General features: G+C 45.0%; 2 protein-coding genes across 2 annotated transcripts; one reads left to right on the forward strand and one right to left on the reverse strand.

The window, feature by feature from the left end:
- Nucleotides 1-42,175: 42,175 nt before the first annotated feature.
- LOC109759721 (disease resistance protein RGA5-like) lies at nucleotides 42,176-45,916 on the forward strand. Its single transcript, XM_020318558.1, has 2 exons — nucleotides 42,176-43,038; nucleotides 43,918-45,916. Exons 1-2 carry the CDS (start codon nucleotides 42,176-42,178, stop codon nucleotides 45,914-45,916), a joined length of 2,862 nt encoding a protein of 953 aa, XP_020174147.1.
- Nucleotides 45,917-56,850: 10,934 nt separating this feature from the next.
- LOC109759722 (uncharacterized) lies at nucleotides 56,851-60,198 on the reverse strand. The gene is made up of 2 exons (XM_020318559.3): nucleotides 59,742-60,198; nucleotides 56,851-59,426 (listed from the first exon to the last, which is right to left on the reverse strand). Exon 2 carries the CDS (start codon nucleotides 59,379-59,381, stop codon nucleotides 57,318-57,320), a length of 2,064 nt encoding a protein of 687 aa, XP_020174148.1. The 5' UTR covers nucleotides 59,382-59,426; nucleotides 59,742-60,198; the 3' UTR covers nucleotides 56,851-57,317.
- Nucleotides 60,199-72,089: the final 11,891 nt, after the last annotated feature.

Consider the following 72,089-nt stretch of genomic DNA (forward strand, 5'->3'; position numbering starts at 1 on the left):
TTTTTTAGGGAAGGTCAAAATAACTTTATTAACGTTGCCACGACATTTTCAACTCGTACTCCTACTAGACACGTCAACTCATCATGCAACTGACTACGGTGGGCGGTGTTGAAGCAGCTCCCGCAACAGGCAGGTGAAACTGGAGGACCTAGACAGTCCCATGCACTCCTAAAAATAGGAGTGCCAGTTTCCTAGAAATGTGCATGGACTCTTGGCTAGAAATTTTCAGTTTACGTGTGATTCCAACTGAACGTCACCCGTCAGAAGGAACTCTGGATGCATCAATCGAAGCATCCCAACCTGCATGCCTTGGACTGGAAGTAAAAAGCATGGCGAACGAAGCATCCCTTCCCTGATCGACCTGGGAGATTAATTTCCTGCTGAGAGAGACAACACGTTTCCATCTGTTTTGGAAAGGTAACACGTCTCCATATTACTAGCTTCTTCGCCAACTTTGGAGCCGGTACATAAATCAGTCCTATTGAGTTTCCCCGAAAATGATGGTCGCTTAATCTCTGACGTCTGCCTTCTCCCGCACTTCTTTAGCCTTCGTAATCCAGATATCCAATTTGACCATTAGTATGCACTTTTTTGAACTGAGTCTAGCAACATGTTTGTAGATAGACAAGACATCAATCTTTGAAAATCTTCTTTTATATCCAGGTGCATGACCCTCTATCTTTGAGCACTCGTCAAATGAGAAAATCTGAAAGAAATAACACTTCAGTACATTGCTAGAATGACAACTTCCATCATACACATACTCAACGCATATATAAAAATATTATGATTCACCTCATCAGGGGGTAAGACTTTATACGATGCTCCAGGGTAACATATCATCTTCAAAGCCGTTGCAAACTGGATTAAAACCCAATCCTCGGTGTCAATTTCAGATGTAAGAATAAAATCCTTTAGAAGAAGTCGAAAGAACATCAAATACTTCTTTTCACATGATTCAGTATCATGCAAGAGATAAGCAGTCTCATTCATAGATTTATCAACCTGAAAGCCAAAAAAAAATATCTTCATCGCTGAAACAAACATCAAGCCAAAAATTCTAGAAGACATTTCATCGATGATTAAAACAAATTGAGTTTCTCAAACGTTATTTCTCAGTACGGCGTGTCTATCAAAAACTGAAATCATTGGCAATAAACCATTATAGAGGACGCAATCAGTCAGAAAGGATTAACATTGCATAAGATGAGGCGACTTATTCAAGCTTGCTAGAGTTGTTGAAAAGAAAAGAAAAGGTACTATAGCATTGACAAGGGAGAAATAAAGTAGATAGAATCGCATGTGAGAAATAAGCTCACCATCTCTAGCTTGACGTCAAAGTCACGTTGATGTAAGAATAATTCTAAATCTTTGTCCGGCCTAAATTGTTCTTCAGGCACTAAAGGACACATGGGCTTGTTCAGACTGCAAATTATCACCTCACAATCCGGAACATCAACATGCAGACAGGTTATTCCCTAAAAAAGCAAATGGTGATCAACACTGTTCACCCAAGTAGAGCAACAAGGAAGCTTATAAGTTATACCAACCAGTTTCGATTCAATTATTCTTTTATATTCGACACTTCCCACAACTAATTTCCTTCCAGAACCACACAGCTGCCTGAGCCTCTTGACTAGGTGACCGTCAATGACCTCGTTAACAAGGTCAATTGGTGTGGGCATCTTCTCCACCTTTATATATACTATCGGACTCTGAAATAAAACACAAAAATGATCTAAAAAAACTTGTCAAATATAATGCAGGTGCCTAAATTATGTAGGGGGCAGGGGTGATTAGTAGCCCTGCATCAATCATAAAGTACAACCTGCTAAGTCTTTGTTTGCACAATTCTCTTTGTTTCTACAATTCTCTCAGTGGTGCTCCCAAAACGTTCATACATAAAGTTCGATGTCAGTATTCTGAAAACAATCCACAGTATGGTCCTCTGTAGGAATACCAAGATAGGGCTCCTTCATCTATCCCTAGCTAAGAAGATGCAACCACTACATGGACATTTGTGCCTAGCAGTACCCACTTAAGGTTCTACCAGAGTTAATTGATCTTTTAGGCTTTGTTCGGTTACACCCTCCCCCGCCGGGGTCGGCAGGGATTTGACGCTGGTCCAAGTGGTTTTGACCCACCCGCGGTTCGATTCCAACATGCCTGATAAAACCCTTCGGTCTTAAACCTCGCGTGGGTTATACCCCTGGGCTATCCCCTCAAAACTTCGTAAATGCCGCGTGGGTAAAATCCAGTCCTCCCAGACCGTGGAACTAATCCCCATCCGAGAGACGAACACGAAACACTACGCGAGAAAGAAAAAAAAAAGCCCTCCCAGCCTGACGCCTCTCTCTCTCCTGTGATTCGGATGCAATGGCGGCGTGGACGGCGTCTGCACAGCACCACCGGCGTCAGCTTGAAAGCGATCTGAAGGCGTGTCGGCGCAAGCTCGAAGGGGATCTCTAGGTACACAGGTGCGAGCTCGACGGCGGCCGCATTTACCCCATCTCTAGCGTCCCCTCCTCCCTGAAAATATCCTTGTCGTGGATAAGTTCTTCGTCCACTTTCTCCTCTCCTGCTCCCTCTTAATTCCTATTGCAGCTCGGCTGCCAAGAGAGAGGTTTAACCGAACAATGATGTTTAGAGAGGGATTGTGGAGGGAGGGATTAGTGGGTATTGGGTGATGTGGTGGGCATTACCCAAACCCTGGGTGGATTGAATCCACTAGGGGATTGGATCCCCACCAACCGAACAAGGCCTTAAGGATATATCAGCAGATGTCTGGCCATTAATTACAGCACACCATGGCACCAAAACAGAACATGGTAATGAGGGAAGACTCCACCCAAAAAAAATTAATCGACCAGCTTGATTCGATTTAGAATCAGTTTAATAACAATTAACAACTACTGAGTAATTAATTAAAATTTTATATTCCACCCACTTGTTGCAAAAAAACTTGACAATAAAGACTGGTGAAATGCTGTGGTGATTATTTAAAGCATTACTCTGTACTAGTTGGAAACAACTAGCGTATGGAAATATGGCAGAACTAGTAAGAAAGAAATAGGGAGAATTACTAACAAGTTGTGGCCAGGACGCCCAGAAATCCTGTGAAAGAACAGAGAGAAATCAATTTGATGATCTTGAACTCTTCTTCGATGACACAGAAAAGAAGTTAGTAGCATCAGCAATGAAAAAACAAGTACCTTCACTGGAGTGGTGAGGTACGCCCCATGAAAACAGAAAATTGCCATGCCAGAGGGTGCTTGGTATAGCAGCATAGCCAATGCAACATTAATCTTCACTGACCGCATGGGATTCTTCAGACTGCGAATTATCACTTCGCAATCTGGAACCTCAACATACAGACAGGTTATTGCCTGGAAAGGCAAATGGTGATCAATACTACACACCCAGACAGAACCAACAAGAAAGCTTACAAAGTTATACTAACCAGCTTTGTTTCAATTAGTCTTTTATATTCAGCACTTCCGACAACTAATTTCTTCTCAGAACCACATAGCTTGATTAGCCTCTTGGCCAGACGATCGTCAATAGCCTCATTAACAAGGTCAATGGGGGTGGGCACCTTCTCATACTTCATGGATATTATCAAACTCTGGAAAATAAACACATAAGGGATATGAAAAGCTTGTTAAATACTCTAGTATAATGCAAGTACTAAATCATGACAGGAGGCAAGGTAGTTTAGTAGTGCTGCATCAATCACAAAGTATAGTGTTGCTTAAATCTTTGTATTTTTTTTTGCGGGGACTTAAATCTTTGTATGTACAATTCTCTCATTGGTGCTCCCAAAATGTTCAGATATAAAGCTAGATGTTAGAATTTTGAAAAGAATCCGTGTTATTATTGGTAGGAGTACCATGCCGTGGCTCATTCACCTCTAGCTAGGAAGATGTAACCACTTTGTACATATTTTTGCATATTAGTACAAACTTATAGGTTTCAGCCAGCGTTAATTGATCTTTTAAGGATCTACAATAGATGTCTGGCCATATTAGATAATGCGCCATGACACCAAAACAGAACATGATGAGGAAAGACTCCAACCCAGAAAAAAAAATATGGTTGACCGGCTTAATTGAATTTCAAATCAGTTCAGTAACAAATAAAAACTACCGAGTAATGAGTTAACTTTTATATTCCACCCACTTGTTCTAACAAAAATTCACAATAAAGACTGATGCAACATTTCAGCGAATTTTGTAAAACATTACTATGTTAGAGTTGGCAACAAAAAGGTAAGGAAATATGACAAAAAGAATGGTAGGGTTACTAACAAGTGGTGGCAAGCATGCCGAGAAGTCCTAGAGAAAAAAATAGAGAGAAATCGATTAGATGATATTAAATTCCTCATTAATCACGAAGACAAAAACTAAGGAGCATCAACAATGAAAAAACATGTACCTTCACTAAATCATGGAGGTAGCCCCCATCAAAAGAGAAAAGCGTGGTGCCAGAGGGAGCTTCGTATAGCAGCATAGCTGATGCATCAGTACTCTTTTCTCTTTGAGGGAATGCCGGTGCCTCATTAATCATTAATCTTAGTGTCTCCTGCAGAGAAAAGAAACAAATTTAAGAAAATGGGATTACATAAACTCCTACCCAACCCCTCAATCTATCACGCATATGCTTTTCTTTTAGTGAAAGGGTCCTGCCTGGTTCCATTTCACTTAATGAAACCAACATTGTCTTACAACATTCCGTGCAAAAGATCACCCCTTTATCAGGAAAAATCTGGAACCTCAACAACAAAGCTAATAACAGGAGTAAATTGCAAAAACGATCGACATTGATGGATGGGGCTGCAGAAACCACACTTCTACGGCTTTGTGCAAAAAAAACTAATTTTGAGGCTATTATTTTACAAAAAACACTAGTCGATGGCTCAGGCCGTTTTGAGCACAATTATGACAGGTGCGTCCTGCTGGACAGCGTGATGTGGCAAATAAAAAAGGCAATTACATCCCATGTAATTTTATTTTGCAAAAAGATCCCTGAAAAAAGCAATCAGGTCGTCATTCATCTTCAATCGGTCCCATGGTGGACGCCGGCGGCCATTCCCTCCCCGTGCGCAGGCCGGCGCAGCTGCTACTTGCTCCGGTGGCGGGACGCAAGGGGTCCCGTGTGGTTGGGGTCAGGCAGGACAACTCATGTTCGCTAGCTGGCAGGGGCGTGGCAGTGGTGTCGTACCATCAACAGGCGCTGATGGCTCGATTCCCTGCCAAATACCGCCAGAACCGGTGCGGGTCGACGCGAGGGTGAGCGGCGGGGGGGGGGGGGGGGGGGGGGCGAAAGGGGCTATGTTGGCAGCGCCGGCTCCTGGATCCAGTTCAACGAACGGGGCAGCATGGCGGCGCGAGTTTCTCCTCCAGCCCCGACGAGCACGACTGGAATGCGGCGGTGGAGCCAGGGAGCACGACGATGGCGGTGGGTGGCTTTGCGGCGACCGACAGCGCCGGTTCCGGCTGCCCCGGCAGCCTCGGCCCCGCACGCTAGGGAGCTCGACCATGTCGGCTGCGGAGGTCACTGCTGGTACTGGCACTCTCTCGCGATTCCCTCTTTTTTTCCTGAAAATACGACCTTATCCTCTTAGGCCCTTTTACACTTTAGTCTATGTAATTATATCTATTTGCGATATGTTATGTCGTGCCATATCACCCTGTCCAGCGGGTTCCACTTGTCATAAACATGATTAAAATGAGTGAAACATACGACTAGTGTTATTTGCTAAAAAATTGCCTCGGAATTAGTGATTTTTGGCATAAAACTGTAAAAGTGTGGTTTCTGCAACCCTAGCCTGTGGATGGTTTTTGCAATTCACTCGTAATAACAGCCAAGACACAACCCAAGACGATATTTAGCCTTCAGGTCACCACCTGAGCTGTGTGCGCTGTGACATTGGCACAGCTGTGTTGCTGAACAGAAGGCTCACTCGTCAGTTCTTTTTTTTTTTGAAGGGCATAAGCCATCGTGGCTTGGGAGAGACCATACGCACTTATCTCCACTTCCAACACAACTATCTTCATACGACAGAATGAATCCCATCCAAAATCCGTGTGATTTAGCTGCGAAGAAAGAAACCGAAGAGGCCGCGGGGTGGCGGCCTAGTTCTGACAATTGATTTCCTGGAGTGAAAATAGCCTCACCAAAACTCGCCGCATGAACTACAACGTGAGGCTCTTTAAGGTTTCCTTTCTTCCTCATGCCTCTAGATTTCACACACAGAGAGTTAGTGAGCGGCAGCAGCTTCTTTCCACCCCCCTCCAAGTAGTGGCTCCAACTCTAGCAAGACAACGTTGAAGTCAACCATGCCACCGGCGCCGGCAAGTCAGCCACCGATCCTTCTCTGTTTAATTAGGAGCGTTCTCTTTCCTTACAAATTAGGAGTGTACATGCCCTGAACCTAGCTCTTGTATGCTTCTCTATTTAATTTGGAGTGTTCCCTTTCTTTGCAAATTATGCGAAAAAGCCTTAAAATTTTATGATATTTTTGACATTTTTATGTTGCTGTTTTGAAATATAGCACGCTATAACTTATATAGCATTTGGAGAAGGGCCGCGCTAAATCTTATAGCACGCTATTTTTTTCATTGGTAGCGAGTCGTCGTTTCTTGGCTAACTACCATGCATATTAGTGTATAGTGTAAGTAGATACTAGGGTAGCAACTTAACTAAGTAAGAAAAACATACATCAAATTTGGAAGACATTATTTCTTTGAGGGGAGGAAGACATTATTCAGTATGAAAACAATACTAGAAGATATACATAAGAAATTACCAGTACTTAATTCTCACTTGAAGGCTAATCCACGGCCGTTTGACACTGATCCAGTCATCTGACCTTTCATAAAAATTCAAGACGCCAAGTACCCAACACAACGTGAAACCCTAAAAAAGTTACAGAAAAAATGGGATATATATAGCGTACTTCTTGTGGATGGATCAGAACCTGTAATTGAACTTACAAATCAGAACGGCGACCGGTAATTGCCGGAGGAGGCCATGAACTGGAAGAGGAGGCGCGATGCAGTTGGTTTCGTCTGGCACTGGGAGACGAAGCAGGGGTGGCGCTGGCGGCGTACGTTTCTTTAGCAATCTCTGTCTTTCCTTCGACGCGATCCGATGCCTCGTCGCTGGTTGCCTCTGTAGGCATGTGTCTAAAGTCGTATTGGGCTGATGCTTGCATACGGACCGGGTGATTTTTGTGTGTGTGTACCTCTCGGTAAACCACGCCCTACGGCTGGCCCAGTTTGGAGGAGCGCGCTGTGCGTTCATTCGCTGCTTCATATTTTTTTCTCGTTTGTTTTCATGGTTTTTTTTTCATTTTTCTTTCCGGTTCTTTCAGGCATTTTTTATGTTTTATTTATTTTTATCCATTTCTTTCTTATTAATACATGATGGACAATTTTTAATACACAGTGAAAAAATTGTTAATATACAAATGAACTTTTTTTAATACACACTAAAAATTATTTTATATATCATGTACATTATTTCAAATAGACAGTGAACATTTCCTTAATATATGATAACCATTTGATAAGTATACATCAAACAATTTTTAATATGCGATGAACATATTTGTAATACATGGGAAAAATAATATATAGTGGTCTTTTTTTAATAAATGCTGAAAATTTTCAAATATACGATGAAAATTATTTTAATGCGTAATGAACTTTTTCTTAATATATGGTGAACATTTTTTAAATACACAATTGAACTTTTTCGAGGGGCACCTAGACAGAATTGAATCCAGGTTGCAAAAGGAAATATTCAAACATGAATACCACACTAGAGCTTCTAAGATTTAAAACAGAAAAAAGGATTATCAAATAAGGGTTTCAAAAGTTGTTGGCTCTTCTTCAAGACATTCTTCCAAAAAAGAATGTGCTTCCAGAAAACACCAACGAAGCGAAGATGGTGGTTTGCCCATTGGAACTTGAAGTGAAAAATATACACATTTGTGTGAATGATTGTATATTGTACCGCAATGAATAAAAATATTTGCATTCATGTCACATATGCAACCATCCATGGTATAAGTGCAAGAGAGCAAAGACAAGAACAAGGCGGGCGATGAGATCAAGACATGTGTCTCATTCAAGGTCCACTAGTGCAGAACAGGCCTTTATCACCGGTTCGTAAGGGCCTTTAGTGCCGGTTCTGCAACCGGCACTATGGAGTGGAGACTAAAGCCCCCCCTTTAGTACCGGTTCGGCACGAACCGGCGCTAAAGTGCCACCACGTGGCACGAGCCAGGCCCGGGTGCTGGTAGACCATTAGTACCGGTTGGTAGCACCAACCGGTACTAAATGTTTGGGGGGGGGTTTGGTTTTAATTTTTATTTTTCCATTAATTTTGTGTTTTCCATTTAATTATTTTTTGTTTGCTGGTATTTTAGATACTACATATTGTACACGTTATGCATATATATAAATAGATTTTCTCGTAGAACTGATCATATATACATAATCGAATGTCTCACAACCACCATTAATTATTCACACATACACATGTATATATACAATTTCTCCTACATGTTGCCTTGGTGCCTTCGGAGCACGATGACAAGTGGTTCATGGGGGCGGTAGCGGGTAATAGTATTCTCCTTTGGGATCTATGACCTGGTCGAGCAAAAATCCCGCTATTTCCTCTTGAAGTGCTCGTATGCGCTCCTCTGATAGGAGCTTGTCCCGCACCTCTTTGAACTGTTAAGAAGGAGATCAATATGCATGTGTATTAGTTGTGTGACTAGATATCGACAATCATGTAAGATTTATGAATAGTGTTCTGGCAAACGTACCCAGTCCTGTCTATCAGATCTGCTCCTTTCGGACGCCATTATGCGAATGTTCTCGCAAACGTAGTATGCACACACTTCAGTCCCCGCCGCCTGCTTCAGGGCCTTTACGACAATAGAATTTAATCAGATAATAATTAGTCAAGCATGTTAATTAATTAATGGTATTGAAACAAGAATTAAAGAGATGGTAGCTAGCTAGTACTACTTAATTACTTACCTAGGGTTGATACCAACATAGCTTTTGTCGCCATTTTTCTGGAGTCACCTTGATGTACTTTGCCCAAGCCCTACCCGTCGGCAAAGAAAATTAATAAAGAAGTTATTAAAAATAGTTCATATCAGGAAATGACGAACTAAATAGGCCGAGATATAGTTAATAATGATTGAAATAACCTGTCGACTATCCCCTTCACGATGTTGTAGTCACTATTTTTTTAAGTAGTGAGTCCAGTATTTCAACTTTTCCTTCGTCAACTTTAATGTCTAACAAGATCCAGTGGAAGCTGCATGCGCATACGTTTGCATGTATAAATTAAGTGGGCATGTGCATAACACTAATCAACTATAACCCTAAACCCTATACACTTATTAACATGTAGCTAGTAAGCAAAAACATAATTTGTAGTACAAGACAGTGTGACTCACTCGAAGTTGTAAGGAAGTAGTATATCTTTATTGCTATTGAGGCGCTTCAAGAACCCTACCATGTTTTTCTCTACATCTTGTCTACACCATTTCAATTTCCATGTGTATTCATTAACGGTATTTGGGTCAATGAACCCAATGCCATAGCGTCCAGCTTTTTTCATTTCATACATCTTCATCCTGCATAATACCACAGAAAAGAATATATAGTGAGGATATATAATTACAGGTAATTAATGATCAATCAATGAGCACTAGAGCTAGCTTGAGACTTAAATTACAGAAAGAAATCATTTACAGACAATAGCAACTGACGATAGATTTGTCGAGTGCATCTTGATTGAATAACTGAAATAGTTCTGAATACTCAACGGCCAGAGCTTTCCTTTGGAAGTAATGATCTTCCTCGACTTGCACCATGAGGGACTCTCGATTGGAAATCTTGGTAATTTTCATGTACCAATCATGCAATTCATACATTCTCGTTGGGAGGTTCTTGACCTCCTCGGGCTCGACCAAAGGTTCGCCGCGGACATATTTTCGTTTTATTTCCTCCTCTCTAAGCGGAGGCATGGGCTCGATATCGAGGAGTTGTCCAACAATGATCTTGAGCATTTCAGCCTGCATTATATGCTCCTCGGTTATTACCACATCGCCCAGCTCGGGAACGTAAACGGTTTGCCCACAATAATATTGGGCGCGCGTACTCTCATGTGTTGTTGGCACAACAAGCGGGGGGGGGGGGGGGGGTCGATTGCGCCGCCTGTTCTCCCAGCTGGGGAACGGTTTTCCCGCATTTTTTGACAGCTGCTTGTTGGCTACAGCTCGAGCTCGCTTCTTTCTGTAGTCGTGCTCGATGTGCCTTCTTGATTTGGCGCTCATAGTCTGAGTCAACAAGCTTGGGAGCTGGTCGTCTAGCCATACGAATGAAGTGGTCAATCTTTTCCTCAGGCACTTTCTCCCTCGGCGGCGTTGCCGGTTTCGGTCGAAAATAAGCGTCCACTTCGGCCCGCACTATTGCATCGTTTTGCTCCTCGGTCATGTCGTAAGGCCTCTGAGGAAGAGGAGCGAGGCTGCTTGGACCATATTTATATCGCTTGTCTCCGCCTGTACTTTCTGTACTACCTCGACTCGTACCGCTACGCACCATAGTTGCGGCGTGTCTCTTCTGCGATTGCTTAGGCGGAGGAGACGGCTGACATGGCTTAGTTGGAGCAGGAGGAGTGGCCTAACGCTGTGCCGGACTTGAAGCAGGAGGTGTGGCCTGACACGGTGTCGGACATGAAGCAGGAGGTGTGGCCTGACCCTGTGCCGGACTTGAAGCAGGAGGTGTGGCCTGACATGGTGTCAGACTTAAAACAGGAGGAGTGGCCTGACGCTGTGCCGGACTTGAAGCAGGAGTCTGCTCACGTGTTCGTGGACTTGGAGGAGCGGGAGTCTGCTAACACGGTGGCGGACTTCGAGGAGGAGTCGGCAGACGCGGTGTCGGTGGACTTCGAAAGATGATGCAATCCTTTTTCCATAGGATGATACGATGTATGGCCTCTCCCAGTGTTTGCTTGTCGTCACCTCCAGGAATGTCAAGCTCTAGCCCCGAATATGGGCCCACCACCTCATCAACCAAGACACGAGCATAGCCCGCTGGAATCGGGCGCAATGGAAGGTTGCTTCGGGGGTAATTGTAAAAGCAACGACGTTCACCACCTTCATGGATATGTTCTTCATTTTGAAGTGTAGCTCACAGTTAGTGTTCTCTATGATGTCATCCACAGGGTATGTATCCAGCAGTGCGTCGCCCGGGGCGGAACCAACGCTGCTTCTCGGCATGGATGGGACGGTGCTATCCAATGCTGGATGATCATCCGCTTGCTGCTGCCGCTGCTGAGACCCCTTTTCCTGGCTAAGTGAGTCGATCTGCTGCTGCTGCTGGAAGTTGAGTGCCAAGTCCGCGTGCCTTGCTTCTAGGCCTTGAAGGCGTTCCGCGTCCTGCTTCCTCTGCTCCTCCTCCAGCTTCCTCTTCTTCTCCTCCTCCATCTTCTTTCTTGCACGGGTCATGTAGTCGTCGTTCCATTTCGAAAAGCCCTCATACCAGGGAATAACGCCCTTGCCTCGTGTTCTTCCCGGGTGTTCAGGATTTCCCAGGGCACGCGTAAGCTCGTCGTTCTCTCTGTTGGGCGTGAACACCCCCTTTCGAGCATATTCTATTGCGTCAAGTAACTTTTGTTCTGCTCCTTTTAGACTTGCCTTCTTCGAAACCAGGCCTGTCTTCGGGTCCAACGCCCCCCCATGCGCATAGAACCAAGTTCTGCACCTGGGGGACCAGCTCCTAGTAACCGGAGTGACCCCTGCATCCTCCATCTCTTGCTCAGACTTATCCCACTTAGGCATTGCCACCGCGTAGCCACCTGGACCCAGCCTATGGAACTGCGTCTTTTTTGCGGCATTGGCCTTGTTTTTTCTCGACCGTTCCTTAGATAATTCTGATTCCTTGAATTTCACGAAAGCGGGCCAGTGTTCTCTTTGCTTCTCCAGTGTTCCCTTGAATTCTGGAGTCTTCATTTCTGCAGCAAGGTAGTTGGCCCATACAGTTTTCTTGTGGGTGTTGAATGCAATTGCCATCTTCTTAAGAGCAGCGTCCTTGACTTTCTGCACATCTGCAGCAGTGAAATAATCTGGTAGGGTGAAATGTTCCATCAGAGATTCCCAAAGCTTTTGTTTTGCTCTGTCGTCGACCCAAGTAACATCTGGGCGTTTAGTTTTTGGCTCTTTCCATTCTTGAATGGAGATTGGGAGTTGGTCCTTCACAAGAACTCCGCACTGACGAACGAACTTGCTCGCAATGTTCTTAGGCGTGAGGGGTTCGCCACTAGCTTTGATGGAATCAATGTTGTACTTTACACCCTCCTTCAACTTTTTGCTCGGGCTACGCTTTGTCCTGCTGTCTGTAGAAGCTGATTTGCTCGATCCGAAGGGCTGAAAGAAGAAAAATCGATTCGTTAATATATCTTCAAACAAAAAAACATGTGATGATCACTAGATGCCTGCTTATATAAATATACCTCGCCGGTAGTCTTTGTTATTTCAAGATCAACATTGTATTCGTCGTCATAATCATTGTCTGCGTCATCATAATCATAGTTCATGACTTCATCAGCTCGGTCGTCGAGATTGAATATCTTATCATCACCCTTCCCGGTATTGTTCAGATATTGGGAGCCGTCATTTGCTTCATTCAGATCATCTGGCCTGCTAGGGCTGCATATGATCTCGAACAGGGCCTCTTCTCCCTCTCTGCCGGTATTGTCCGTCATAGCTTTTATTTAACTAATACAGAAGAAATATAAAACAATTTAGTATTCAAATTACAATGCATGGATGCAATCAATAAGGAAAAATTGAATCATATAGTACATAATATACATCGTCCCGAATAATATATAATCTCGAATACATCGTCTCGAATAATATATAATCTCGAATAAATCGTCTCAAATAATATATAATCTCGAATACATCACTGGCTAGGTAGCTAATAAAGATCGAATACTATAGAAGAATCTAGGCCACTCGCGGTTCCTGAGGCGCGGGCGGTGGACACCCAAAGACAAGGAACCATCACAGGATCATATCTCCGGTCATCTGCCCAAAGAACCTGCCAGGTATTGGAGAACCTGACGTCCATAGCAGCCATGTAGCGATGGACGTGCTCGTCCTCCTCCCTGACACGACGACGCACCACCTCCGGCGGGGCCGGCTCCCTCTGCACCGAATGTGGCCCACGCGAACGCCACCAAAGGAGATCAGGGTCGACGACGGGACCCGAGGCCGGGTTCCTCACCAAGCGTCGCGCCCCTCCAGGTAGCACCTCCCAGTGCCAGCCCGATGGAGCCCAATCCCGGACATGGGTCCTCTGAAGTAGGACGTCGTCGCGAACGGGTCGACGGCGAGGATGCGGGCCGGGCATCGTCGACAACAAATACTATATGCCGCAAAAGTAAAGTAACATTTTTTAAATGATTGGATTGTGATTTCTTATATGCAAATTCTAAATTTTATAACTAAAAATATAATAAACTAAAAAAACATCGACCATATCTAAAACTAACATTTCTAACATTTCTATAACTAAAATTGTATAACTAATTTTTCTTTAACATTTCTATATAACAAACATTTCTATAACATTAATACAGAAAAAACTAACATTTCTATATATAACTAACATTTCTATATAACTAACATTTCTATAACATTAATACAGAAAAAACTGAAAAAACTAAAAACTAATAACTAATAACAGAAAAACTAAAAACTAAAAACCGAAAAACTAAAAACTAAAAACAGAACAAAAATTGTGTATGTGTGTGTATGGTGTGTGTGTGTGTATGTGTGTGTATGTGTTGTGTGTGCACGCGATGGCGACGGTGCCGGCGGCGCGCGCGGCGGCTTCGATTGGAGGGAGAGGAGAGGGGGGACAGAGGCTCACAGCGCGGGCGAGGTCGAGGCAACGGCGACGGCGACGCGGGCCGGTGCGGGGACGGGGGTGCGGGGATGGCGACGGGCCGGCGCGACGAGGACGGGGGCGGCGCGGAGTCGACGGGGACGGCGCGACGGCGGCGGCGACGGCGCGGGACGGGGCGGCGGCGATGAAGCAGAGAGAAGTGGGAGGAAACTGACGAAATTTTCGTAAGTGTTTCTTATATAGGATGGTCCTTTAGTACCGGTTGGAGCCACCAACCGGTACTAAAGATCGATTTTGGCCAGGCCAAGCGGCTGGAAGCGCCCACCTTTAGTACCGGGTGGTGGCACCAACCGGTACTAAAGGCCACCCTTTAGTACCGATTGGTGCCACCACCCGGTACTAAAGGGTGTGCGCTGCCAGACGAGGGGCGCAGAAGTTTAGTCCCACCTCGCTAGTTGAGGAGCGCCAGGACCAGTTTATAAGCCCCGACGCGGGCACTGCATTGAGCTCCTCAAAATAGCAGGCCTTCTGGGCCTACCTCTCCTACTCTGCCTGTGGGCCTACTGGCCTTGCAGGCCTGCATCCTGGCCCAACTACAGGTTGGGTTTCTAGTCGTATGCAGGCCGCTCTGGCCCAGTAGGTGGGCTTTTTTATTTTCATTTTTTTTGCTTTATTTATTTTTGGTTTATTTATTTTTGAGTTGTTTTTTGCTGTATTTAGAGTTTCTTTGGGAATATTTTTGCTTTAGGTACAAAAAATTACAAAGTTTCTGTTAGTGCCGGTAGTTTACAAATTTGAATAGTTTACATTTTGAATTATTTGAAATTTGTGTGAATCACTAGTTTGTGAATAACTTAACTTTAAAAATAGATTTTTAGTGATTCTTTTTTCTTATGTTTAATATTAGTGTGTTTTATCATTATATTCAATTTGGTAATGCTTAGGTTATTTAAAAAATGAAATCACTTTGTAACGGATGAGTTTTCGTCCGAAACCCTGATACTTCGAAAGAGATTGTCCATTTTATACACGAAGTGCATCCAGTTTTTTTGGTAACCCTCTCTACTTTTTTGCACATGCTATGTGGGTGAAATTATGATACCATGCCAACTTTCAACCTTTTCTGAGTTCATTTGAAATGCTTTTCAATTTCAGGGTCATTTAGCTGAAAAAATCAGTAAATGCATGAAAGAATTTGTTTGCACATAAAATTTCTTCGCGTTTCAAATGCCAAAACACATAACTACCCTAACTATTACAGAGATTCCCTCCTGGGTGTGAAACACAGAAGAAAGTGATGATAGTGAAGCCGATCACATCCCAGATCTTTGGGTGTGAAACTTTTTCTTCGCGTATGTCCCTTTGCGCCGTAGCCATGGAAAATCTTCATCATTTAAGTGGATGCTCGGGTCAATATTCACTGTGAATGGAGCAATTTCATCAAACTTTTCATAATCTTCTGACATGTCTGTCTTGTCATCCACTCCCACGATGTTTCTCTTCCCAGAAAGAACTATGTGGCGCTTTGGCTCATCGTATGATGCATTCGCTTTCTTATCTTTTCTTTTTCTCGGCTTGGTAGACATATCCTTCACATAGAAAACCTGTGCCACATCATTAGCTAGGACGAATGGTTCGTCTGCATACGCAAGATTGTTGAGATCCACTGTTGTCATTCCATACTGCGGGTCTTCCGTTACCCCATATCGTGTCATATTGATCCATTTGCACCGAAACAAAGGGACCTTCAAATCACGTCCATAGTCAAGTTCCCATATCTCCTCTATGTAACCATAATATGTTTCCTTTCCCGTCTTGGTTGTTGCATCAAAGCGGACACCACTGTTTTGGTTGGTGCTCTTCTTATCTTGGGCGATCGTGTAAAATGTATTACCATTTATCTCGTACCCTTTGAAAGTCATTATATTCGAAGATGGTAACTAGGACAACGAGTACAGGTCATCTTCAATAGAGGCGTCTTGCATGGTACGTGTCTGCAACCAGCCGGCGAAACTCCTGGTTTGTTCACGTGTAATCCAGTCATCAGACCGCTCCGGGTGTTTGGAGCGTAGAAAATTCTTGTGTTCGTGCATATACGGAGCCACCAAGGCGGAATTCTGTATAACTGTGTAGTGTGCTTCCGTGAGAGAATGTCCGTCCATACATATTTTTTGATTCCCTCCTAGCGTGCCTTTTCCATCCAGTCTGCCCTTATGCCGCGATTCAGGAACACCAATCGGCTTAAGGTCAGGAATAAAGTCAATACAAAACTCAATGACCTCCTCATTTTCATGGCCCTTGGAGATGCTTCCTTCTGGCCTAGCATGGTTATGAACATATTTCTTTAAGACTCCCATGAACCTCTCAAAGGGGAACATATTGTGTAAAAATACAGGACCCAAAATGCTAATCTCTTCGCATAGGTGAATTAGGACGTGCGTCATGATGTTGAAGAAGGATGGTGGGAACACCAACTCGAAACTGACAAGACATTGCACCAAATCATTCTCTAACCTTGGTATGATTTCTGGATCGATTACCTTCTGAGAGATTGCATTGAGGAATGCACATAGCTTCACAATGGCTAATCGAACGTTATCCGGTAGAAGCCCCCTCAATGCAACCGGAAGCAGTTGCGTCATAATCACGTGGCAGTCATGAGACTTTAGGTTCTGGAACTTTTTCTCTGCCATGTTTATTATTCCCTTTATATTCGACGAGAAGCCAGACGGTACCTTAATACTGAGCATGCATTCAAAGAAGATTTCCTTCTCTTCTTTGGTAAGAGCGTAGCTGGCATGCCCCTGATGTATGCCGTCTTTTCCATGCATACGTTGCTAGTCCTCCCGTGCCTCAGGTGTATCTTTTGTCTTCTCATACACGCCCAAGAAGCCAAGCAGGGTCACGCAAAGATTCTTCGTCACGTGCATCACGTCGATTGCGGAGCGGACCTCTAGGTCTTTCCAATAGGGCAGGTCCCAGAATATAGATTTCTTCTTCCACATGGGTGCGCGTCCGTCAGCGTCCTTTGGAACAGGTTGTCCGCCAGGACCCTTTCCAAAGATTACCTTCAAATCCTTGACCATATCATGTACATCAGCACCAGTACGGTGCCGAGGCTTCGTCCGGTGATCCGCCTCACCTTTGAAATGCTTGCCTTTCTTTCTTACGGGATGCCTGCTCGGAAGAAATCAACGATGTCCCAGGTACACATTCTTTCTACAATTCTCAAAATATATACTGTCGGTATCATCCAAACAGTGCGTGCATCCGCGGTATCCCTTGTTTGTCTGTCCTGAAAGGTTACTGAGAGCAGGCCAATCATTGATGGTCACGAACAACAACGCCTTTAGGTCAAATTCTTCCCCCATGTGCTCATCCCACGCACGTACACCTGTTCCATTCCACAGCTGTAAGAGTTCTTCAACTAATGGCCTTAGGTACACATCAATGTCGTTGCCGGGTTGCTTAGGGCCTTGGATGAGCACTGGCATCATAATGAACTTCCGCTTCATGCACAACCAAGGAGCAAGGTTATACAAACATAGTCACAAGCCAGGTGCTATGGTTGCTGCTCTGCTCCCCAAAAGGATTAATGCCATCTGCGCTTAGACCAAACCATACGTTCCTTGCGTCATCTGCAAACTCCTTCCCGTACTTTCTCTCAATTTTCTCCACTGCGACCCGTCAGCGGGTACTCTCAACTTTCCGTCTTTCTTACGGTCTTCTCTGTGCCATCGCATCGCCTTGGCATGCTCTTTATTTTGGAACAAACGTTTCAACCGTGGTATTATAGGAGCATACCACATCACCTTGGCAGGAATCTTCTTCCTGGGGCGCTCGCCCTCGACATCACCAGGGTCATCGCGCCTGATCTTATAGCGCAATGCACCGCATACCGGGCAAGCGTTCAAATCCTCGTACTCACCGCGGTAGAGGATGCAGTCATTAGGGCATGCATGTATCTTCTGCACCTCTAACCCTAGAGGGCAGACAACCTTCTTTGCTTCGTACGTACTCTCGGGCAATTCGTTGTCCTTTGGAAGCATATTCTTTATCATTACCAGCAACTTTCCAAATCCCTTGTCAGATACACCATTCTCTGCCTTCCATTGCAGCAATTCCAGTGTGGTGCCCAACTTTTTCTTGTCAGCTTCGCAATTCGGGTACAAAAATTTCTTGTGATCCTCTAACTTGCGCTGCAACTTCTTCTTCTCCAAATCACTTGCGCAGTTTCTCTTTGCATCGGCACTGGCCCGACCTAGATCATCAGCGGGCTCATCTGATGCCTCTTCCTCAGCTTCTTCCCGCATTGCCAGCTCAGCTTCTTCCCCCATTGTTGTATCATCGTATTCAGGGAACCCATGGCCAGGATAGCTGTCGTCGTCCTCTTCTTCTTCATTGTCTTCCATCATAACCCCTCTTTCTCCGTGCTTGGTCCAAACATTATAGTGGGGCATGAAACCGGACTTAAACAGGTGGACGTGAATGGTTCTTGACGTAGAGTAATTGTGATCATTCTTACAGACTAAACATGGACAAGGCATAAAACCATCCGCCCGCTTGTTTGCCTCAGCCGCAAGCAGAAAAGTTTGCACGCCATTAATGAACTCGGGAGAGCATCGGTCATCGTACATCCATTGTCGGCTCATCTTCATTACACAACACCGAATAGACCAAATGAATACAAGTTCATACATAAAGTTCATACAAGACTTAAATGCAACAAACAAATAACTCTCTAACTAAAGAATTTAAATGCAACAACAAATGCGATCAAGATCGCAACTAAGGTAACAATTGATCCAACAGCATAATGATACCAAGCCTCACTATCAATGGCATATTTTCTAATCTTTCTAATCTTCAAGCGCATTTTCTCCATCTTGATCTTGTGATCATCGACGACATCGGCAACATGCAACTCCAATTCCATCTTCTCCCCCTCAATTCTTTTCAATTTTTCTTTCAAATACTCGTTTTCTCTTTCAACTAAATTTAACCTCTCGACAATAGGGTCGGTTGGAATTTCCGGTTCACAAACCTCCTAGACAAAAATATCTATGTCAACTTGATGGGCATAATTTGTCATAAACACGAAATGCAACAACTAGTTTTAAAAGAGAATATACCACATCCGAATCATAACAAGGACGAGGGCCGACGGGGACGGATATCAAAACCATGGCACTATGTATAACAAACAACGTACGGGTAAGATAATTATGCGAGTAACTATATATCCAAATCACACAAACATCAATTTGGTAATGTAAAACATTCATGAACAAGAGGCTCACCACAAGGTGGTGCCGGCGACGGAACGGTGCGGGTGATCGACTGTGGTTACGACGGAGATTTAGAAGGCACTAAGTAAACCACACTTACATATGCAAACTAAGTGTTAGTTTTGACCACAAATTGCATATAAATCAAATACTAGCACATATATTTTCTACCAAATTACTAAACTCATAAATTAATCACTATACAAAGCATTGCAAGAGCTAATCTAGCATTGAGAGATGAAAGGACAAAGTTGCTAACCTTTGTGATCATTTGAATGGATGGGGGCCTTCAAATCTTGACAAATTTTGGACAAAATGTGTGATGAGCTCGAGAGGAAGAGGGGAAGAACAGAGAGGAGAGGGGAAAGGGAAGAACAGAGCGAGCTCGGGTGGACGAAGGGCTTATGTAGGACGACCTTTAGCACCGGTTCGTGCCATGAACCGGTACTAAAGGTGCTGGAGGGGCCCCGGACTGACAACATCCTGCCACCACTCACTTTAGTACCGGTCCGTGGCACGGACCGGTGCTAAAGGTCGGCCACAAACCGGTACTAATGAAAGCGGCTGGCTAGCCGTTGGAACCGGCACTAATGCACACATTAGTGCCGGCTCAAAAGCAAATCGGCACTAATGTGCTTGACATTTGACCCTTTTTCTACTAGTGGTCGTTTGGTACCTATCTTTAATTTCTCCACTGAAGCATTTGTTTTCAAACCCTGGAGAGGCAAATCAGTTGCAGTGGCATAAAAGTGTACTATGCATAAATATATGGTGTGTTTAATTAACTATTCATGAGCACCTTCCTATAGTATTATTTAATATTTATGTACTGGATGAGATTTTATCAGTTTTTGAAATTAATATTAATTACTTATAAAATTGATTATACCCCACAACAGACAGCAGACACCCTCTTATATAGGAATTGTGTGCACCACCACGAACCTTATCTGATAAGCACTACCACACACATTCCAACCTAATGAACCGTGTGTTATGCTTACAAAACGATGGTTCGCATCTTTGTGTGTGATAATGTTTTTTAACTGTGTACGATGACCCATTCTACACTAGTGATAAGTGTGTACAGGATTACAAATATATAGCAGTGCCAGTTTCCTAGAAATGTGCATGGACCCTTTGTTAGAAACTTTCAGCATGCTTGTGATGTCCACCCAGTCATAACGTGCATAACCTCAACGTCGCATGCATTAATGCGAGGCATTGGAAATGGCTACGTCTCTAGTAGTTGTGATATTCCTAGATGTTTCTCCAAATCCGCTGAGCTCAAAGCACCCCAAACTGCCTTAGCTTGGACTGGAAGTAAAAGCATGACGAAGCTTCCCTACGCTGAGCTCAGGGATTTCCAGCCGTGACATGTTGGACGCTTCCGTCTGTTTTGAAGAGGTAACGCGTTTTCATGTTTGTTCAGGTAACCCATCATCTATCTTCTTCTATTTCCTCTGTCTGGTTAGGTTGTAGAGATATGCTAGAAAAACTGGCTATGATTCTGCAACGACTTTACTAGAATGACGTGTGGGCTGACCTGACCATATATATCGGGAGCAATGGCAAAACGAGACAAGCTGTTGCCATTTGTAGGGCGAGGAGGAGGAGGGCGTGGTGCCTAACTGCCTATCCTCGAGTCAAATTTCTTTAGCAAAAAAATTTGAGTATACGCAATCTATCCTGAAGCATTTTTACCTGCCCTTGAAAAGCATAGCTTGTCCCTTGAAAGGAAAGAAGAGAGCACAACGTACTAAGAAATACTAATGCCCAACCGCTGTCTGCCTGTTTACAGCGTAGAGCACGCGGGTGGTCATCCCCCTACTCGTGGATTCGGTCTTCTAAAACGCGGCTTCCTAATCGATCGAGCAGACGTGCACCTGAATACCTGATGGCCCCGGCTCGGACGCACCCGACCCGGACGGAGCTCGCCGCTGGCGGTCGCTGCGAAGTACTATACGATCATGGATTTTGACGTATTTAGAAAAATCTAAGACATTTAATTTGGGATGAAGGCAATGCATACAAGGAACTAGCTGTGCTGTGCGTCAACGTTGGCGTTGCTCCATCGCTGCTGATACTGGCCATGCATGCATTTTCGCTGATAGATGGTGCATGCATGCGGGCCGGGTGGGTGCTCCATGATCCAGGCCATGAGGTCACCAACGAACTCCTTCCCTCAATTAAAAAAAACGACCAAACGAATTCCTGGAATGTTCCCGGGAAGTTCCAGCACTCTAGGGCACAAACCTCATAGATATAGTAGTATTTGCTTTGAGAGACGTGTGTGGTGTTCCACACGGAAGCGTCACAGACGTATACCCATCACCGACGTGCCTTCCATCTGCTTTCGCCCTGCCCCTTGCATGCCTACTTAATTAAGCCGTATGTGCCTCGGCGTCCGGGGAAGCAATCACAACCAAGTTAAAACAATCCCAATCGATCGAGCTCTCCTCCTCCACCACCGTAGCATCTCTACCTCATCGCACGACACACACACACACACACACACTTCGCATTTCCCGGCCGTGTTCTTACGTTTTTTTCTAGACCTTCTTTGCTATATTTCATGGCACCGCCGACGCCACCTATTCTTGTTCTGATTGTAGATTCTGATGGAGGGATCAGGATTATCTGTATTCAAGACGAGGCCACGCAGTAGCAGCTGGTGCGCACATACCTACTTTGCTATCTTTATATGCAAGAGGAGCTCGCGTTTGCATGGTACGTGTGCAGATCGGTGGCAGTAACCGATCCTTTTTTTCGTTTTCGGTTGCATTGTTATGCTTTTGATCCACCGGGATATGCTTCCTGTAAGATGTATAGTCTGCTTGCTTCAGAGGTTATGAGCAAATGCGGAGGCTCAGTTTTGCGGAGTGGACTTACTTAGCATCACCTCAATTAGAAAGTTTCCTAGCAATAATACGGCAATGCTGCACATACAAACAGTTTACAGGCTTTTACAGGGTGGGTTAGTCTTCATTGACCAACAGGTGAGCGGGACGGCCCACCCCCCTAAAAATCAGGGGGGGGGGGGGGGGGGGGGGGAGAGGTTTGTGATTGGTTGTTAGAGGAAAGAGCCTGTAAAAGCCTGTAAATCTTTGTATGTCTAGCATTTTTGCAATAATTATTAGCCAGCCTGTGACCGGTTCTCTTTGATATGCTTGTTAGTTATTTCTACTAATTCATCTGGGGGCTTCACATTGGGGGAAATTTTCAAAGAATATCGTAAGATAGTTTTCTTCTCTTTTGTAAGTATGCTTACTGCTCAGTTTCATGTCCCTTTATGGACTTTCAGTAATTCATGTTTGTTTTCTCTAAAGGTATGGAAACTTTCTACATGGTGCTGCTACATGATCGATACATATCATATGTGGCTGGGTCGCTGAGGGAAACTGGAGATTCTGTCCACCAAAAATCTGAGCCGTCGTTGCTACCGCAACCACGTCGTCGACACCGCTGCCAGGGTGAGCACACATCTCATCGGTGACTGCATAACCTGTCCTCCTATCGTGCTGATCTGAGGCCGAGGAGAGTCGTCTTCATGGTGTGTATCTTGGATTGTTGAACTAGCTGCAAGAAATTGACTTGTAAAATATGAACGGGTTTTTTCTGTATTCTGTTTGTGACATATGAACTGCTTGTGAAGTCATCATATTTTTGCAGCATCAGTTTACCAAATATATACTACCAATGTAAACTAATATGATCTGAATAAAATACGAGCATTTACATTAACAGATATAAACTGATGCTGCAAAAATATAATCAATGTTGAAATTAGTGCACACGCTGGAACGCTGGTGCTGCTGCTTGGCCTGTGGCACGATATATACGGGCACACGCTGACGGCTGACCCAGCACGAAACTTAGGCGTCAAGCATCCCACGCAAGATCCACCGGCACGATCGACCATCACCTACGCATGGGCAGGGGGGTAGTACCATCGTACGTCACGGAATGGAAAATGGAGATCTCGGATACGGGCTCCACGTCCACACGGTGTCACCTTATATACACGCGGCATCGGAGACCATGAGCATCACAGGCAGACGAGACAGCGAGGAGATATCAGATAACTCATTGTCTCCTTGAGCTATCTGCTATATATGCATTCCAGCGTCCACATCCACATCCACACGGCGGTAGCAGGAGAATATCCCAATCGGAAACGTGCCCCGCGCGCCTCGTGCCGCTGTACGTCAGCCCCGCCGCCGGCCACCCCATTAGTCATACGTCGCGACTATATACAAATAGGCCAACCACGTCTCCTCCCGTTCATTCTCGTGAACCTCTGAATTCTGATACTCCTCCCCGACCTCCCCCCACTACCCTGGGCTCATCGACCTCCTCATCAACCGCGCAACGACGATCGACCTCCATTCATCCGACGATCTTCGCAGTGCCGTGCAACGGTATTTCTCTCAAAGTTTCCTTCATTGTTCCGACTTGTTCTTGTGCTCACACATGCTTTGCGCTGGTGTTTTATAGACGCGCTCTATACTATATGGCGCCGCAAACGACGGGTCTTGCCTATGACCCGGCGCCTATTGATCAAGTCTGGATTATTGTTGACAAGGATGGAGGGGTCTATATTGGCAGCGATGACACTGAATAGCCGGTGATACTTTGATCTCTCGTCTCAATTCCTTTGCTATCTGTATTATGTTTTCATGTGCATACGCATATCGTTAAAAGTGATGTTTTTATCCACTGGAATATACCGAAAAAGGCTTTCGCTCAGAACACATACAAAGACTAGTTCAGAACACACACACCCAAGTCGCACAACAATAAATCCAGAGATACTGCTGAGGGCACAGCTCAACAAGCCCAAAACACACACGAAATAAGAGACAGGCTCAGCCGGGGCCAAGGCCGGAGAGCAAACAGACGACTAATCAGGTGGCGGCGACAGGCGGACGGCCATCGAGCGGAGGTCGGCGATGAAGGCGGAGACGGCGTCCCGGTCCCGAGGGCGGCTAAGCGGCCGCCAGAGCTGCAAGTAACCAGACAGTTTGAAGAGAGCGTCAGTAGATCGTCGAAGAGGGGAGCGCTGAATCACAAACTTATTGCGAATAGTCCAGAGCGTCCACGCGAGGGCCCCAATCTCAAGCCCCTACTGTGGCGAGAGGACAGCGGGGAGGCCTGTAGCTCCGCGAAGAGGTCGGGAAAGTTGGAGTGGCACCAATCCCCACCAACCGCTGGAATATATATGCTTCATACACATATTTGCAGTTATCCTTATAAAAGTAACAGTCAACTTGCTTGCTTAATTCCCCGGAAAAAAAAACTTGCTTGCTTAATTATGAAGTTGACTATGAGCGTGAGTTGATTAGCCCGTGTGTGACTAGTCGTTGTCTCTAAGATGCTTGTTAGTTTATTATCCTGTCGGCTGCTTGTTCAACAAGTGGGACCTACCGTTAAGATTACACAAATATTCAGTGAGTATTTCCTTTTCTTCTCTTTATATTAGGTCTGCTTTCCGCTCAATTTGGTCTCGTATCGTCCTTTGAGTAATTCGAAGATATGGAAACTCTCAACATGGCGCTGCTACGCATACCCCATACCAACTTCTCTCTTTTGTGCCCCCTCATCCTTTGCTGCCGATGCGGTCGCATCTCTCCGACTGGACCTGCACATAGATTTGCGGTCCTCTGCAACCCCGACGGGCGTCCCAATCCTCGTCTTTTTCAGTCGCCGTCATTGCTGCCATGACCATGCTGTCATCGTCTTGGTCACCCCTTCAACCACGCATGTCATCAATGACTGTATCACCTATTCACCTGTCCTCCTGTCGTACATATGATTTGAGGCCGAGGAGAGTTGTGGTGATTGTGTGTATATATCTTGGATTATTGAACTCGTGGCAAGAAATTGTAACACATGTACTTGCTGTTTTTCTACTCTATTTGCGACATATGAACTGCTGGTGAAGCCATATGTACTCTGAAGTGCGTGTGTATGTATGTAAATAATATGACATCATGGCATATCTACCACTTTTCCGTTCCAGTTGTCCTCTCTATTCAGAGATACTAGTAGTTGGATATGAGATTCCTTCTTTTCATACATAATTCCTCAAACAAAAAGAAGAGATTTCTGAACATCTCCAGAATACATAGTTTTATTTTGCGAATATCTTTCAGAATACATAATTGATATTGAACAAGAGAATATAGTACTTTGCAACAAACTATGAAGAAAAATGGTTCACACAACATTTGCAAATTAAGCAACTTCGAGGAAGGAAGGTTCCAGGTCAGCTCCCTAGAGCTAGGGAAAACAAAACTTAACCACCAAGAATCACGGAAGGAGAGGATAACTCTTTCTTTCTCTGGCTTAGCTTCGAGGATTATGCTCCACATCATTCACACGGTCGGCGTCATGGGAGATCAAGAGAGCGTCCGTCACAGGCAGCCGCACCATAATACGTCATGGAACAAAAGGAGATAACTACTTTTAGAGCTGGTTGTATGAGGATGCCCGTATATGCGTTCTCCTCGAGTAGTTGAATTTGAGGAGAGGATAACCTATTTCTTTCATGGAAGCAGTTTCCCACAGTTGAGTATGTGACCAGTTGTCTATGAAGATCCCTTCTTATTCACTTTTAAGGATATCCAGTACGAAAGCGATGTGCATGACTGTGAGCATAAAAATAAGGGAACTATGTGCATATGTCTGGTATATGATAGTAGCCTTGGATTTCTGATGTGTTTGTTTTTTTAATCTTGGAGCTAATCAAGAAGCAAACTTGTACTACTTCATATAACTAATCATATGCCAGTAGATGCTCCAAGATTAGTTTTAGAAAAGGCCTTATATATATTTGCTGTCACCAGCGCACGATGATGTTCACTAATATTGGTAGCCGTTTTGTCATTTTTTCATCAATTGTGCTGCAACAACTTCTTGCCTTTTTTTGTGTGTTTGTGTGTGTTTGGTTAGTCTCATACGTAAGGTATGTTAATAATCTGATATACGGATGGCAGTTGTATGGAACTGATGCTGACATGTAGGCAGTGGCGAATCTAGAAAAAAATGGAGGGGCTGGGCTGTTTGGGTCATGCAAATATGTGTTGGACTGGGCCTGCAAGTAGCTGGTCTGGGCCTTAAAACTAGTAGCAGAAACATATTTTACGGTGCTGGAAGGGGGGGGGGGGGGGGCTTGAGCCTGTTAAAGCTCCCTCATGTAGGCACATAGCTAATTGTATTACTCGCAAAAAAATACATAGCTAATTATACGTGTCGTATATGCTCGGAAAGGGCTCGGAGTTTTTCAACAATGTATAAACTCGGGAAAGGGCTCACACGGTGTTCTCATGTATACGGCTTTGCGCTAAAGAGGGAGATCGGTCCGAGAAGTACTTAATTTGGCGCATCACAGCTGAAAATAATGTAAAGCCAATACAATACAACTCTCCTATTACGAGGTTGAGTCCTCCCTATAAAAAAGGCCTATGTATATAGTTCGATGTACATGTAGACATAATTTATCAAACATTTATGTTCAGTGGGACTGGTACGTCTCTTGGATTGAGGACCGCTGAAAATCTATGATAAAGCCAACATGATTTGATCTGAAAATACTATATCCCCTTGTATTTTTTTCCTCCTCCTTTTTACAGTGTGCTCCTTGCAAAGTTACTTATTTGCCACTCAGATACCAGAATGTGCCACAGCCTAACGAGTAAGGCTGGACGAGGCTTTTTTTTTATTGAGGTGAGTGAGCTGGACGAGTCTAGTGGGCTTTTGAGCTCGGCCCGAGCGGTGAGCAGGCTTCGGCTCGTTTGCACCTTCGGTCAGGCCTGATGACTCTCATGGTAGCCCAGCAAAATTCCCCAATTCACAGCCCTCATTCTCTTTGTCTGTCAGTGCTCGAAGAGATAAGTTGATCCGAGACCTACCCATGTCCAGCCGTGTGTGATTCTTGCCGCCGACTCTGCTCCCTCCCGCGGGCAACAACGCCGGCCACCGCTCCCGCCGGCCGCAGCACTGCAGCAGCGTAGCATTCGCCTCTCTTGCCCACTCCTTGCTTCTCCGGCCGACCGCCGCGGGCCACCACGGAGCCTGCAGTCACGAGCCATGGGGAAATGGAAAAAATACCGATGCGCACTGGCGGAGCTTAAGCAAGGCCGAACGGGCCATGGCCCGCCCAGCTCTGGACCTCCTCCTCACATTTATAGCCAGACCATCCAGCCCACCCAGCCAGCTAGTAAGAATCCCTTGCAGCCAGGCCCACCAGCCCGCCCAGCTTTTTGGAGCAAGCTCCGCCATTGCCGATGCGGATGACGCCCCCGGCCTCCTTCGTCATTCCAGAGCCCGACTACCCTCCGGGCCACTCCGGCTGCCTCCTTCGGCGGATCCGGTAGACCAGAGCACCGCCATGCATCTTTGATTCTCCGTTGAAAATTTGCGTTTTGTGAGATTTCTGAAACTGCCTTGGTGATCCCGATTCGCGGCATACGCCGTGAAAGGATGCCGCTCCCCGAAGGGAGAATAGACATCGATTGCTATGGCTGACCCCAGCCGGACGCGATCCTTGTTAAGAATGGGGCCCGAGCTATGGATCGTGATGCACCTGGTCACTATGTTGGCAGTGGCGCATGCAATCCGGTCTCATTCTCGACCCTCCCGGGTCGAGTTCCGGGCAACGTTATAGACACCATATCAACATCAAACTAGGTTAAGCATCAAGGTATAAATAAAGCATATAAAAAATACACACAAGAAAGCTTTACCCGTCATCGCCTAAGAATCATCAGTGCATTGGCTCCCATAAAAAAGACAACTGTTGATGATCCAGGGAGCATGAACAATATATTTACAGTAGCTACGAGTGCAAGGGGAAACTTGTTAAGTTTTCTTCTTTGGTCTTGCATCTTGTTGATTTGAAATAGCTTTTTGTTTCTCCGCAAGAAAAAAGTAGCTTTTTGTTAATTTGAATTTGCTTCTCACGTGCATCTGTGAGCGCATAATCTTACTTTTCTCTCGGTGATCAACAGTAGTAGTCTAACATTTTGGTTACATAAAACTTTGCTAGATCGGCCCATATCCATGTGTTGTAAGCGAATCCTCTCAGCGTGTGTAATGTTCGGAGCAACAAGGTCTGCATACCTAATTGCAAACATAAAGGGATTTGGCATAAACCTTGCTTTCGCAACCATCACAAGCAAAGAAGTTTCGCTTGGGATTCGCTTACAACACATGGATATGGGTCGATCTAGTAAAGTTTTATGCTTTCACAACCATCACAAGCAATTCAACCACATCGGGCCTCATCAAAGATGAATTGAACCTCTGCGATGATGGCAACGACGACTACAAAACCAACTGAATCTCATGCCGACGACGAAGGAGGAGAGGAAAAGGGTGCCAGTGCTGGGGACGCACCAAGGGCGGTGGAGTGGCCCCTAAGGTGGCCGGCAACAGTGGCAGCGGTGTACGACGCCGTCACCCTAGTTATCCTAAGAGTTTGCCCTTGTTGGACTAAATTTAGTTCAAATGATGACTTTTTGAGCGGTTGACATTTATAATTTTAAGGATTGATATGTATAGGGGATCTGCTTGCTACCTAGGGATTAAATCTCTAAACAATTGTTTTGCCGCAAATATAACTTTGAGGGGATCTCCTAGTGCTGCTCTTACAACGTACCCGTCGGTGTTCTCTTGTAACGTCATAGACTAGCCTTAAATATAACTTGTGCTGCTCTTACACCGGGTTGCGTCCTTCAACCAGGGCGTCGACACACAAAACACCGATTGTTCTATCAGTTGGCCCCCCACCGCTACCTTGGCAGATGCGCTGCTTGGAGCCACGATGACTGATTGCAGTTGCAGGCGCCACCTCATCACCTTGCATCGTCGGTATCTTGGAGGGGAGGCGCTATGCAGCTGGTTGGTACCAGGCCCCTCCGCTTGGATGCGCCCAACGAGTAGTCATTATGCAGTGGGGGCTGGAGTTTGCTGCCTGCAATGGAACCACATATAAGGGCTCCTTTGATTTATAGGGTATGAAAAATGAGGGAATATAAATAATGGACGATTGCTATGTCCTGCTCACTTCAATATATGGAATTGAAAACACAGGAATATACACTACTGGGTGTTTGATGGCATTATAGCAAAACCACGGGATTCTTTTCAAAGAGATCATACCACATGGAAAATCCTCAATAAAAGAGACTAGGGAAATAATGATGGCATTCATGCAAATCAAACATCTACCACAAGAATAAATCCATAGGATCATAATCCTATAAAATCCCATGAATCAAAGGACCTAATCCCGTGAATCAAGGAGATCCATGCCCTAAACCCTCATGGCAAGATGGCAAGAGCCCCCGCGCCGCCCTCATGGGAACCTCGATAGGAAATCCTTCCTACCTCCGCCGCCACCCACCTGCCTCCTCTTGTCCCTTGCTGTCGCCGAAGGATGCAGTCAGGCTGAGCCCCAGCGGTGGATGGTGGCGGTACCGTGGCAGGGCATACAGTGGTGGTGTTTTCCCCTCTGAATCAGGTCATGCTTCTCCCTGTCGACATCGGCTTTTCCTCAGGTGTGGCTTCAGGCGGTGCAGTGTGCGGCTGTTGCTTCGTCGGTGTCGTGGCGGCGACCAGCGAGCTAGACAGGGCCAGCGGCCGCGGCGCCCTTCCTGCTCCCGTGCGGCTCTGACTTTCGCGGCGATAATGGATCTACGATCCTAACCTACGTCTGTTGCGTGACTCATCCCCGATAGCTCGTCCTTGCGGCGCAGACATGTGCCTAGAATAGTAGGATGAGAAGTCTCATGAAGTCATGGCCAGGGAGGCCAAGAGAGCCACACATCGCGATGAGCTTGAAGATCTCCTCCGGCCACTCGGGGGATCCTCCATCGACTCGCGTGTGAACGGCAGCAGCGTTGCTGCCTCGTCACGCGCCTTACCGTGCAGCCGAATGCACACCAGATGATTGAGAAAAATGTTGGTGATGTATGAGAGAGAAGAAGAGAGAAACCAATGACACGCCTGTGGTTTTCCCTCATTTTTGGTTTTGGATCTCCGGTTTTCAAACATGGACTAAATGTCAACAACAAAAAAGACAAAGGACAAGTTTAGACTTTTTGTAAATTTGAGGGACCAAAACATACTTATATATTCTTCAAAAACAAATAGCAACCCAGGAGTAGGAGCACTAATTTGCGTTGGTACGTGCTTCAGATCTAATTAGCTTTGACTAGAACCAATGAGCAAAGCCACCTCGCCTTCCCCCAGAAATCTCACGCCTCGTGTGCCGAAATCTGAAGTTCAGGATTTCCACACGCTGGAGGATAGCCGAAGCGTGCCAAATAAGACACGAGCCGTACCTAACTCTTAGTAGACGCCAGGATGAGAAACAGGAGGAGAATAACGGGAAAGATGGCGAGGAATCAGGCATGTGGTCATTGCATTATCAACCATGTTACGGCTGTTACCAGGCGTCCTTGCACCTTGCTGACCAGCTCATGATTTGGTAGTTAGCTGCACAATACTAAATTTGGAATCACGGCTTGGGCAATGGGTAGATAAATATAGTCTCTAGAATGTGCCTACGGGCCAACCTCAGATTCAACGTTGAATAGTAAGCGGCAGCAATTGGATCTGGAGGCCAAAGTCGGGTGAGAAGAAAAAAATGGCATAATAGAGATGTTAATCAACAAAGCTCACTAATTGAGCATTTTATTCAAGGCACTTTCTTTACAAATTAAATTACTAGGATCTAACAAAGTCAAACGTCATTTTCTTGTTTCTAGTTCGGCGTTGCTAACATTCTAATCTAAGCTTGATCATCACCATATCTACATGAAACTTAGACATTGGATGGCTCAACACTCGGAGAGATGATCTAAAAATAATAATCTTAAGCAGCCTCGATTTAGAACAACTTAAAATTTTGAATGGAGTGCAGCTTTACTTCGATGAAATGTGCATCTTACACTTTTCACTAAGATCAAATGAGAGGGAAGAAGGTAACGGTAAAAAAATGTAGTGATATGTAAAGACAGCGGTTGAGTGCTAAGAATGTGAGAGAGAAAACATGTGTAAAAGCATCAGCTTTATCTAAAAATTTTGATCCTCCTAAATTTAGTTATCATGATTAACCATAGAAATATAAACCAAGCCCGAAGTAGGCTGAGAACCTCAATACCTACCATCTAGCTACAACCCCACCACCTGGTCACTGCATAGATGTGCACGTCAACCACTGGGTCCAGAGCCCAACTACAACTGACCGGACGTGGATTTTTAGAGCTCAAGCTTCTGGACACCCCTTATCCTTACCCTCCAACATTGCTTTGAGATTCGTGCTAGACAACTAACTTACTACATCAATTTTTCTTTTTTTTTGTTTCTTCCAAATAAAACAACATATGACTTCAAACTTTGCAAGACATTAAAATATTCTAACTAGAATGTGGGAAAAAACTTTCAGATTTCTGGGTCCAACATAAATATACGAAATGAGATTTTTATAATTTAAAAAATTATATTTTTAGTATTTATAATGCACAAAAAAATCCGAAAGTTTTTACCCTCATTCTAGTTAGAATGTTTTGTTGTGTTCTCAAGTTTCAAGTTCATATGTTGTTCTATATGGAAGAAACAAAAAAGAGAGAAGTACTTGCACGAATCTTGATGCAAAAATGAGTGGCTAGATAAGGGGTGTCCTGAAGCCTATGCTCTACAATATGTTTACCCAACCGACCCCATCCCCGAGAGTGCTCACTGCACCTCCGGCTTATCCTCACCAAGCCGAAGAGGAGCACTGCGACCAAATTGATCTGCGCCAGGGCCGCCCATTTGGCAATCACTGTCGTCCAACATGGGCCGCAATGATCAGGGAAGCCATCACACCATGGGAGAGAACCAGCCTCTGCCACCACTGCTGGCCAAGCGAGCTTCGATTGCTGACATCCTCTGGTGACGGTGAATGGAGCGAGGGAAGATGATTGGTACAATTAATGGTGGCGGTCGCTAGGTGAAGGAAATATGCCCTAGAGGCAATAATAAAGTTATTATTTATTTCCTTAATATCATGATAAATGTTTATTATTCATGCTAGAATTGTATTAACCGGAAACATAATACTTGTGTGAATACATAGACAAACAGAGTGTCACTAGTATGCCTCTACTTGACTAGCTCGTTGATCAAAGATGGTTATGTTTCCTAGCCATAGACATGGGTTGTCATTTGATTAACGGGATCACATCACTAGGAGAATGATGTGATTGACTTGACCCATTCCGTTAGCTTAGCATATGATCATTTAGTATGTTGCTATTGCTTTTTTCTTCATGACTTATACATGTTCCTATGACTATGAGATTATGCAACTCCCGTTTACCGGAGGAACACTTTGTGTGCTACCAAACGTCACAACGTAACTGGGTGATTATAAAGGTGCTCTACAGGTGTCACCGAAGGTACTTGTTGGGTTGGCGTATTTCGAGATTAGGATTTGTCACTCCGATTGTCGGAGAGGTATCTCTGGGCCCACTCGGTAATGCACATCACTTAAGCCTTGCAAGCATTGCAACTAATGAGTTAGTTGCGGGATGATGTATTACGGAACGAGTAAAGAGACTTGCCGGTAACGAGATTGAACTAGGTATTGAGATACCGACGATCGAATCTCGGGCAAGTAACATACCGATGACAAAGGGAACAACATATGTTGTTATGCGGTCTGACCGATAAATATCTTCGTAGAATATGTGGGAGCCAATATGAGCATCCAGGTTCCGCTATTGGTTATTGAACGGAGACGTGTCTCGGTCATGTCTACATAGTTCTCGAACCCGTAGGGTCCGCACGCTTAAAGTTTCGATGACGGTTATATTATGAGTTTATGAGTTTTGATGTACCGAAGGTTGTTCGGAGTCCCGGATGTGATCATGGACATGACGAGGAGTCTCGAAATGGTCGAGACATGAATATTGATATATTGGAAGCCTATATTTGGATATCGGAAGTGTTCCGGGTGAAATCGGGATTTTACCGGAGTACCGAGGGGTTACCGGAACCCCCCGGGGGCTTAATGGGCCATAGTAGGCCTTTGTGGAGAAGAGGAGAGGCGGCCAGGGCAGGGCCGCGCGCCCCTCCCCCCTAGTCCGAATAGGACAAGGAGAGGGGGGCGGCGCCCCCCCTTTCCTTCCTCTCTCCCTCCTCTTTCCCCCCTTCTCCTAATCCAACAAGGAAGGGAGGGAGTCCTACTCACGGTGGGAGTAGGACTCCTCCTGGCACGCCTCCTCCCTGGCCGGCCGCACCTCCCCCCTTGCTCCTTTATATACGGGGGCAGGGGGGCACCCCAAAGACACAACAATTGATTTGATCTTTTAGCCGTGTGCGGTGCCCCCTCCACCATAGTCCACCTCGATAATACTGTAGCGGTGCTTAGGCGAAGCCCTGCGTCGGTAGAACATCATCATCGTCACCACGCCGTCGTGCTGACGAAACTCTCCCTCAGCACCCGGCTGGATCAGAGTTCGAGGGACGTCATCGGGCTGAACGTGTGCTGAACTCGGAGGTGCCGTACGTTCGGTACTTGATCGGTCAGATCGTGAAGACGTACGACTACATCAACCGCGTTGTGCTAACGCTTCCGCTTTCGGTCTACGAGGGTACGTGGACAACACTCTCCCCTCTCGTTGCTATGCATCACCATGATCTTGCGTGTGCGTAGGAAATTTTTTGAAATTACTACATTCCCCAACAGTGGTATCCGAGCCTGGTTTTATGCGTTGATGTTATATGCACGAGTAGAACACAAATGAGTTGTGGGCGATACAAGTCATATTGCTTACCAGCACGTCATACTTTGGTTTGGCGGTATTGTTGGATGAAGCGGCCCGGACCGACATTACGCGTAGGCTTACGCGAGACTGGTTCTACCGATGTGCTTTTCACACAGGTGGCTGGCGGGTGTCAGTTTCTCCAACTTTAGTTGAACCGAGTGTGGCTACGCCCGGTCCTTGCAAAGGTTAAAACAGCACTAACTTGACGAACTATCGATGTGGTTTTGATGCGTAGGTAAGAACGGTTCTTGCTCAGCCCGTAGCAGCCACGTAAAACTTGCAACAACAAAGTAGAGGACGTCTAACTTGTTTTTGCAGGGCATGTTGTGATGTGATATGGTCAAAGCATGATGCTAAATTTTATTGTATGAGATGATCATGTTTTGTAACCGAGTTATCAGCGACTGGCAGGAGCCATATGGTTGTCGCTTTATTGTATGCAATGCAATCGCCCCGTAATGCTTTACTTTATCACTAAGCGGTAGCGATAGTCGTAGAAGCATAATATTGGCGAGACGACAACGATGCTACGATGGAGATCAAGGTGTCGCGCCGGTGACGATGGTGATCATGACGGTGCTTCGGAGATGGAGATCACAAGCACAAGATGATGATGGCCATATCATATCACTTATATTGATTGCATGTGATGTTTATCTTTTATGCATCTTATCTTGCTTTGATTGACGGTAGCATTATAAGATGATCTCTCACTAAATTTCAAGATAAAAGTGTTCTCCCTGAGTATGCACCGTTGCCAAAGTTCGTCGTGCCCAGACACCACGTGATGATCGGGTGTGATAAGCTCTACGTCCATCTACAACGGGTGCAAGCCAGTTTTGCACACGCAGAATACTCAGGTTAAAATTGACGAGCCTAGCATATGCAGATATGGCCTCGGAACACTGGGACCGAAAGGTCGAGCGTGAATCATATAGTAGATATGATCAACATAGTGATGTTCACCATTGAAAGCTACTCCATTTCACGTGATGATCGGTTATGGTTTAGTTGATTTGGATCACGTGATCACTTAGAGGATTAGAGGGATGTCTATCTAAGTGAGAGTTCTTAAGTAATATGATTAACTGAACTTAAATTTATCATGAACTTAGTACCTGATAGTATCTTGCTTGTCTATGTTGATTGTAGATAGATGGCCCGTGCTGTTGCTCCGTTGAATTTTAATGTGTTCCTTGAGAAAGCAAATTTGAAAGATGATGGTAGCAATTACATGGACTGGGTCCGTAACTTGAGGATTATCCTCATTGCTGCACAGAAGAATTACGTCCTGAAAGCACCGCTAGGTGCCAAACCTGCTGCAGGAGCAACACCAGATGTTATGAACGTCTGGCAGAGCAAAGCTGATGACTACTCGATAGTTCAGTGTGCCATGCTTTACGGCTTAGAACCGGGACTTCAACGACGTTTTGAACGTCATGGAGCATATGAGATGTTCCAGGAGTTGAAGTTAATATTTCAAGCAAATGCCCGGATTGAGAGATATGAAGTCTCCAATAAGTCTACAGCTGTAAGATGGAGGAGAATAGTTCTATCAGTGAGCATATACTCAAAATGTCTGGGTATAACAATCACTTGGTTCAACTGGGAGTTAATCTTCCGGATGATAGCGTCATTGACAGAATTCTTCAATCACTGCCACCAAGCTACAAGAGCTTCGTGATGAACTATAACATGCAAGGGATGGATAAGACAATTCCCGAGCTCTTCGCAATGCTAAAGGCTGCGGAGGTAGAAATCAAGAAGGAGCATCAAGTGTTGATGGTCAATAAGACCACCAGTTTCAAGAAAAAGGGCAAAGGGAAGAAGAAGGGGAACTTCAAGAAGAACAACAAGCAAGTTGCTGCTCAAGAGAAGAAACCCAAGTCTGGACCTAAGCCTGAGACTGAGTGCTTCTACTGCAAGCAGACTGGTCACTGGAAGCGGAACTGCCCCAAGTATTTGGCGGATAAGAAGGATGGCAAGGTGAACAAAGGTATATGTGATATACATGTTATTGATGTGTACCTTACCAGAGCTCGCAGTAGCACCTGGGTATTTGATACTGGTTCTGTTGCTAATATTTGCAACTCAAAATAGGGACTACGGATTAAGCGAACACTGGCCAAGGACGAGGTGACGATGCGCGTGGGAAACGGTTCCAAAGTCGATGTGATCGCCGTCGGCACGCTACCTCTACATCTACCTTCGGGATTAGTATTAGACCTAAATAATTATTATTTGGTGCCAGCGTTGAGCATGAACATTATATGTGGATCTTGTTTGATGCGAGACGGTTATTCATTTAAATCAGAGAATAATGGTTGTTCTATTTATATGAGTAATATCTTTTATGGTCATGCACCCTTGAAGAGTGGTCTATTTTTGATGAATCTTGATATAGTGATACACATATTCATAATGTTGAAGCCAAAAGATGCAGAGCTGATAATGATAGTGCAACTTATTTGTCGCACTGCCGTTTGGGTCATATTGGTGTAAAGCGCATGAAGAAACTCCATACTGATGGACTTTTGGAATCACTTGGTACTTGCGAACCATGCCTCATGGGCAAGATGACTAAAGCGCCATTCTCCGGAACTATGGAGCGAGCAACAGATTTGTTGGAAATCATACATACAGATGTATGTGGTCCGATGAATGTTGAGGCTCGCGGCGGGTATCATTATTTTCTCACCTTCACAGATGATTTAAGCAGATATGGGTATATCTACTTAATGAAACATAAGTCTGAAACATTTGAAAAGTTCAAAGAATTTCAGAGTAAAGTTGAAAATCATCGTAACAAGAAAATAAAGTTTCTACGATCTGATCGTGGAGGAGAATATTTGAGTTACGAGTTTGGTCTACATTTGAAACAATGCGGAATAGTTTCACAACTCATGCCACCCGGAACACCACAGCGTAATGGTGTGTCCGAACGTCGTAATCGTACTTTAGTAGATATGGTGCGATCTATGATGTCTCTTACTGATTTACCGCTATAATTTTGGGGTTATGCTTTAGAGACGGCCGCATTCACGTTAAATAGGACACCGTCAAAATCCGTTGAGACGACGCCTTATGAACTGTGGTTTGGCAAGAAACCAAAGTTGTCGTTTCTTAAAGTTTGGGGCTGCGATGCTTATGTGAAAAAACTTCAACCTGATAAGCTCGAACCCAAATCGGAGAAATGTGTCTTCATAGGATACCCAAAGGATACTGTTGGGTACACCTTCTATCACAGATCCGAAGGCAAGACATTTGTTGCTAAGAATGGATCCTTTCTAGAGAAGGAGTTTCTCTCGAAAGAAGTGAGTGGGAGGAAAGTAGAACTTGATGAGGTAACTGTACCTACTCCCTTATTGGAAAGTAGTTCATCACAGAAACCGGTTCCTGTGACACCTACACCAATTAGTGAGGAAGTTAATGATGATGACCATGAAACTTCAGATCAAGTTGTTACTGAACCTCGTAGGTAAACCAGAGTAAGATCCGCACCAGAGTGGTACGGTAATCCTGTTCTGGAGGTTATGTTACTTGACCATGACGAACCTACGAACTATGAAGAAGCGATGGTGAGCCCAGATTCTGCAAAATGTCTTGAGGCCATGAAATCTGAGATGGGATCCATGTATGAGAACAAAGTGTGGACTTTAGTTGACTTGCCCGATGATCGGCAAGCCATTGAGAATAAATGGATCTTCAAGAAGAAGACTGACGCTGACGGTAATGTTACTGTCTATAAAGCTCGATTTGTTGCGAAAGGTTTTCGACAAGTTCAAGGGATTGACTACGATGAGACTTTCTCACCCGTAGTGATGCTTAAGTCTGTTCGAATCATGTTAGCAATTATGAAATTTGGCAAATGGATGTCAAAACTGCATTCCTGAATGGATTTCTGAAAGAAGAGTTGTATATGATGCAGCCGGAAGGTTTTGTCGATCCAAAGGGAGCTAACAATGTATGCAAGCTCCAGCGATCCATTTATGGACTGGTGCAAGCCTCTCGGAGTTGGAATAAACGCTTTGATAGTGTGATCAAAGCATTTGGTTTTATACAAACTTTTGGAGAAGCCTGTATTTACAAGAAAGTGAGTGGGAGCTCTGTAGCATTTCTGATATTATATGTGGATGACATATTGTTGATTGGAAATGATATAGAATTTCTGGATAGCATAAAGGGATACTTGAATAAGAGTTTTTCAATGAAGGACCTCGGTGAAGCTGCTTATATATTGGGCATCAAGATCTATAGAGATAGATCAAGACGCTTAATTGGACTTTCACAAAGCACATACCTTGACAAAGTTTTGAAGAAGTTCAAAATGGATCAAGCAAAGAAAGGGTTCTTGTCTGTGTTACAAAGTGTGAAATTGAGTAAGACTCAATGCCCGACCACTGCAGAAGATAGAGAGAAGATGAAAGATGTTCCCTATGCTTCAGCCATAGGCTCTATCATGTATGCAATGCTGTGTACCAGACCTGATGTGTGCCTTGCTATAAGTCTAGCAGGGAGGTGACAAAGAGCTCATCCTGAAATACCTGAAAAGGACTAAGGATATGTTTCTCGTTTATGGAGGTGACAAAGAGCTCATTGTAAATGGTTACGTTGATGCAAGCTTTGACACTGATCCGGACGATTCTAAATCGCAAACCGGATACGTGTTTACATTGAACGGTGGAGCTATCAGTTGGTGCAGTTCTAAACAAAGCGTCGTGGCGGGATCTACCTGTGAAGCAGAGTACATAGTTGCTTCGGAAGCAGCAAATGAAGGAGTCTGGATGAAGGAGTTCATATCCGATCTAGGTGTCATACCTAGTGCATCGGGTCCAATGAAAATATTTTGTGTCAATACTGGAGCAATTGCCTTGGCGAAGGAATCCAGATTTCACAAGAGAACCAAGCACATCAAGAGACGCTTCAATTCCATCCGGGATCTAGTCCAGGTGGGAGACATAGAAATTTGCAAGATACATATGGATCTGAATGTTGCAGACCCGTTGACTAAGCCTCTTCCACGAGCAAAACATGATCAGCACCAAGACTCAATGGGTGTTAGAATCATTACTGTGTAATCTAGATTATTGACTCTAGTGCAAGTGGGAGACTGAAGGAAATATGCCCTAAAGAAAATAATAAAGTTATTATTTATTTCCTTAATATCATGATAAATGTTTATTATTCATGCTAGAATTGTATTAACCGGAAACATAATACTTGTGTGAATACATAGACAAACAGAGTGTCACTAGTATGCCTCTACTTGACTAGCTCGTTGATCAAAGATGGTTATGTTTCCTAGCCATAGACATAGGTTGTCATTTGATTAACGGGATCACATCATTAGGAGAATGATGTGATTGACTTGACCCATTCCGTTAGCTTAGCACACGATCATTTAGTATGTTGCTATTGCTTTCTTCATGACTTATACATGTTCCTATGACTATGAGATTATGCAACTCCCGTTTACCGGAGGAACACTTTGTGTGCTACCAAACGTCACAACGTAACTGGGTGATTATAAAGGTGCTTTACAGGTGTCTCCGAAGGTACTTGTTGGGTTGGCGTATTTCGAGATTAGGATTTGTCACTCCGATTGTCGGAGAGGTATCTCTGGGCCCACTCACTAATGCACATCACTTAAGCCTTGCAAGCATTGCAACTAATGAGTCAGTTGCAGGATGATGTATTACGGAACGAGTAAAGAGACTTGCCGGTAACGAGATTGAACTAGGTATTGAGATACCGACGATCGAATCTCGGGCAAGTAACATACCGATGACAAAGGGAACAACATATGTTGTTATGTGGTCTGACCGATAAACATCTTCGTAGAATATGTGGGAGCCAATATGAGCATCCAGGTTCCGCTATTGGTTATTGACCGGAGACGTGTCTCGGTCACGTCTACATAGTTCTCGAACCCGTAGGGTCCGCACGCTTAAAGTTTCGATGACGGTTATATTATGAGTTTATGAGTTTTGATGTACCGAAGGTTGTTCGGAGTCCCGGATGTGATCATGGACATGACGAGGAGTCTCGAAATGGTCGAGACATGAATATTGATATATTGGAAGCCTACATTTGGATATCGGAAGTGTTCCGGGTGAAATCGGGATTTTTACCGGAGTACCGAGGGGTTACCGGAACCCCCGGGGGCTTAATGGGCCATAGTGGGCCTTTGTGGAGAAGAGGAGAGGCGGCCAGGGCAGGGCCGCACGCCCCTCCCCCTTAGTCCGAATAGGACAAGGAGAGGGGGGCGGCGCCCCCCTTTCCTTCCTCTCTCCCTCCTCTTTCCCCCCTTCTCCTAATCCAACAAGGAAGGGAGGGAGTCCTACTCCCGGTGGGAGTAGGACTCCTCCTGGCGCGCCTCCTCCCTGGCCGGCCACACCTCCCCCCTTGCTCCTTTATATACGGGGGCAGGGGGGCACCCCAAAGACACAACAATTGATTTGATCTTTTAGCCGTGTCCGGTGCCCCCCTCCACCATAGTCCACCTCGATAATACTGTAGCGGTGCTTAGGCGAAGCCCTGCGTCGTTAGAACATCATCATCGTCACCACGCCGTCGTGCTGACGAAACTCTCCCTCAACACTCGGCTGGATCGGAGTTCGAGGGACGCCATCGGGCTGAACGTGTGCTGAACTCGGAGGTGCCATACGTTCGGTACTTGATCGGTCGGACCGTGAAGACGTACGACTACATCAACCGCTTTGTGCTAACGCTTCCGCTTTCGGTCTACGAGGGTACGTGGACAACACTCTCCCCTCTCGTTGCTATGCATCACCATGATCTTGCGTGTGCGTAGGATTTTTTTTGAAATTACTACGTTCCCCCCAACACTAGGGTATCACCCATGCGGTTTCCCTAAGGACAACACATCCAGTTACATGATCTGGCAACATGCTTACATGCATGACATTAATGAATTATACTACATCATCTCTTTGGACAACCGATGCTTGGTAGATGTATTCTGCCATAAGCCACAAGATGGTCGTCAACTCGCCTCCACTATTGAGCTTCTGGGCATGGGACTCCCTGCTGCACTTGTTGCTCGCGTAGACGAGAATGTCCATCCACACGTCAAGGATAAGCTCCAAGGATCCGGTCATGCCATCCTTCTCCTTCTTCCACAAATCTTTGGCGAGTCGAGCCATGTGAGTGAGACGAGGAGCAAGGTGGTTGAACTCCTGGTTCTCATATTCGTGGTACAAGTTGTTGGCGAGCTCCTCTCTCTCGGCGACCCTAGAAATGCTGGAGTGTGGGGCAATGCGCACCCGGAACAGATCTTTGACGACATGTGTACGGCTTGGGTACCTAGGATCAACCGATCACTTTTGCTGCATCTGCTAGAGTTGTTCTGAGAGTGGCGGAAGACTCGGCAAGACCGTTGTGTCCCATTTATCATCATGACCACATGCGTCTATTAATCTCTTCTGAGTTTCCTGATTGTACCGCTTTTTAATGACGCTTGAGTCAATAAAATTCTTGTTACCGAAAAAGTATCTGTACATGTTTCTCTGATTTTCACAGGCTGTGCATATATTGTACTGTTGTTCTTCTTTCTTAGAAGTTTCTGTGCCCCCGGCCATACCTGAAGCAAAATATTCATCCCTTTCTGGCCATGATGGCATGACGTACGGGTCGATGAGTAATCTTAGCTGGAATTAGTTATGAACAAAGAACAAGAAGCAAACGGAGCATTGTTAATCTCTTCGCTGAAGTAATCTGCTTACATAAACGACGATTCACAAGAGCCAGACATGCATGACAAACAAAAGCAGACATGCATTCACAATAGACAAGTCTAAGTCTCTTCTCATTGTCTGTGAACCTTGTAGGAAATTTTCTCCGAATACTCAGCCGAACTTGTTGAATAGCTAGCTAGACACAGGAATGGTCAGTTTGTAACGATGGTTTCTCTTGTAGTCATCGAACAAGCTTGGTTGCTCCGTCCTCTCAACCTTGAGCCGTTGTAGGTTTCTCAAATTGCTCAATCAGTCTGCTCATTTATCTTGTAAATACTAGTACTATAAAATAGGCCTGCAGCTCAAGTGTCCGTGCCCCAAAACACCATCTTCCTCTTCTGCCAAGCTCGAAGAGATCAGAACAGATCATGACGATTGGAGCAGCGGTAGGAAGCACTTTGATGGGGTTGATTGACCCTCTTCTTGCCAAGCTCGGCAGCCTGCTAGAAGGGGCGTATCATAAGCTTAGATACCTGCAGCCGGGGATCACCTCCTTGCGACATGAGCTGGGCAGCATTAAGGCTGCACTGGAGGATCTATCCCATTTGGAGGAGTCAAGCTCGCTAGTGAAGGCGTGGAAGGGTCACCTGCAGGAGCTGTCCTACGACATAGAAGACTGCATCGACGACTTCGCGCAACGCCTGGGCGAGGACCAGGATCACGTCCACGATGGGCTCATTGCCAGGATCACTGGCTGGCTCAAGACGATGCAGCTGTACCACCAGACGGCTGGGCAGATTGCCGAGCTCAGAGAGCATGCTGTAGAGGTTAATGACCGACGTAAGAGGTTCAAGTTGGATACTGCCACCCCTTGTTGTTCTAGCACCGGGGGAATTGATCCCAGGCTATTGGCACTCTTCGAGGAAGAGGATAGGCTCGTCGGCGTGGAAGGGCCCGAGGGCGAGCTCATCAAGTGGCTCACCGATGGCGTGAGGCAGCGGAGGGTCGTCTCCGTTGTTGGATCCGGTGGCTTGGGCAAGACTGCGCTTGCAAACCTTGTATACAAGAAAATCAAGGGTGACTTTCATTGCGCGGCTTTTGTATCGGTTTCTCGGAATCCTGACATCAACAAGATTCTCAGAGATATACTCCGGGGAGTGCTTGAAACGAGCAACCCGACATCGGACGATCAAAGGCAGCACATGGATCAGATAGAGAAAAATCTTGATAGTGGACCACTAGAAACCTGTCAACTCATAGAGATGACTAAGAAGTATCTCGAAAAACTCAGGTACGCAGAAATACCCCTACCTTGATGCTGGATTTGTTTTTAATCCGCTAAGTGTTTCATTCATGTGTTATGCGCTCCATCTGTATTACTAGTTTACTACATATGTTTGGAAACTGATGACCATTTCGAAAAGATGCAGCCATTAGTCAACTTAAATAAGTTTAAGTTTGACTGCATCTTTATTATGATCTGATATTAATCTGTTTTTAGATAATTGTATCATTACATCTGTAATGACAAATGTTCTCACAATGCCATTCTTTTCATGAACATACCCACATGTAGAGTAACAACCAAAGTATCACACGCCCTATATATTGGAGGCCGCATTCCAATAGAGGAAGTATCAAATATTAACCATTTACATTAAGAATATAGTCAGAATCTTATGGACTTGTCGATATCAACCTAGGAAGAGTGATGTAGGGTTTTAGTTATCAAACATAAACAATGCAACACGTTTCTGCAACTTGGATTGAGACGATCAAACCATAATACTAAGAAGGGACGCAAGCTGCTGATTTGAGACCACAAACCTGGAAAATGCTTTAGATATGACGGAAAATTAGTTGATTCTTCATCTTCTATCTAAAAGAGTTTCCAGGAGAGCAGGATGTAAAAGAAGAGACGGGTTCTGGAAAAAAATAGGTAGTATTAAATGGACATCTATAGAGATAACAAGAACCACAAACAATAACCCAATATCTAGATTAATGTTGCTGGATACAACGAAGTAAGAACTTGTTTTTTTTATGACCAGAGAATCTTCAGATGTTGGTTTTTTGCATACATTACAAACTGTGCACACTTGCAAATCATTTGATTTCCAAAACCATCTGTCTTCTTTTGAAACTAACATTTGGTTGGCCCCTCTAATAGGTATTTTATTGTGATCGATGACATATGGTGCAAACAGGCATGGGAAACTATCCAATTTGTGTTTCCCTTTAATGATTGCACAAGTCGAATATTGACGACTACACGCATTAATGATGTAGCAACACATTCTTGCTTTCCGCAAAGAGAGTTTGCATACTCTATTAAGCCCCTTAGCAGTCATGCCTCCAGGAGATTGTTTTTTAGCAGAGCATTTTGTCTTGAGGAGGAATGCTCTCAGGAGTTGCTAGAAATTGTAGATGAAATCCTGAAGAAATGTGATGGCTTGCCATTGGCTATAATCAATATAGCTAGCCTATTAGCAACTAAAGTAGCTACTCGACAGGAATGGAAGAAGGTTTTGGACTCTATTGGCTCTACATTCGATGAATACCACGAGCTAGAACTAATTAAAAGGGTACTCCTTGTTAGCTACCGGGATTTACATCATCATTTGAAGACTTGTTTATTGCACCTAAGTGTATTCCCAGAAGATCATATAATTGGTAGGGACCGATTGATATGGAGATGGATTGCCGAGGGATTTATTGTTGGGCAGCTTGGACAAAATCGGGAGGAAGTAGGAGAAAGGTACTTTAATGAACTCATCAACAGGAATATGATCGAGGTAGTGGATATGGACTACAGTGGTAGCGCTATCAATTGTCGTGTGCATGATATCATATTGGATCTTCTTGTATCTCTTTCGACTGAAGAAAACTTTGTTACTATACTCAATGGTCAGAAGTTGATATCTTCGAATAAGAAGGTTCGTCGCCTATCCCTCCAAGGCAATTGTGAAGAACATAACGAGTGGTTGTGTAGCTGTACAAGTAATTTTTCTCATGTCAGATCACTCGGTGTGTTTGGTGATTGCAAGGATCTTCCCCGGCTCAAAGGCCTAAAAACTTTGCGGGTACTAGATATAGAGGATTGTTATCATCAAGAAGATAATGTGCAACATACTGAGGACATTGGGAGTCTACATTTATTGAGGTATTTATATTTCACCAAGGTCCCAAGAGAAATCGGGAATTTAAAATTGTTGCAGACACTAGATGTGAGTTGTCTATATGTACAAGAACTGCCTGCAACCATTGTGCAACTACATCAGTTGGTTCGCCTGTTCGTGCGTGTAGGTGTCAGATTGCCAAAGGGGATTAGCAACATGAGATCTCTTGAGCAGTTGATGTGGTTTTCTGTCTGTGATAATGATGTGGGCGTCGTGCAGGAGCTAGGTGATCTCATTAAACTACGGGCACTCCAGATACATTGGGATGAATGTACAGGTGGCAACATAGAAAGATATCAGAATTCTGTGGTGTCATCACTATGTAAGCTAGCAAAGCATAGGCTCCAAAAACTACGGGTCATTGGTTCATGGAAAAACAATGTAGATTTCTTGATCAGTTCATGTCTCTCTAATGTCCAACATTTTAGTATGTTTAGACACGGGCCTCATTTCCATAGGATTCCCAAGTGGAATTCCTCGCTCTCCACCCTCATTTACCTAGACATCAAAGTGGAAGAGGTGCAACAGGAAGATCTTAAGCTGCTCAAAGACTTGCCTGTCCTGGTATACCTAGGCCTACAAGCAACGAAATTAAATCAAGAAGCACTGAGCATAAACTGTAGTGGATTCCGTTGCCTAGGGCTGTTTTATTTTATCCTACCGTATGACCAACTTGATTGTACAACCCTTGAAGACACAAAGGATGGACTAGCTCTGATATTTGAAGAAAGATCAATGCCAAAACTATGGTGGCTTAAGATTGAATGTGCTGCGCATGATATGGTATCTGAGCAAGGCATTGAATCTGATTTTGGCGTTCACCACCTAAAATCTCTCAAGCGTCTCGAGGTTGAGATCAATTGTACGGGTACCAGGGCCTGGAAGGTGGATGCCGCAGAGTCTGCCATTAGAAATGCTGCAACCTCTCATCCCACCCACCCCACGCTTTACATCAACATATTTCGAGAACATGAAATGATAAATGATTAGTATCAGAATGAGGACCCTGATGTTGTTGAAGAGGAGCTAACGTGCTGCAAGACAAAAGCTGGTGCTAGTACCATATAGAAGACGATCATTTGCAACTGTTGAAAGTCCAATGCAGTGTCTAAGGTATTATATCTTCCCTTCAAACGTTGTCATGGCATCAAATTTATTTTCCTTGCAACCATGATCCTTAATTCAAGCAGGATAAAGTTGTTAGACATAAAATTTTATAAGTATAACATACTAGCAAGATTATCATGCGTAAAACTTTTTCAACCTGCACCTGGTGGTTATGTATTTTTTATGTCTAACGACAATTCTTAACCATAAATTGTGGGTAATTATCTTGATAGTATCCGATCTCACATTACAATTTTTTAACTACAGTAATTCTTAACCATAAATTTTACATCTTTATTCTTCACTATAGGAAAATACAAACGTAAATCTAGTACTCCCTCCGTACCGGTGCATTAGGCACATTAGGAAAACCAAATCCCAAAACGGTTAGGCGCGGTGCATTAACTCCCACCTCGTTCCTTGTTTCTTGTCACGAATAAAAGAATCAACCAATAAGAGACTTGGGGCGTGTATTCTTTCAATTACTTGAGACTACCTAACACGGCATGCCATGGTCAATTCGTTGCATGCAATGATATTAATTAGCTAAAATATTAAGTTTTCTCGTTCTTCCCTCCACCTAATGCACAGGTACAGAGGGAGTATTTACACTGCAATAATTATCATGATAGTAAATAGTCTCACATTAACCATAAAATTTCAATACTTTTTTACCATCGAGTGTTTCAAATTTTGTGAGTTATTGCAACTCAATTGATCTAAACAATTTGTCGTAAGCCCTAGTTGTTGTTTTTCTTATATGTGTAGTGATCTAGGTGTTCAAGAGTAAATTTCGTCTCTATCTCCATGGAGCACGAAGGCAACCCCGTGGTGCAGCCCCTGTCTTTTCCTTCTCCTTCTCGGTCCTGCAATGGATGACTTTTGTGGACCTAAGGACAAGCCGTGGGCAAGGCTCATATCGGTGATGTATTGGCGGGACTACAATTCAGCCTAGTAGGTGTCCATTATTTGTCTAATATACCTAGCCTCCAAAGTCGATCTTCTATTTATTTTATTGAATAGCGTTATTATCATAGAGTTGCAGTTGCATCTAAGTTCTAGCCATTACATACTTGGCAACACTAAGACAGAGCGAGTATTGTCCGACTTTACTCATATAAGATTTCAATTTTAGGATGATGAGCTCTCAAAATTTGACAATGTGCTGCCAAATTATGAGCCCGATCTGAACATCCGTGGTATAGTGCGCAAGATCATGTTTTCCATGTGTGCGACGAAGACAGTGGCACGGGAATGATGTTTTTGGGGCGCTCCTACAAGGTTAATTGCTCTACTCATTTTTCTTCTTTCTATGTGGTTGAATACCTACAAAATATGTAATAAATTTGTGTTTGTTGCTATGCATATGATTTCAGGGCAGGTGCATATGTCAAGTAGCTTAACAAAGAATGAAAGTGGAGTGCAATAACTGATATTAGCGAGCTTGCTAGACATAAGTTGATGATGGAGAAGAAAAGAAAAGATAAGGAGGCTAAGAATGAGTGATTCAAACTGAAGAAGACAATGATAGCTAGAATGCACAAGGATAGACTCAAGTCTAAGGATAGCATGCTACTCTCTGTTTTTTTCTTCATATTTGTTGGATTATTTGTCATCCTGCTTTGAAAACATGATGATATCATAGTAGTTGTTCTTGGCACATGTTGAGGTCAAATAGTGTGGAATGTTCGCTTTTTTTGTGTCCACTTTTCTTTCAGTACTCAGAGGTTTTCATGATTTTATTCTTTCTTTTTTTACCTTTTCACTTTATTTTAATCATTTCATTATTATTCTTCATTCCTTTTTGTTGTTTTCCTTGTTCCTGTTTGTCTTTCCTTTTTATATTTTTATCTACTCTTTATTTCCGTTAAAAAAGTACAAGATATTTTCAACATTACATGCATATCTTTTAAAGTGGTATCCACAAACAAAATATCTTTTAAAGTGGTGACATGGATAAGACGAATTATTTTGCAAGTTGCTGAACACTTTTCTTACAAGTTGTGAAAACATATTAAAATTGGTTATACATGATTTTTTTTAAAGGACAATTCTTTTTAAATTATAAGAATTTTTGTATAACATGTAACGCTTGTAAAATTACATATGCATGTTATTAACAGAAACAATTTTAAAATTAAGCGATCAATTATACAAAAACTTAGAGTTTCAGAATGCTACGTAAACACTTTCCAAGATTAACATGAAAAAAATATTTGTGAATATTTTTCAAAATGCACATCCATTTTTTAAATGTTTAACAATCTTTATATCTACATGAGAAATATAATAATCCCCCCGTCCCATAATATAAGAGTGTTTATGACACTTCTTATATTATGGGACGGAGGGAGTATGTACTAACAGTTTTTAAATCTGCTAACATTTTACAAAACTGAACTGGATGTTTTTGTTTGTAAACCAAAATGGTTGTAACTTTGTAAAAAACGAACAAGTTGTAGCTTTTTCATAAAACAAATGGGAGGAAATGACATTCCAGTATAGCACACGACGCTATTCTCTAGGATGGCCGAACCGAGACAGGGGGTTGGCGGACTGGTAGTGCTTGCTATGAGCGGCACATAGGAGCTTGGGAGCACCTATTCGGCGTTTTAGGTGCCTAATTCGCATGCCCTCAAAGAAAAAAGGTGCCTAATTCGTGTTATAACATTCACGCAGAAGCTCGGTAGGTTGGAGACCATTAGTTCTTCGCCCCAATTTATAGTTTCTGTTTTAGCCGTTTAATTTTTGGCTTATTTTTTATGACAGGTAATTTTTTCTTAAAAGAATTATCAAAATTTATAGATTTTATCAATTGTAAAAAAATTGCCTGCAGCTCTAGCCTACCCTAACTTGTTACAGATTATAGGCTTTGTTATTGTAAAAAATGTTCATGAAATTTTTAAAAGATACAGAATTTCAAATATTTTTATTAATTTTATATAAAGGTCCCTGAATTTAAATATTGATTTTGATCTTTTTTAATATCTTCTATTTTTAAAAACATGATTTTTTTTGATAACATTTACGAATTTATAAAAATTAATTTGTACAAGTTTGAAAACATGAGAATGACAAACTTAGATTGTAAATTCTGGAAAATATTCACAAAATATTAAACTTTGGAAAATATTCAAAAACATTAATTTTTTTTTGGAAAATTCATTAATTGAAAAATGTGCACAAGTTTGAAAATGTTCATGATTGTTTCTAAAAAAAATATGAATCGGTAGTGTTAAAAATCTGACGTCGGATTTTTAAGCATGGAAAATCGATTGTTTTTTTAATGAAAATTTAGTTGGCACGAGGATGACAAACTTAGATTGGAAGCACAACAATTCCATGCAAAAAATATACTGAGTTGGATTTGCCATGCTTGCCAAGCAAAGCACTAGTTGACGAGTAAATATCACCGAGTAGACTTAGGGTGGATCCCGCTGCACAAGAGGAAACCGGGATGCGTCGTTTACCCAGGGTGTTGATGCACTGAGCGCCGACTGTTCTTGTTGTTGGGCCCACCGCTACGTTGGGCAGATGCACTGGTTGGAGTTGCGACGACAGGTAGCCGTTGCGGGTCTCTCTAAGGGGAGATGCTATGCCGCTGATTGGTACGAGGCCTCTGTACTTGAAAGCCTCCCGACGAGTAGTCATTATGCTGTGCGGGCCGAAGTTCCTTGCGTGCAATGGAACCACAAGTATTCCTGGGCATTCCTCGGGCCGGGCCGGATTTTGGGTCAGGCCTGTAGAAGCATGACGTGCAAAGTCTATGCCCGGGCCCGGCCCGACCCAAACAAAAAATGAAATGAAGGCCTGAGCCCGGTCCGAAGGGACTAAAATAGCAATTCGGGGCCAGGCTGAGTCGGGCCTCCATGTAAACTGCCGGATTTCCCAGGCCCGACCCTGGCCCAAAATACACAGCGGGCTAAAATTTCAGACCCAAACTCGGCCCGAACACTAAGCCCAACCTGGCCTACCCTGGGTTTTTCGGGCTGCGTCGTCGGGCCGGGCTGCCCATGCCCATGTATAACGACAAGGGCTCCTTTGATTTATAAGATAGGAAAAATGGGGGAATATAAATAATGGAGGATTGCTAGGTCCTGCTCACTTGAATCTATGGAATTGAAAAACACAGAAATTGACACAAGTGGGTGTTTGATGGCAACATAGTAAAACCATAGGATTCTTTCCAAGAGGTCAGTCCACATGGAAAATTCCCAATAAAATAGATTGGGGAAATAGGAAAATCCAAATCGGTGCCCAGGCTCATCTGCTCCAGGTCAGGAAAAAATTCAAAACAAATACTAGAAAAATTCAAAAAAAAAATCCTTTTTTTATGGTAGATAATTTGATGCGTGAGGTCTGCTCCAAATTTGAACTCATTTGGATATCTAAGCAGCTCTCGGCAAAAAAGACAAATCGGGTCAAAACAGTGTGTGAACAGTAAACTTTTTTACATACCTCGATTTTGTCTTTTTTGCAGAGAGCTGCTCAAATGTCCAAATGAGTTGAAATTTGCAGCGAACCTCGCGCATCAAATTATCTACCACTGAAAAAAATTTGGAATTTTTTAAATTTTTCTAGTATTTGTTTTGATTTTTTTCATCAGCGCGGGCGCAGCTGAGCCCGGGAGCAGAAACGCCGCACTCGGGGAAATAGGAATAATTTGTAAGGATGACATTCCTGCAAATCAAACATCAACCACAGTAGTAAATCCTATGAAAATCCCATGAATCAAAGGAACCCTAAACTTTTGTAAGCCGTGTAGTTTATATTCAATACAAGAACACATTTGTATACATCCTTAAAAAGAATCAAGGAGATCCATGCCCAAAAATCCCATGGTAAGCCAGCAAGAGCCCCCCATCGCCTTCGCCTTCCTGCCTCCGCCGCTACCCCCCCCCCCCCCCCCCCCCCCCCCTCGGCGGTTGTGGCGGGGCATCTAGCAGCGGCATTTTTCCCTCTGAATCAGGTCAGGCTCGTCCCTATCGATGTTGGCTTTTCCTCTTGGTGTGGCTTCCGGCGGTGCGGTGTGCGACTGCTGCTTCGTCGTGTCGTGGTTGCGTCTTGCGAGCTAGACGTGGCTAGCGGCCGTGACACCCTTCCTGCTCTCGTGTGGCTCCGACTTTCATGTCCACAGTGGATCCGCGATCTTAACCTACGCCTGTTGCGCCTCATGCTCGATAGCTTGTCGTTGCGGCGCAGACATGAGTCTGTTGGCACAGGCCCGACCTTGACGACGCTGTTGTCGAATACTGTCCAACAATACGCAGCGATGTACAAGGTACAGCCGATTGCTTCCGGCTGCTTTGACAGAGATGCGCACGTACAATAATAAACAAGCAGGCAAGCACCCTGGTGGATGGATTCTCCATGTCTAGCTAGCTAGCGTAGACCAAGTCGTCGGAACACAATACACGGAGTCGCCGAGTTATAGCAACAGGCTCGTGTCGAGCCTTTTTACTTTTATTGATTGATATGGCCTTGGTAGTGCTGATTACAACGGGGTACATGAGTATTTATATTAGCTAGCTAACCTACCAACTAATACAAGTCCTACTCGGTGAAGGTCACGTATCCTAGCCGGACACATACGTACTTGTGTACGGGAGAAACCAACGTCGAGTTTAACTCCAACAATCATCCTCCTAAACACTACGTCGTCACGTGACAGCTCCAGCGCCGATCTTTCTTCGCATCTCCAAGAACTTCTCTCGATCCAAAGCCTTGGTTAGCATATCCATCATCTGATCGTCAGTGCAAACGTAGTTGACCTTCATCTTACCTTTTTCCACGCAGTCCTTTATGTAGTGATACACCGTATCAATGTGCTTGCTCCTATTATGCCGCACCGGATCTTCACGTAGAAAAGTTGTAGACTTGCTGCCAACATTGAGCACCACTTCCTCCGGATCTCGATCCATGAGATCACCGTGTAGCCTCCCTAGCCACAAACCTTGACACATCGCAGCTGCAGCTGCAATATATTCTATTGCATCAACTGCGGGTGCATTGCTCTTTTGCTTAGCTCAAGATGAGGTTTCATTGGAGCGTCAATTGGATTGCAATATTTCATGCCACGGCTTTCACGTACCGTCCTTACGTATGCCTCCTGGCATAGTGTGACCCCCTCCGGCTTTTGATGTACCTCTATCCCGGGGTAGTAGCTCAAAAGACCGAGATCATCCATCTTGAAAAGCTCCTTCATTTACAGCTTGAATTTTGTAATCATCTCTTCATCTGCTCCAGTTATCAATAGGTCGTCGACGTAGATGCCAGCTAGTAGACGATCCCTTCCTTCACCTCTCTTGTACATTGCATGCTCTAGTGGGGCTTTCTCAAATCCAAGAGAAATCAATGTCCGATCAAGTTTGATGTTCCACTCCCAAGCTCCTTGCCATAGCTCATACAAGATTTTATGTGACTTCAGTACCTTGTGCTCTTCTCCCTCTTTGATGAAATCCGATGGTTGATTCACATACACATCTCCTTCTAGATCGCCATTCAAAACCGCGGAGTTTACATCCATGTGATGTACTTTCCATGATTCCTGAGTTGCGAGAGCGATGAGTAATCTCACTGACTCCACCTTTGCAATGGGAACGAACACTTCTTCGAAGTCCACACCTTCCTCTTGCACATACTCTTTGGCTACAAACCTCGCTTTGTGCTTCATGCACCCTTCAACATCTTTCTTGCCCTTGAATTCCCACTTGAGCTCCATAGCCTTTTCATTGTCGGGAAGATCCACAAGCTCCCATGAATTATTGTCGTGGATCGACCCCAACTCTTCTTTCATAGCATGATGCCAACACTCCTTTGTATTTGCGTCTTCAAAATTGTCCGGTTCCTCAATGTGCAAACATTGTCATCCTTTCATCTTCACCGGCTCAATTGTCTGAAGCTCTTCCTTGAGGAAGAGATCCGATACAAGTTGCACGTGTACTGGTGTAACTGGCTGCCCCGCGGTCTTCAGTACCGTCGGAGGCGAGGACCAATCTTCTGGAGTTGCCAAACCTCCTTTTCCTGGCGTTTCTTGTGAGCCTGCAGTGCACGGGCTACTATTTTCTGGTCCACTCCCTTGTTCTGGACCGTACCCACCTTGGGCAAGAGCTCCAAGTGAACCACCAACTCTTGAAATAGTACGTGCACCACATCCTTCTTTCAGCATTGAGACGTCTTGGCTGCTGGTGTCTTCTAGCGAGCATCCACGCGGAGCGGCTTCGCAACATCCTCCTGATCGAGCGCTCGCTCCTGCATGATGATGTGGTCCACACGAGCTGCAGCATGTGACGCTTCGGTCGCCCGCCTGCTCGCGTGAGTCGGACAGCGCCAAGCTTGGTCTAATCTGCGCCGCTTCCCTTGCGCTATACTTTCCTGGCGTGCCGTCGCTGCTGCCTACGAACAGTGTAGCTATTGCCGCTCGTCTATAGGCTCCTGGACAAACGGCTTGACTATCCACAGCGAGAGCCACGCGTGGATCTTCTCGCCTCGCCTTGCCATCCTCTGACATGACACCCACGATCTTTGTGGCGGTGCCTGCCGTCACGTACATGCCACGCTCGTCAGGTCCGAGCGGCATACCTCGCTGCAAGTCGTGGTTTTCTGGCGTGACCAGGGTAGTCCGCCTTGCAGCGTGATCGTCTGGCGTAACGTCTTTATCTAGAGTCAAAACTTTCGTCTTGCTTCTGCGGCTGCCTACGGGCCTCTCTTCGAACCCACCAACACAAAGACTGCTTCTCCATGGCCGCACACACGCAGCTATCGCTGCATCCGCTCCAGCAAAGTTGGCACTTGCGTCCATAGCACTCACATAAGTTTCGGAATCACTCCCCGCATCTGTAGCTTCGACACGAGTTTCCGAACCATGATCATGATGACAAACTTTTTCTTCCGCAAGCTCGACAATTTCTTTAGTCAACGCTTGAAAGTCCGGATCCTCCTCATCCACCAGTTTACACATCAACATCATGTCACCATCATCTCCTTGTTGGGCAATGAGCACCTTCTGCTTCGGTGCTTCCTCGCAGTCAGCCTTGAAGTGGCCGAGGAGTCCACAATTATAACACCTCACTTTCCTGATGTCAAACTTTCTCCTCGGTGGTGGTGCAGCCTCATTGTCTGACTCGTCGTCCGAGTCGGCGAAGTTCTTTCTCGCCGAACGCTGCTTTCCCTTCTTCTTGCCGCTGCTCGTGGATCCGCCTTGCTTTTCGAGGGCGATCCATTGCGCCTTTGTGAGCATCACAAGCTCGTCGTTCCACCCGTCCCCAAGACTGTACCGCATCCGCTCATCATGAGCCTTGTACCGTCCGACAAGATCGTCGATGGAGAGAGTCGCGAGATCGACGCACTGCTCGATCGCCGTGACAATTTGCAGGTACCGGGGAGGGGCCGCACGCCAGAAACGACGGACAACCGAGGTCTCCGTGAGGTTTTCTCCAAGCGCGCGAATCCGATTGACGAGAGTTGCCACCCGTGAAGCGAACGCGTCCACGGACTCATCGTCGCCCATGACCAAAGTCTCGTAGTTCCTTAGGAGAGTTTGGAGATTGGCTTGCTTGACGCGGGTGTGTCCCTCGAACATGAGTTTCAGCGTATCCCACACCTCCTTCGCCGTTGCTTTGGTGATCAGGTGCTGGAGGACATCCATCGGCATCACCGAATAAATCGCCGACGCCGCCTGCCAATCCTTCCGGTGCTCGCCCCCCTCCTTCTTGAACGCGTCGCCTCCGGGATCCACCGCGTCCCATAGCTCGTTGGCGCGGAGACCACACTCCATGAGGGCCTTCCAGACCCCGAAGTTCTCGCGATCAAACCGTGGATACGACGAACTCGCCGGAGCAGCAATTACTTTAGCCGCACCGGAGTACTCCGCCAGCTGCTTGTTCCTCTCGTCGTCCGCCATGATCCTCCGTTATTAGAAGATCAACCTTGCTCTGATACCAATTGTTGGCACAGGCCCGACCTTGACGACACTGTTGTCGAGTACTGTCCAACAATACGCAGTGATGTACAAGGTACAGCCGATTGCTTCCGGCTGCTTTGACAGAGATGCGCACGTACAATAATAAACAAGCAGGCAAGCACCCTGGTGGATGGATTCTCCGTGTCTAGCTAGCTAGCGTAGACCAAGTCGTCGGAACACAATACACGGAGTCTTCGAGTTATAGCAACAGGCTCGTGTCGAGCCTTTTTACTTTTATTGATTGATCTGGCCTTGGTAGTGCTGATTACAATGGGTACATGAGTATTTATATTAGCTAGCTAACCTATCAACTAATACAAGTCCTACTCGGTGAAGGTCACGTATCCTAGCCGGACACATACGTACACAAGTACGGGAGAAACCAACGTCGAGTAACTCCAACAGAGCCTAGAACAGTAGGACGCGAGGCCTCATGGAATCATGGTGGGCGAGACCAAGAGGGCCACACATTGCGTTGGGCTTGGAGTCTGGAGGCGGTCTCCTCCGGCCACTCTGGGCATCCTCCATCGACTCGCGTGTGAAGGGCAGCCAGACCAGATGCTTGAGCAAATGTTTGTGATGTATGAGAGAGAAACCAATGACACGTCAACAATTTTCCCCTCATTTCTGTTTTGGATATCCGGTTTTCAAACATGGAGTAAATGTCTACCCAAAAAAGATAAAGCGCCAGTGTAGACTTTTTCTAAATTTGAGGGACAAAAATATACATATTCTTTAGAACAATAGCAACCCAGGAGTAGGAGCACTAATTTGCGTTGGTAGGTGCTTCAGATCTAGTTAGCTTTGACTAGAACAATTGAACAAAGCCACCTTGCCTTCCGCAGAAATCTCACGCCTCGTGCGCAGAAATCTGGTGTTCAGGATTTCCAGACGCTGGAGGATAGCCGAAGCGTTCCAAATAAGACACGAGCCTTACCTAACTCCTAGTGGACGCCGGGATGAGAAACAAGAGGAGAATAACCTGAAAGATGGCGAGGAATCACGCATGTGGTCATTGCATTATCAACCATGTTACGGCTGTTACCAGCCGTCCTTGCATCTTGCAGACCAGCTCATGGTATGGTAGTTAGCTGCACAATACTAAATTTGGAATCAGGGGATTGGCCGATGGGTAGATAAAATAGTCTCAAGCATGTGCCTATGGGGCAATGCCCCCATTCAGAGTGGAATAGTCAGGGCTGGATCTGGAGGCCAAGGCAAGGGGAAAAGAAAATTGACAGAATAGAATTGTTAATTAACAAAACTCATTGATTGAGCATTTTATTCAAGAAGTGTTTTCTACAAATGAAATTATGATCTACCTAAGTCAAATGTGATTTTCTTGTTTCTAATTCAGGTGCTAACCATCTGATCGAATCTCGATCCTCATGATCTCTGTCTGAATCCCAATATAAGTAATAACATTTCAGATATCATATATAACATGATATGCAACATTTCAAATTAGTCTTAGACTTAAATTATTTGTTAAACAGTACAAAATTGCAACTACTAGTATCATCTGTATATCGTTTCAAATGTTATATATTTATTGTAGCATAAGTAATTGCTTGCCAGAGCATTAGTTGAATTATTAATTATACTAACCAAACTACAATAAGAGCACATATATTATTATCAAATTAAAGTACTAACCATAGCATAACAAGAGTTAATGACAGCTAAAAATTAACTACGAACCATAGCAAACACGTTAGCGGAAGTTTATTTCTATGAACGTGCCGAGAGGGCCCACGGCACTCCGGCGCTACTCGAGAAAACACCGGGAGTAGGTCGAGAACCTCCCTGCCTCAGCCACTACCGCACCACCTTTGATCCCTATCACCGGAAGAGTGAAGGATGATGGACGTAGGATCCGCCATTGCAGCCACCTAGTCAATGCCAAGTTGTGCTTGTTGACCCCTGGGTCAGAAGCCCAGCTACAACCGACCTCGACCCTGGGACTACTCACTACATTATCCACTTACCTGCACTAAACTGGAGAGGAGCACCACCACCAAATTGATCTGCTCCAGAGCCGCCTCTTCAGTAATCACCACCATGCAGCCTGAGCCACGACGATTAGGGCCGCCACCTCACGGTGGGAGAGAACCAGCCTGAGCTACCACTGTTAACCGAGTGAGCTTGGCTTGGTGGCCTCCTCAGGTGGCGGCGAAGGGACCGAGGGAGGAGGATGGGGACATGGATGGCAGTGGCAGGGTATCGCCCATGCCGCTCGATCCCCTAAGGACGACGCGAGCAAGTTGCGTCCACTTTCCTTACACATGATGTTAACATGCTTACAGGCATGACTTGATTGAATTATACTACATCATCTCTCTGGGCAACCGATGCTTGGTAGATGTATTCTGCCATAAGCCACACGATGGTGGTCAGCTCGCCACCACTGTTGAGCTTCTGGGCATGAGATTCCCTGCTGCACTTGTTGCTAGCGTAGACGAGAATGTCCATCCACACATCAAGGACAAGGTTCAAGGAGTTGGTGGTGCCATCCTTCTCCTTCTCCAGCAGCTCCTTTGCGAGTCGAGCCATGTGAGTGAGACGAGGAGCAAGGAGGCTGAACTCCCGGTCCTCGTATGCATCATACAAGTTGTTGGCGAGCTCCTCCCTCTCAGCAACCCTAGAAATGCTAGAGTGTGGGGCATCGCTCATCCGAAACAAATCCTTGACGACGCGTGCACGGCTCGGGTACCTAGGATCAGCGGATCGCATGGTGACCAGCCTCTCGCAGGTCCGTTGGTACAACCTTTTCTGGGGCTGGCCCGGCAGCATGTAGGGACGTTCCACCAGGAGGAACATGAGGTAGTCCGACATCACCCTAATGGCATGCACGATAGGCGTGGCGTCGATGGCCTTGGCCTTCTCGCTCTTGGTGAGGAAGACCTCGGTGGCGATGTGCCAGATGATGATGCCCTCTTGGAACTCTACGCCGAGGGAGTCCTTGAGGACGCCACGGTAAAGACCGCGGCGGTCTAGTGGGTACTCACCCCACTTCTTCCCCAGCATGTCAGTGTTGAACCTCCCCTTGCTGTACAGCTGGCTCATGTACACAGCTATATGACGCCTGATCACATCCGTCATCTCAACGGTCGCCGAGTAGTGCTTCCTGTTCCACCACTCGTCGAGTTTCAGCGCCCTGGCCAGCCTCCCGAGCAGGGGGCTGGTGAGCGGCGTGTCGGCGGGGCGCGTGCAGAAGTGCAGCAAGTTGTACTGCCCGATGGTGTATGACCACCTTCTTGACTTGTACCTACTATTACCGGCAACTCTTCCCTTGACAAGATCGTGAAGCCGCACGATGACGCGGCGTAGCTTGTCCCATCTCTCGTTGCAGAGGGTGGTGTACCGGAGCCAGCTCCAGCTGGTGGTGCTCAGGAACGCGAAGGTCCAGGACGATGCCAACGCGTTCAGGAGCGACGTCGTCTCCATGAACACGGCGCCACCCAGCAGGACGTAGGTGATGGCGACGTCGGATCTGGTGTGGTCGTCCTTGGCGGTGAACCGGAACAGGAGCAAGGAGGTGGCGACGGTAAGCGGCGAGAGGACGCGGATTAGGTAGCCGGGGAAGGTGTGGACCACGGCCGCCTTGGTGTAGAGGACGTCGTACATGAGGGAGAGCTCAATCTCCATCAGCGTCCACAGCTCGACGCCTTGTATAAGCTTGCTGGTGTACTCTTCTAGGCCGTCCGTGGAGTCTAGGCTGTCCATGGAGTCCTCCTCGACCACCGAGGAATCGACCATGGTGCGCTTGCAGACGTGGAAGAGCGAGTGGGCTCGTCGCAGGTGGAACTCCTCTTCCGTGGCTCCGTCCTGCGGGTGGTAATGCTTGTGGATGGCCGGGCGCTTCATCTTCAAGGAGGCGCCGATGCTCTCCATGGTGCTGCACCTGAGCGACCACGTCCTCTCCCCGTACTTTACCAAGCCGACGGTGAACATCAGGATGGAGGCGACCAGGAGAAAGTTCCCGTCATGTCCGCCAGCGACGGCGATGTGCTTTTTGAGGACATAGCCCGCCCCGAGGACCTGCACGACGAGGACGGTGAGGTGGCGGAGCCAGAGCTGGTTGTCCTGGAGCGCATAGGCGGTGATGTTGTCCGGGCCGCCGAGGTGCAGCAGCAGGAACGGCGCCCAGAACGCGACGAGCTGGTGCCCGCGCACGGTGCTGCTGAAGGACAGGTGGCCGAGGGCGTACACGGCCGTGGAGTCGGCCATGAGGTACGCTAGCCAGAGGAGGAACCTCCGCACCGGGAGGTTTTGACGCCGGCGGATCCCGGCGAAGACGAAGAGGACGAGCTGGAGCCCCAGGCTGAGGAGGACCAGGATCTGTATCGACCGGTGGTTCCAGAGCACCAATGGCCCTGCAGCCATACTTTAGTTGATCCTCTCCTTTTGGCACTCTGCAATCTGCACTGCCTGCAATGGATGAATTTTCACGGTTTTGTTTCAGACACATACAATCAGGAATAAACCAAAAGGATCCACAAAATGCATGGATAATAATACATCAATATTATCATGTTCAATGAACACACGAATTTGCTAATTCTCAGTTGCCTGAAAGTTTCCATAAGTCTGTATCATCTAAAATTGCAGAATTGCACAATATACATGTGAATATTTACAAGCACATCCAAAAAAAACGTACTCCCAAAAAATGGAGTACTTATGCAACTAATGCTCGTGATCAAATACAGTTGAACAAGGGATGGTGTATGCAAAATTACATACCGGACGGGCAGGAGTGGCGGCGCAGCTTCGAATTCCGAGACCAGTCGATCTTGTCGCTGAGACGAGGAGGGCGGCGAAGCAGGAAATCAACGGCGGAGAAAGGCACGGAGGAGAAGTGGCCAGTGGACGGCACTACACACTGACCAGTGACATGCCAAAGCCGATCGGATGTTCGTTGGATCTGCTTCTTAAGAAAGGGGCAAGGAAGCTTCGTGATCTGTAGTTGTAGATGTAGATGGATCACTCAGACTCAGTGCTAAGCTGGCAGGACACTTGTAGATGTATACTGGGCACACTAGTATATATCTTTTCTATTTTCGATTAGAATTATTACTAGGGCACACTTGTAGATTAGACTAAAGTTGCAGTTGCAAGTAGATTAGATCAAGGGAGCTACTAGTACTACCCAGTGGCATGCCGGGACAGAGCCTGCTGGAGCTGCATCACGCCGCTCTTCTCTTCAGGATCTGACTTATTATAGAGCAAGAAGTGGATGTAAGTTTTGCTACGCTTACGGACTAATCTTATGGGATTAAATTTATAGGATGCATGCGGTGGCAACATCTGATTGGAAGGGTTAGTGGAGGGATTAGTCCGCAGAGAGGTTAGAATAGAATTCGACCAATTCTGAGCTCTAATCGATGTGCTTGATTTTCAATATGGGCCTCCCATCATCCATATTTTTAAATTCGGGTCTAGACTGTTGGGGTTGCTATTAGGTTTAATAATTAAAAACCATAGTGATCAAACCGTCACAAGGTCCAAACGTTCCCTATTTCTAAGCCAAACTCACACAGAGACACAAAGGCAGCAACGATGGCGTCACTGAAGCTTGCCGCCTGCAATGGGAGCTACAATTTCCAACTCCGCTCACTCTTTGCTCTTTTGTATATATGAGTAAGTGTAACACCTGAAGACTCAACTTCAAAAGCATTGTCTTTACTGATCAACTCTGAAATCATGAACAGTTATTACATATGACTAGCTTATAAACAAGATCCAGGGTTAACACCAGGCAAACCACAAATATTATGCCTGCATCGTGATACCCTTGTTGATGTAGCAAAACCATGAGAAAAAAGGCGTAGCACCTATAAGGATCGCGTGTGGTATTTCTCCTGGACGGCATATGGAAGCGAACCATATGTAGTGCAAGAGCAAGCCAGTTTATCACAACAATATATGGGAACTTTATTCATAGCATGATTAGCTATTTTTATATTTAAGTCTTGAAAATATAAAATTCCTAACCAAGTTGAGAATGAAGTCCCAACTTATCTGGCTGGTAAAACATCAACTTGCTATTGCATCATTAGCACGACAAGTGAAGTTAGTAAAAGACAGTGATATTTTTATTTTCAAATTTTGATAGAGTAGATTAAGAAGAATTTTAAGTATACATAAGGTGAGAGGGAGTAAAAGATGAGGGATATAGATAGTGGACAAAGGCATGACAACATTTAAATTGACAGAGCCATGATCATGCTTGAATTAACAAATAAATAGCCTATGCTTAACCTATAGCTAAATAAATTAATAAGCACCTAATCAACCTAAACCTAACTAATCTAATATAAAACAAAACCACCGGTTGAATCAAACTAACCATAGACAAAATAGCACTATTAAACGTAGCAAAATTGTAGCAAAAAAAATCATCGACACAAAGGTGGGTACCACGCGACATTATACCTCGTTGTGGGAGGGCGGCGACGGCTGCAACAAGGCAGTGATTTTTCCATGCGTAGCGATGGTGTCGGGTATTCGCCGGCCACCCCCTCCGAGCGGCCTATATATAGGGCATCATCTAATGAAAGAAGAGGCGACAACGGCAACGGGGTCTAGTTCTCCGGAGACCATATGGGACCCGTCGGTCTCGCCCGCCAAGCAACCTTGTTCACGACGAGGAAGCCATCCTGCCGATGGTGGGCTCCATGGATGGCATTTGACGTGAGGGGTCAGCTAAGGCCACATCAAGGGAGGGCACTGGTAGAAAAAGGGCCTATTGTCCCGGTTCGTAAGGGCCATTTGTCCCGGTTGTTGAACCGGGACTAAAGTGTCGTTACTAATGCCCTAGGCCTTTAGTCCTGGTTCTTATACAAACCGGGACAGATGGGCTTCCACGTGGCCGGTGCGGCGAGCCCAGGCAGGAGGCCCTTTGATCCCGGTTGGTGGCACCAACCGGGACCAATAGGCATCCACACGTCAGCATTTCAGGGGCTGGGGTTTTTGTTTTTTTTTAAAGGGGGGGGGGGGTTAGGGGGTTAATCTAGGTGTTTCATATATTGTGTTAGCTAGCTAATTAATAGAGAAAAGTGTCCTCTCTTATCTCCGTGCTTGGTCGACACTACGTACTATACGTATAGAGAGGACTAGACACGCTAGCTAGTAAGCAAATAAAGGAAACAGAAGACCGTCATGAACATATGCATACAGAGAGAAGTGATATCGAGCACCTCTCCTTCTCTGAGAGATTGGTCAAACAACAAGTTCTCGTATATCTATCCGACGCTACTGGCTACATATATACAATATAATTATCTCTTACAATATAATCTCCTAATTATATATGAACTCAGCGTCCACATGGTATTCTCCGTCTTTATCGATCACGTGGTCAAGAAAGAATGCAGCCAATTCCTCTTGAATTGCTCGCATACGATCTGGTGGTAGGAGTTCATCCCGCATCCGAAACATCTAATTTGAAGAAGGGGGTCAATAGATATATATGAATAAATGAAACTCAACACAAATGATGGTAATAAAATAAAATTGTGAATATTATTATTTACGCACTTCATATTGTTTGTCAGAGTAGCCCCGGCCCCGCTCACAGGTCGTGTGGCGGATGTACTCGCAAACGTAGTATCCACAGTAATCATTCCCTTATTCCTGCCACAACCACTTTACAAGAAATAGAGGTCAATCAAACTGATAAGCAACCATGCTAAATGGTATTGATGAAACTAGCGCTTGAATCACTAGGCGATGCGCGAAACATGATACTATAGTACATACTTTCGGGTGTTTAAATTGCAGCTTCTTCGGCAGTCCCGGAGTTTTTGAGGTGAATTTATTCCAAACCCTGCCAGACAAAGAAAACAATTACTTGATATCAGGAAATGAACAAAGTTGTCGATATGGTGCGATAATGATCGATTTAACTTACTTCTCTAGAATGTCAGTCATGTCCAAATACTCCTTGGGATCTTTTCGTCTCGAGTCTAAGACGGTTACTAGTCCCTGCTCAAGTTTAATCTCTAGGAGAATATAGTGGAAGCTGCGCACGCATGCATAACTAATCAATTACATTACTATAACCTCGACTAATAAGGGAAACCAAATATGCACAAGACAGTAACAGTCACTTGAAGTTGTAAGGAAAGAGTATTATAGCTTTGTTTTGATTTAATACAAACGATTGTAGCAAACTTGGCCTCGGTATCTCTGACCTAAAATTCAACCATATATGCATCTATGAGATTTGTGTTAATTAACCCAATATCATCGATTTGTCTTTTCTTCAATTCGGCGATCTTCAATCTGCATAATATAGTGAGGATAATTAAAAATACATGTAATGAAAGAGCTGACCTATATATAGAGACTTAATGACAGAAATTGTACTACTTACAGACAGTAGCAAGTGACCGTTAATTTATCGAGGGCCTTTTGATTGAAAAACTGGAAGAACTCCTCAAATGGAACATGCAACAGATCAATTCCAACGAGGTCATGCTCCTCTTTAACTCTCAGCGTCAAACTATCCGTCCCCCCAGACTCTCTGCAGGTTTTCATGTACCAATCATGGAATCTTCGCATCATCGTTGTTAGAGATCTTTCATCTTTGACGAGAGGCTTCCCGTACTTGTATTTGTGTTCGTCCACCTCCAAGAAATCATAATGTACATCGTTGGGCGGGTAATCTCCAAGATTGTTATAACTGGGCACCATCCCGGGTTCATTAGCGACGATGTCGCTAGACACATTGAGCGGGGGGCATGATTGGTTCGCTTGTTCGCCGAGCTGGGCAATTTTTTTCCCAGTTGCTCGTCGTTCTTTTAACCTTTGATCACTTCTAGTACTTCCCGACCACTCCGCTTCGACAAATGACCTTTCAATAATGCGCTCATAGTTGCCTTTTGGCGGAGACTTTGGTGGTTTTTTCAGGGCAGCCAGAGTGCGCTTCGCTTTCACCGGATCCATCTTCTCCTCCGGAGGTGGATGTTTCTTTGCTTTCACCCCTTCAAAGAAGTTCTTCACTTCGGCTCGCACGATCTTCGCGTTTTCCTCCAGGCTCCTCTCGTATGGTAGCTTCTCTGGAGTCTTCAGAGAAGGACCGAATCTGTATTGCCTCCCGCCTCTGGCTATACTGCTAGACGCCGGAGCAGACGGAGCGGCTGCGGCTGTCTTCTTCCGTGCTTGCTTACGAGGCGGAGGAGAAGGACTACGACGCGCCGGAGCGGCGGCGGGTCTCTTCCGCCCTTGCTGACGAGGCGGAGAAGGAGGAGGCTGACTGCTCGGGCGCGCCGGCGCAGGCGGAGAAGGAGGCGGAGTGCCGCCACGCGCCGGAGAAGGAGGCTGAGTGCCCTGATCACTCGCCGGAGGAGGAGGCGAAGGAGGAGGCGGAGTGCCCTGACTCGCCGGAGGAGGAGGAGGCGGAGGCGTCCAGTTCGGAAGGTTGATGAGCTCCTTCCGCCATAGGCATGGAGTCTTCAGAGAAGAACCCAGCCGAGTCTCCCCATCACCCGTAGGGTGGTCAAGCTCGAGGTCCTCAAATCCATCCTTTATTTCATCCACCATCACCCTAATATCTTTCTGGAATCGGCCGGCAGTGGTAGGTTGCGCCAGGTTCAGTAGGTAAAACAGAGCCAACAGCCGCCTTGACTTTCAATTCCATCCATTGCATCATAAGGTGGCAATGTTGAGACTCCGTGATAGCATCAACGGGGTAGCTAGCAGGAGCCGTGAAGACAGGCTCCTGCTGAAGCAGCTTGGTGGAAGCCACGCTGCTTCTCCGCTGAGATGGCGGGGTAGCTTCGGGGGAAGCTTCGGCTGGTCGTTTGCTGCGATTTGCTTCTCGTTCCTCTATCGCTAGTACCCTTGCGTGCAGCGCCTGCAGTTGGGTATGCTCCACTTTCTTCCTCCTCTCCTGGCATTTGTAACCGACTGCGTCCGGAAACCCAGCCTTCCACGGAACGGAGCCTGGCGTGCCTCGTGTCCGTCCAGGGTGCTCAGGATTCCCGAGGGCCATTGTGAGCTCGTCGTTCTCTCTGTCTGGAACAAACGTCCCTTGCTGGGCTGCATCAATATACTCCTGAAGCCTCGTGACTGGTATTCTCAGTTGCTCGTCCGTCCAAACGCACTTCCCTGATACAGGGTCCAAGGTTCCGCCAACCCCGAAGAACCAAGTCCGGCAACGGTCTGGCCACCTCAATGTCTCTGGTTCGACCCCTTTATCAAGCAGGTCATTCTCAGCCTTGGCCCACAACGGCCGGGCTTTGAGGTAGCCACCTGACCCCGTGCGATGGTGAAGCTTCTTCTTCGCAGCATTCTTCTTATTTGTCACTAACATCTTCTTACTCTTGTCCGATGTCTTGTGGGCCACAAATGCGGGCCAGTGATCTCTGATCTTCTCATACCGGCCGATGAATTCTGGTGCTCTTCTTTGTCGACAAATTTTTTCAGCTCATTTCCACCTCTGAATAGTTCTGCCATCTTCTTAAGAGCATGAGACTTGATCTATTGCTCTTTAACTGGCTTCTCCAGATCCTCCTTTGGCGGTAGGGTGAAATTTGCCTTCAGCGCGGTCCAAAGATCATCTTTCTGCATATCAGAGACATAAGACACCTCAGGGTCTTCTTTAGCCGGCTTAAACCATTGGTGGATGCTGATCGGGATCTTGTCCCTAACAAGAACCCCGCACTGAGCATAAAATGCTTCCTTTGTCCGGATGGGTTCAATCGGTTGGCCATCGCGCGCGATTTCTATGATCTCAAACCTTTCATCCGAGCGCAACTTTTTCTTCGGGCCTCGTCTCTTTACCGAAGTTGTGCTCGATCCGGATGGCTAGAAAAAAGAAGAAAGACAAGAGTTCATTAATATATGTGTACATACCAAAAACAATTAATGCATCAATTAACTAGCTATAGTCAGCACATATGCTTAATTAATATATATACCTGGCCGAACTCCGTTCGGTCACCGGAGCCGTCATCACGGTGTCCTTCTTGCACCGACATTGGGTCACCGGAGCCATCATGATCATGTCCTTCCTCCTCCATTGTTCGATCACCGTAGTCTGCTTCTTCACCCTCTCCTTCCAGACCATCGGTGTCGTTGAGAAACGACAAGACGACATCACTTCCGTGTGCGATTATGTCCCCCAACACCGCTTTTGTTTCTTCGTCTCGGGGGTCCATAGTTTCTGCAAATATTTACAACATGGCAATTATTATTCAAACATGACATATGGATATATTAGTGGCAAACGTTTGGGGTGGCCTCGATCGGCAATGCTTAAGGGGTTTGGGGTGGCCTCGATCGGCAACGCTTCAAGGGTTTGGGGTGGCCTCGACAACGCTTCAAGGGTTTGGGGTGGCCTCGACGACAACGCTTCATGGGTTTGGGGTGGCCTCGATGACAACACTCTTTTAACTTGGTAAATTTGGGTGGCCCCGAGAGAATTTGCCGGGTAGGGGCGCGGCGGGAGGGGCTAGGAGACCGACATCGTTTTTTTCTAGGGTTTGGGTGTCCTCGAGAGTTTTGGTCGAGCGAGAGGGCCGGGGGGTGCTCCCGTGGTATAAGTTATCACGGTTGAGAGGGGGTTATATCGACAACGACGACATACCACGACCCCTCAACCCTCGAACCCTCGGTGAAAAAAAAGAAGAAAAAAAAGAGGAGAAGAAGAAAGGAATAGAGGAGAAGAAGAAAATTTTATTTCTCCTCTTCTTCTCCTTTTTCTTTTCCTTCTTCCTAAACTAAACATAAACTAAAATAATCCTAAAACTAAACGAAACTTCTCCTCCTCCCTTTTTATTTCTTCTTCTTCTTTTTTTTCATCCTAAAACTTTATGAACAAAATTACAACAGAAAAAACAATAAAAATTCTATGAACAAAATAAAAATTCTATGAACAAAATTACAACAGAAAAAAATCCTATGAACAAAATTACAATAAAAAATCCTATGAACAAAATTACAATAAAAATCCTATGAACAAAAAAACAATAAAATTTCTATGAACAAAATAAAAATTCTTTGCCAATGAACATACAAACATTTGCATATTCTACAATAATATCACCAAAAATCCTAACTTTTGCATATGAACATACATACAACATCATCATCATCATCTACTACTACTACAATATGAACAAAAAAAATTAATATACATGTGAACAGGGGGCCTGCTTCGTCGTCGGCGTCGGGGCGGGCGACGGCGTTGGGGCGCGCGGGGGAAGGGGGAGAGGAGGGGGAACGGCGCGGTGAGGCTCACAGTGCAGGCGAGCGGCGGCGAGGTCGGGGCAGCGCGCGCGGCGAGGTCGGGGCAGGGCTCGGCGATGGCGAGGTCGGGGCAGGGCGCGTCGAGGTTGGGGCAGGGTGCGGCGAGGCTGGGGCAGGGGCGACGGCGACGACGGAGACGGTGTTCGTGGGCGGCAGCCTGGCGGTGTCGATGTCGTCGGCGTCGTCGGGGCGGCAACTGCGAGATGAGAAGTGAAAATTTTCACAAGTCCTGCTTATATACCCAGGGCATTGGTCCCTGTTCGTGGCACAAACCGGGACCAATGCCCCCCTTTAGTCCCGGTTGGTGCCACCAACCGGAACCAAAGGTCTCTTTTCGGCAGCCCAAAGGACGGGAAGCAGAGGCCTTTGGTCCCGGTTGGTGGCACCAACCGGGACTAAAGGGGGGCATTGGTTCCGGTTGGTTCCATGAACCGATACCAATGTACCCCTTTAGTCCCGGTTGTTGCCACCAACCGGGACCAAAGGCCCTGCGCTGCCCGCGTCGCGGCCAAAAGTTTAGTCCCACCTCGCTAGTTGAGAGAGCTCGAGAGTGGTTTATAACCGCTGCTGCGCCAACCCTCTCGAGCTCCTCTCAACTGCAGGCTTTCGGGCCTAATTTGTCACGATGTGCTTGTGGGCCTACTGGGCCTCCTGCGGGCCTGAATCCTGGCCCATGGTTGGGTTTCTAGTCGTATTCAGGCCGTGGTGGTCCAATAGGTGGCACTTTATTTATTTTTTGTTGTTTTATTTATTTTATTTTGTTTCTACTTACAACAAAAAACTTACTGTTGCTATTTTATTTATTTTATTAAAGTTTATTTATTTTACTTTATTAAAGTTTATTTTGTTTCTACTTATTTATTTTATTAAAGCTTATTTCATTTTGTTTCTACTTATTATTTTATTAAATTTTAATTTATTTTATTTTGTTTCTACTTATTTATTTTATTAAATTCTAATTTATTTTATTTTGTTTCTACTTATTTTGAGCTACAAGACCCTGAAATTGAAAAGCATTTCAAATCAACTCTGAAAAGGTTGAAAGTTGGCATGGTATCATCATTTGACCCACATAGCATGTGTAAGAAAGTAGAGAGGGTTACGGCAAAAACTGGATGCACTTCGTGCACAAAACGGACAATCTCTTTGGAAGTATCAGGGTTTCATACGGAAACTCGTCTGTTACAAAGGGATTTCATTTTTTTAAACTTATTTGAACTTCATAGTTTTTCTGTGCTCAAAATGCACCTTTCAAAGCCACATCATCAATTTTCAACCCTTTCTGACTTCATTTGTTATTTTTCATGCATTTACTGATTATTTTGAGCTATAAGACCCTGGAATTGAAAAGCATTTCAAATGAACTCTGAAAAAGTTGAAAGTTGGCATGGTATCATCATTTGACCCAAATAGCATGTGCAAGAAAGTAGAGAGAGTTACGGCAAAAACTGGATGCACTTCGTGTACAAAACGGTCAATCTCTTTCGAAGTATCAGGGTTTCATACGGAAACTCGTCTGTTACAAAGGGATTTCATTTTTTTGAACTCCATAGTTTTTATGTGCTCAATATACACCATTCAAAGCCACACCATCAATTTTCAACCCTTTCTGACTTCATTTGTTATTTTTCATGCATTTACTGATTATTTTGAGCTATAAGACCCTGAAATTGAAAAGCATTTTAAATAAACTCTTAAAAGGTTGAAAGTTGGCATGGTATCATCATTTGACCCACATAGAATGTGCAAGAAAGTAGAGAGGGTTACGGCAAAAACTGGATGCACTTCGTGTACAAAACGGACAATCTCTTTCGAAGTATCAGGGTTTCATACGGAAACTCGTCTGTTACAAAGGGATTTCATTTTTTTGAACTTATTTGAACTCCATAATTTTTCTGTGCACAAAATGCACCTTTCAAAGCCACATCATCAATTTTCAACCCTTTCTGACTTCATTTGTTATTTTTCATGCAGTTACTGATTATTTTTAGCTATAAGACCCTGAAATTGAAAAGCATTTCGAATGAACTCTGAAAAGGTTGAAATTTGGCATGGTATCATCGTTTGACCCACATAGCATGTGCAAGAAAGTAGAGAGGGTTACGATAAAAACTGGAGTCACTTCGTGTACAAAACGGACAATCTCTTTCGAAGTATCAGGGTTTCATATGGAAACTCGTCTGCTACAAAGGGATTTCATTTTTTGAACTTATTTGAACTCCATAGTTTTTCTGTGCTCAAAATGCATCTTTCAAAGCCACATCATCAATTTTCAACCCTTTCTGACTTCATTTGTTATTTTTCATGCATTTACTGATTATTTTGAGCTATAAGACCCTGAAATTGAAAAACATTTCAAATGAACTCTGAAAAGGTTGAACGTTGGCATGGTATCATCATTTGACCCACATAGCATGTGCAAGAAAGTAGAGAGGGTACGGCAAAAACTGGATGCACTTCGTGTACAAAACGGACAATCTCTTTCGAAGTATCAGAGTTGCATACGGAAACTCGTCTGTTACAAAGGGATTTCATTTTTTTGAACTTATTTGAACTCCATAGTTTTTCTGTGCTCAAAATGCACCATTCAAAGCCACATCATCAATTTTCAACCCTTTCTGACTTCATTTGTTATTTTTCATGCATTTACTGATTATTTTGAGCTATAAGACCCTAAAATTGAAAGCAACATATAGCTCTCATGAATAGATAAGTGACCAAATTAATAGAACTTCATCATCACATTCTTACCAAAGTACATACATAGTTCTCATTGAACAACATATAGCTCTCCAAAGCATCTAATTAAACCATACATTGAAATTATGTAAAACATTTCAATGCAACAACAAATTCGATCATAATCGCAACCAAGGTAACAATTGATCCAACGGCATAATGATACCAAGCCTCGGTATGAATGGCATATTTTCTAATCTTTCTAATCTTCAACCGCATTGCATCCATCTTGATCTTGTGATCATCGACGACATCCGCAACATGCAACTCCAATATCATCTTCTCCTCCTCAATTTTTTTTATTTTTTCCTTCAAGTAATTGTTTTCTTCTTCAACTAAATTTAACCTCTCGACAATAGGGTCGGTTGGAATTTCCGGTTCAACCACCTCCTAGATAAATAAAATCTATGTCACGTTGGTCGGCATAATTGTCATAAATAATAAATGAACCAAATAGTTATAAAAAGATAATATATACCACATCCGAATCATAGACAGGACGAGGGCTGACGGGGGCGGATACCAAAACCATCGCACTATATAATAACAAGGAATAAGAAAAGTAAGAAAATTAGACAAGTATCTATCTGAAGTAAGAATTTTTTTTCTTTCAGAAAGAAGATAAGAACAAGAGGCTCACCACGGTGGTGCCGGCGATGAGATCGGCGCGGGCGATCGACCGCGGTGAAGACGGGGACGGGACGTGAGGGACCGCTAAACCTAGACAAATCTCGAGCAAAATGGAGCTCCGAGGTCGAGTCTCGACATGAGAAAGATTAACTAGTGTGGCTCAGACATTTCATCGAACACCTCATGTGCATAGGAGGTGAGCTAGAGCACCCAAATGCCCTCCCCTCGCCGGCCAGAAAAAACAGAGCGCTCTGGAGTGCTCTGCCGAGGCGATGGGGTATATGGGTTAGTGGCTAGAACCGGGACAAATGGTTGTGGGCCAGGAGCGAGGCCCATTGGTCCCGGTTCGTTCCTAGAACCGGTACAAATGGGTCCCATGAACCGGGACCAATGCCCACGAAGCCACGGCCGGCCCCTTGGGCTAACGAACCGGGACGAATGCCCCCATGGGTCCCGGTTCGTGACTGAACCGGGACTAATGGGCTTGCCCTCCCCGAACCAAAGCCCTGTTTTCTACTAGTGGGGGTGGGGAGTGGAAGGCCCAGTGGCGATGGCACGGAGGCTCAGACTAGCAACAATGGGGAATCCATATAAGGTGTCGGTGAAGGGCATAAAGGTGGTGGCGCAACACTAGCAGGGTTTTTTTTGCAAAAAAAACACTAGCAGGGTTTGGTAGCAAGGAATGGAGAGAGGGGCGGGTGAAGATGAGACTAGGTTTTGAATATGAGGAAGTTGTTTCCTTATAGTTGTGTTTTTCCCTGGTATTATCCTTGGCAGTTGGATAGAAGAAACGACCTAAGTAATTTATGCATGTGTTTTTTTCGTTTTAGTTACGTTCTTTCTTCCACTATCATCCGAGGTGGTTGGATAGAAGAGACGGCCTAAGTAATTTATGCATTTGTTTTCTCTACAGATCCTTTGAGTTTGGTTTCCTCTAAAACCGCCATATGTGACCTTTATTGATGCCAGCTGAAATTGGTGCGCTGAAAAACGACTGGATGGATCGATTGGAAAACTTGATTTTCTACTAGTCAAAATTTCAAGCTTATATGTTGAGTTGTTTGGGAGAACAAAAAGGAGAATTTCTATGAAGTGATAATAGTGAACTAGTATGATTCACAACACAAGAAGGGTGTTGGTGCATAGGTGTTCAGAAAACCCACTCTAAAGAAGAGTTAATGGCATGATGTTCTATGGTAGTGCATCTTGGAGCATATTCCAATCAGATGATAGGTTGTCTTGATTTTATTTTCAGTCACTGGCATATTCCATTCCCTGTTGGATCAGTTCAATGGCCACCTTGACAGTGGCTAAGCCTCACACAGTGCGGCTCCCTTTGGAGCCAGCAATGGTTGTACCTGCAAGAGCCGTTACCTTGCTGGAGGTATCGGGATTGCATTTGTTGCCTTCTTACCCGAGATGCTCTAGGAGAAACCTTTTATCTGGGTTTTCTAGGATGGGACGATT

This window comes from Aegilops tauschii, chromosome 2, assembly GCF_002575655.3.
Source record: "Aegilops tauschii subsp. strangulata cultivar AL8/78 chromosome 2, Aet v6.0, whole genome shotgun sequence".
NCBI classification, from domain to species: domain Eukaryota; kingdom Viridiplantae; phylum Streptophyta; class Magnoliopsida; order Poales; family Poaceae; genus Aegilops; species Aegilops tauschii.

Bases quoted from the DNA above. Each gene is read 5' to 3' on its own strand.
- LOC109759721 (XM_020318558.1), top strand. From the start codon at position 42,176: ATGACGATTGGAGCAGCGGTAGGAAGCACTTTGATGGGGTTGATTGAC. The intron at 43,039-43,917 runs GTACGCAGAAAT...CCCCTCTAATAG, and splicing joins AAGTATCTCGAAAAACTCAG to GTATTTTATTGTGATCGATG.
- LOC109759722 (XM_020318559.3), bottom strand. From the start codon at position 59,381: ATGGCTGCAGGGCCATTGGTGCTCTGGAACCACCGGTCGATACAGATC.